The following is a 72089-nucleotide window of genomic DNA, read 5'->3' on the forward strand; positions in this document are numbered from 1 at the left end:
AACCATTGAATAATAAACTAAAGGCTTCAGTTCGGTAAAATTTATAATGATACTAAGCACTTATTAATCAGCCTGATAGCAGAGTAAACGGGTTCGAGACCAGTATTACCGTCATGCTTTCGGTGTAAATTTTTATGACTCTAAAGAAGGATACTTGTCAGAGCAGTAGATCTACGTCAATCTTGATGGCAGCTACTTATGACTGGAAGATGCTGCTGTAGTCTAGAATCCTCTCTTGCAAAATATTTTCACACCAAACTTCTTCTTGAGCTCTGTAAAAGAGTTCATGGCAGCTCCTGTCTCAGCCATAGACATATTCAGCGCAGTTATGAGTGTAGAGAAAGTTTGTATGGCGATTTTTAGCATAGAAAAAAATCAAACAAAGAGTTGACTTGAAATTTGGTTTTTTCAATAAAATCATGGCTAAGATATCGTTGAAAATATCGACGATTTTTTATCGCATTCGAGTGACATAAAGCATTTAGTGAAGATCGTGATCTCAAGGAAAATTTATCTCATGCGAGTCGTCTATCCGCCTCTGTTAATGACGATGCTTGACAACGTAGCTGAGACTCCTCATCAAACGCAATATTGCTGGTGACGAAATCTGTTACAATGAATAGCAAATGATGTTCAAAAATGCGCCGAAACCGAAAAAACCAAAATTCACTGAAGGCACTGAAGGGTACGCCATATCAGCTGAGGCTTATAACAAGTGTATTGAAAGATGCGCTGGCAAGCGTGGATTGACTTAGGAGCGTATTTTGAAAGCGATAATAAAGATTTGTATTAAAATACCTAAAAGGCTTGTTTTTTAATCTGGTAAAATAGAATCAATTTATTATTTTTAAATTTCCATGCAAAATAATTTTAAATTCAAGTCTATCTGAATATTTTTCGAAAGTCTTTCTTAAAAACTATTTAACTTGAGATACTTTCAATCTGGTTTTTGTTTTTCAAATATTATAAATCTATCTCAAAATAAGTTTAATATGTCATCTAGTTTTTGACGAAATGATGTAATCAATTTGATTTGAAAGCATGAGCCACTAATGCAAAATCGATCTTCAGCTCAAGTAAGTAACGGTAAACTTTACTTCAAAGTTCTTAGTAGCTATCTCTGCTGAAAGGTAATCAAGTAATCTTATTGAACTATGCAATATTTCAAGCGGATATGAGCGGTATGAATACTCAAAAATAAGGAGGTAAAGAAGACGCTTTCGCTCCCAAAACTATTTTCCAAATTTGAGCCATACAAATTAGAATCGAATACGACATCAAGAAAAGTAACACCGAAGTTGAATGAACTTCAAGTCAATAAGTAAGAGAACCGAAAAGAATGATTTGTCAAAAAATTAATAAATATGGTATGTAAGTAAAATATATGAAACGAAAGATTTAAGCAACGAACTTCAAAAATAGAACAGTGCTTAAGTAGGTATATATGTATATACAAGCATATTATATATGCGAACACAAATGAAAAGCAAAGCTTATAAAGAAATATGCGTTTGCTTTATAGACTTACTCAAAGAAGTGCTAACGCGTAGAGCATACAAAATCTGGCATATTTGTTCACAAACATAGACCCGAAAGTGTACGTATACACACTTTATAAATATATTGATATAAATATTATTACAAAGCGCCTGAAGAACGTTCTGTCTGCCATACTCAAATTGAGACTCAGAACTTTCGAATTTCTTTAGTGTAAACGCTGCACACACACATATTTACATTATTGTATACGCTTAAAGTCCACTTAATTGTCTAGACTGGTGAGTATATGTAGCAAAGAAAGTATACCGCTAAAGAGCAGACACTCACTCGGCTTTAAGCACACTTAGCAATGTAAACGGTGATATAATCGGTTTGAAGTCGAAATACTGTGGCGAAAAGCAGAAAGAGTGTGAGTTGAAAAAAAGTCGAATGGGAGTGGATACTTTTATACTTTTTTGATCTGTTTTATTGAACGGGTGTGATAACAATTGACTAGAGTAAAAATGAGCATTCAGATTTGATGGATTTAATAGTTCATTAACAACAACCGCCGATGTAGCTGAGAAGAAATGTCTTAACTTCGAAAAAAAAAACGTTCAAATTGTGTTTTGGACAAATGTTAATGAAACAGTGCTTGAACAACATCCTGTTGATGTTGGAGAGATACAAAAGGAACTCAACATCTCTTATGGATCGACTCAACTTATTTTAATTCATGCTTTGGGTATGAAACATCTTGATGTTAAACTCGTTATAAAAGACCTGCATAGTTTGCTAAAACTACTTCGGGTAGAGGTCGTAAACGAGGTGCTTGACCCTACATTCATCAAAGGCATCATTAATAGCAACCAGATGTAAGTTTACGAATATGACGTCGAAAGTGTCCAACAATCTATCAAAAAAATTACGTTAAGGTCGGCCAAAAAAATGTTCATCAAATGTTCATGTATAGTTCATCGAAAATTCGTTGCAAAGGGTTAATCGATTATCAAAGAATACTACCTGACAATTTTGAAGCGTCTTCGTGAAACGATTTATCGTAAATGATCTGATGTGTAATAGAAGATGCATGGATTTTTCGCTACAATAAGGCGCCGTCACATGCTAACACGATTCTTTTTTTTGGCAGTCCGGCTGAAATTTGATCAGTTGGTATAAAATGATTTAAAATGAAATTTAACCAAAAAGGATACTCAGTTTAAAGGGCTAGCTTTAAAAAGGTTTTCTGTGCAAAAACTAGCATATATATCTATCAGTGGGTGGGACTTTTAAAGATTTTAGCCTTTTCCATGGCAGAAAGAGCCTAGAATATTTGCCCATATTCTGGTAAAACTCTTTTTATATCTGGCTTATAATGTTTTCAAACGAACTTTAAAAATTTGAATATAGTAATATATTGAATTAAATTGAGCGAAAGTAGCAATAAATCGAAAAGTAGATATGTAAATTTAAACAAAAAGGCCTTAAATTATAAAAAATTCCCGCCCAAGCAGTGCCGTGATAACGCTACGCACTCCGCAATCATACTAAAACCATCACTCTCTCACGCACTCTAAAATCATTACTCGCTGTGTGCAAGCCAACACATACGCATCGAAAGTAAACACTCAATCAAACATATATATATATATATATATAGTTGCAGATGTGTATGTGTCTGTAAATGAAGAATTTTGTTGCTTTCGACCAATTCTCTATAGTTTGTCATGTTTTTATGTTTTTGGAAAAACGAATTTGGTCAATGACCCCCGCACAAGCAAGTCTACATTTCGATATGATCACCAATACCAACAAAAGCACTTTAGCCAAATGAAAGAGTGTTTTTTAATGGAGCTTCTTCCACACAGATGATCGAGAGTGCGTGTGTATGCATATAAAATATATATACATACAAAAATGTGTATATGTGTATGTATATGTTTTCCATAAATTTATATGTGAGTGTGTTTGTCTGTGCTTGCAGTGGAATTCTGTTGATTACCACTTGTAGTTGTTATCTTTTTGGCCTTCAAAGCCGGCCGGTAAAAGTGAAATGTGTCGACGGCGCAGTCAACGTCGCAGCGTCAGAGAGTGAGCGGCATATGGTTGCGAGGCTAAAAAGCAACACAAATTATGGTAGCAAGCAAACACACATACACATGCGCACACAAACCAATGGTAAGGTATAAATGATAAATATTTTTGACTCTACCCGGTTATTTTGGGCTTAAACGCCATTCGCTGTGTGGCTTACGTCTTGGAGAATGCGTGAAAAGAGAGAGAAAGGGTCGTGGCAGTGAACGCATTTCATTTCCTGCTCATTCGTTAATTCGGTTATGCTTTTTTTATTATTGTTGTGTATTACAATGTGCTGACATTAAACGGTGTCAGTGAACTCGGCTTGCTGTGGAGTTGTTGTAAACGCATTTTAACGCGATTTTTGTTAGCTTTATTTTGTAACAATTTATTTAGTGTATCGTTTTTTTTGTTGTAACTTTTCTATGAGTTAATTTTTTATTTGAGTTTTTCGTCGATGTCCAGCTGTTCTCATTTGCGCGCAGAGGTTATTGACTCATCTTCGCCGTAGGAAAGTTTGAAGCTTAGCCAAAAGTTCAGTTCGCATTAATTTGTATAAAATTAAGTTACGTGATGCCTGACGCGCATGTGCGTAGTCACTTCTCTAATCTGATGTTTACTACTCACTGCTTAAATCGAAAAAGTGACAAAGTTTGGTTTTACTAATTTTTGGAAAATATATTTTATATTTTTTAAACAATTTATTTTTTAGATGTTTATACTGATTATGAAATGGGCTCTACTCGCTCGTAATAATGCTTTGACATCATACAAAATAAGTGTCGTACTATTTAGTACAGATACAGGCAAAAGTAAAACAGCTACAAATTGTTGCCTATAGTTAGGCGCATTGATAAATACTAATTCTGTGCCTATATTTCGTGCTTCACTTAGTATTCGAGGTGCAAATATGTACCCAAACAAACTGTTTGTTATTTATAAATTTCTTAAGTTCTTTTTTATGTCTGTGGTGTTATCTTACTCCTCAAGCAGCTACGAAATCACCCTAATGGTAGGCTATATAATATACTTAAAAAGCAAAAGTAAAGTAAAGTAATAACCCAAAAACGTTGCCTACAATTAGGCGTATTGTGAAACAGTTAACTAAGCTCTTAATGCTTTATCTTAAATATTGACAGCAATCAAATAATCACATTTATCAGGGAATAGCAAATGAATATTTTGAGACGTCTATCTTATAAATTCTTCGAGCAAATTTAATTAATATGACCGTTTTCACCATGGTCAATAGTGTTTCATATTTTAAAAGCTTTCTATTATTTTTAAAAAACGAAAATATACCCCCGAGGTTAAAACTGTTTTGTTGGATAAATAAATTTTTAACGTTTGCAGACTTCTATTCGCCTAAGGAGTTCAAGAAAGTAACTGTTAAAACTTAGAAAATAAGCATTTTATTAAACAAGCTTTCAGACTTAAAAGCTTTTTATTTGTTTTGCTATTTTTACAACTAATAAGCCTTTTGTCATATCTTCTACTCAATAGCTTTATTATATTTTTATCTTATTATACCCTGAACAGGGTGAGATATCAAATAAATATGAATATTTGCAAACATCCTGTTCTTCCTAAGGAGCTGCTTATTTTTCGGGGTCACTGATATTGAACCACTATACCATATAGCTACTATACAAACTAACCGATATAAATCAAGTTCTAATATGGAAAACTTTTTTATTTCACGAGATATCTTCACAAAATTTGGCATGGATTATTTTCAAGAAAGCGCGAAAATATGTTTTAGTATCGGACTACTATAGCATATAGCTGTTATACAAGCTGAACGATCGAAATTAATATAGAGATCTTTTTATACCCTTTTATTATAGCCCCGGTGCTGCCGAAGTAAACTTTTTTTTTAATTTCTCTTTAATTTTACTTCAAAATAAACATCGCTTCTTACAAAAAATTCAAAAATTATTTTTTTTTTTAATGAAATATAGAGTATTCAGGCATTATATGGGTAGCATTCAATACACTTTGTCACAAAAATTTATAGATCTCGGTAAAAAAAAACTCTTTTTGCAGCACTTTACAGCCCATCCAGCATCTAGACAACCTTAACTTTATATTACCAACACACGTTGTAAGAAACTTTAAATCATCTTCTTTATGCTATAAATACCACTTTATGCCTTGCCACAACCCAAAAGGTCATTGTACGCTCTTCTTTGCTTTTGGCCAACTCAAAACACTTCCGTTTTTGTAAATATTTAAGCCACATACACACTCTACTCCAATTACCACTTGTCTATCTCCGTCCAAGTTACTCATTTTTTATGCAGCTCTCTTACAACAAAACTCCAAAAATTTTCTCTTCATCTCAAAACTTTCAACGAATTTACCTTTTTTTCGTGGCTACTTGGCATCGATTTTATTTATGTCAACATTACGCATGCGCTCTACACAATTACTCACTTACACATTTCCGCATTCGCTTTTGATTTCTTACACACACACACACACACACTCAAAATGCACTTTTGGCTTTGCGCGCTGCAACAAGCAATTCATTTCATTTTACTTTTCATCTCATATTGACCAGAAAAGTTCATTGGCCTCTTTCACTTGTTGATGCTCACAAGCACACACACACACACACCAAACCTGACATTTAAAAAAATAACATTGTTGTGCATTTATATTTTCATTTACTTTATTCGATTTGATTTTTGTTGCTTCGTCGCATTCATCGATTTCGTCATTCGATCAGCTGATCTTCATTTGATTATTTTGTCTCATATCTCCGGTCGTTTGTTGAATTAAATTCCCGTTCATAGCGCACCGGTGCATTAACAGGCGACTTATGATGCTCTGCTGCTGTTGTGGTTGTTATTGCTCTGTCGCTGGCTTTGTTGGGAAAGGTTCATTTGTTCTGTGAAAATCAGACAAAATGCCGAAAAAAGAAAGGTGTGTGACAAATCGAATTTTTGTCGAAAGTTTGAAGTTCATTGACTCCGGCCAACAGTGCTTGAACATAAATCTCGATGCATGTGAAGTTGAAAATGTTGTGTGGAAGAAACTGTTGAAGCAAGTTTTGGTTATTTTTTGTTTTGAATGTTTATAATGTTTTCATTGTCTTGAAATGAGAGAAAAATTTTTAACGAATATTTGTTAAAGACTCGTAAAGCGAATATGCAGAAAGTTATTCCTGATAAGGGTCCAAAAACCATCTCATACATAGGTCATGATGATGAACAATCTGTATGGAAATATTTATAGTGCTTACATATATTTGTAATTTTTGTGGTAAAGAAGTAAGGTTATACTTACGCATTTCTTCTCCCCGGCGACAGAATTGTATATCGTTAGTCCATCCAACGTATATGAATATCGCGGTAGAGGCATATGATGCTACATTCAACCATGTTTCACGCGACAGCAAAGACATTAAGTCTCAGGCCGTTGTTCGAGTTGGCATTGTGGAGACTAAATTTGCCCAATCATAATGCCCAAGATGCTTTCTTGCTTGACCTTTGCATCAAAATCTCAGAGAAAAAATTTAACATAGGAGATCTCGAGCTCAGCTTGAAATATACCTTTGTGCTCATCGTCCTTTCCCTTCATCGGAGCGCAATTTAGAATGATGTTGGAAAATCTCTTGCTAACAACAAGTCCACATCTAAATTTCCGTCGCTCCATATTGCAACTTGAGTAGATATCACAAGTTGTGCTCTTCGAGCGTCCCTATACACTACATCTCATCCCCTGGATGGCAGTAATGTCAGCATTAGATGCAACGAGTACTGCCGCTATTTGGATAGAGGCAACTTTCTTAAAGACTTTCTTAAACTTTCTGTAAAGAGGCTATTCTAGGTGCATATCCCTAAATTATAGACATTTTTTCCTTTTGCGGTAGTCGTCGACTTGTATTTGCATTTCCGAGCCATTTTTGTAGTATTTTCTTCATTGGATTTTGTTTGTACGAGGTGGGTACCAATTCTTACCATAATCCAAATCTACAGGGAATCGGACAGCGCTGTACACATAACTAACTCACTACCCGGCGGATGCCGAAATAGCTACCCAGAGGCGCCAATGCGGAGTCTATATGACAATTTTGATTAAAGAGAGGTAATGATCCTGCTGGTCAGATACTTTACGTTGCACGCTCGCTTCCAAGACCTAAAAATAAATATTTATAATATGATAAATTTATAATATTCTTTTAGAGAAAAAGTCAAAGTAGCTACAAAAAATTCATATCGCAATTGCGTCATATGGGGATTCTCTTCAATTTTAATGAACAAGTGCTTGTAGGAATCTTAAATGCTCGCAATATGAATCAGCTGAGCATGCGGGCCACACCTTAAAGCAAAAATCAACCGAAATTTTTTTTTTGAGTGCTTGTTGGAATCTTAAATTAACACACCTCATACGCCTACAGCATTCATGTTTAAACACATATATAAATATTTTTAAACTTAGCACATCAGTCAACGCGCAAAAGTCCCACCGACTCCAAGAAGTATTTATAAAATAACGATGTTTTGTTTTCAACTTCGTTTTATTTTTATTTTTTAAACCTTTTTTTCCCTCCACAAAAAAAAGTGTAATGAGAAAATTAAAGCGTTTTTTGCGGGTACGCACTCGCACGTAACTTTCACATGCCCGGCCTGAGTGGCAACAAGTCAAGCGATTATGTCATAATTTGCTTTGCTGGTCAAGTGGGCAAGCAAGAGCTGGCGGAAGAGAGCGGGTGCATGAGCCAACAAATGAGTGGCGTGAAGTGAAGTTGTTTTTTTTTTTGCTGTTGTTAGCAATGAAGTCGAAAGTCAAATGATGCGGTACAACAACAAATGTACCATCATGTGTGTAATTATGTGAGGTATATCTGTTGGTATGTGTGCTTGTGCGTGCCTTGTTATAGGGTTGCTGGTGAATTGCATGAAATTGTAATTATTTTGCTGTTAGTAACAAAGAGCAAGTGCCGCGTGTTATTGTATTGTTGTTGCTATTATTGTTGCTGGTAGAGGTGGTCATTAACACTGAAGATATTATGTAGACGTTTATATGAGTTATGTAAGCTTGTGGTTAAGGGAGCTACGTAAAAAATAATTGGCAGAATAAGCGTTATTGTTCGTTAAATATTTTACTGTTTTGTTATTGTTGTAGAGTCGGAAATTACATTTTTGAGCAATGCTAACCAGTTTCCAGTATTTTAACTGATATAAACCTTATAAATTCACCTGTTACTATCGTACAACTGTTTATATCTCTATCTTAATCAATGATCACCAGTGATATTTATTAAGTTTGTTCCAGATTGTTTTTGTATCGATGTGTTCTTAAAACTCAAAGCGCATTTTAAAAGCTTTGAAGTCAACCCAGCATTATATCTAATAATTCTACGTCTCCATCATTATCTCTAACACAATTTCTAAACAGCAGATTCACACAATGCAGAGTCTATTGTCCATTTTTTTTAGTTTTGTCATACTTGTTCGCCTGAATTTTCATCTTGTCGTCTTCCAAAAAGCTTTCGAAGTAATTAAAAAACTCCCTAAAAGCTCCAATTTTCGTATTGTTTATTTGAGGATAGAAATACACATATCGTTTATGGTGGTCGAAAGTTGGTTTCTACCGCGGGCTGGTAGCAAACAAATACAAACTTTATTTATTAGCTGATATTATGGAATAAACTTTATATATTACTTTTTCGAGCTTGCTGTAGACATAATCATTAATTTATTCAATACCATGCAGTTTGGCGTCAATTTAATCGCAATTAAATTCATATAAACTTCTATAACAAATAGAAAATTAGTGTATGATCTGAGGGTTGTCTTTGGAAAAGACCAGACATGAGTAATGACATGATCTAAGAGTTCGCGTTGGGAAAGAGTGACACGGGTAAAAAGAAGATCACTTCAATCTTCATTAGAGGATCCAAAGTGAACTAAGTTGTAGGTAGTGGGTTTACTTAGGAACTAAATCTCTTTTTCGGTACTTGGCTCCGTATCTGTTGGCTTTTTGAGCAATTTGCCAAGAGTTTATTATTCCATTGTTCCAATATTTCAAATATGCGTTGGAAAGCGACTGCCCTTGTGCTTCATTTTCAGTATATATACAACAATTCATTAACAATAATTTTTTTTACTCGAACTTTGTGCCTGAGAAAATGTATTTGCGGTGAGTTCTACTTCAATATATTAACACGAAGAAGACCTCAGCCGAAAGTCATTGTATATAAGTGGACGTTTATGCTGTAATCGATCGTACCAAAAGAATGATTCTGCTTGGAAAACGAAGAACGTTCTAGCCGGCCAAAAAATTTTGAAGATGAGGAACTGGAAGTTTTGCTCGATGAAAATAGTTGCCAAACATAAGAAAAGCTCACATAATCTTTGGAAGCCAATCAAGTAGCTTAAAACGTTTCAAAGCAGAGGAATATATTTAAAATCAAGGAAATTGGTTGCCATATCAATTGACGCCAAGAGACATTGAAAAATAAATTTTACTATTGTATCATATTAGAAATACTGTTTCAACGCTAGATACAGAAGTTGCTTATGCATCGGATTGTGATTGGTGATGAAAATTGGATCCATTACGACAACTCTAAACGCAAAACATTGTATGTGAAACCAAATGAACAGCAAGGCCGAATATTCCAGATGCGAAGGTAATGCTCTGTATTTGGTGCTACCAGAAGGGCGTGTTGTATTATGAGCTTCTAAAAGAGCATGAAACAATTAATGGGCAACGCTACCGACAACAACTGATCATATTGAGGCCATCGATTGTCGAAAAACGCCCAGAATTCGCTATCAAACACGCGGCAATCATTTTATCATGACAATGCTCGGCCTCTTGTTGCAAGACCAGTTAAAAATAATTTGGTGGGTCGAAAGGCTCGCCATTGTCTGTCTACGTCCTTAAGCTCTTCTTACGACTTCGTGTCGAGATCATGTGAAATCCCATATTAAATATTAAATATAAAACGCACCAGCATGAACTTGAGTGTGAAAATCAGAGTTCATTGGAATTCTGACTTGTATTTGCTATATGCGTACATTTCTCTATTAGTTTTTGGGCATTACATCATTTCGGATGCGCATATTATTTAGTTTCGTAAAAAAATACAAATGTATGTAACTATGCTCGTTGTGAAATGTGTATTTTATTTTCCCTTTTTGCACTGGAACTTCTACGCCTCGCTGAGTAGCTACCACAATTAACGCCAGTGGCTGTCTATCAACTTCTAGCTAAATAATGGTCGAAAACTGCCGAAAATAGTTGAATGCCCGCCGGCACTATCGTTGCTCTTTGCGCTTTTCATTGTTGTTGTTGTTGTGTTTTTATACTCTTGCAACATGTTGCTAAAGAGCATAATAGTTTTGTTCGCCTAACGGTTGTTTGTATCAACTAAACCTTATCGAGATAGATGTCAGAATATATACATATACATAAATTATCAGGTTGACGAGGCGAGTTGAAATCCAGATATATGTGTCTCTGCAGTAGCAAGGGGCACCTGTGGTCTAAAAAATAAAAAAAGGGTGTGGCCCCGACCCCTACCAAATTCAATCAGAATAATTCGCTTAAGCACATCTACTGATAGAGTAAATATGGATGAAATTGGCTGATAACCCCGCTGATAACAAAAACTACTAAAATCGTGATAAATCAATAAATAAATACGCCAGAGACATTAAATTTTATATTCGGGATCATAATAGAGGGCTTAATAAGAGCCGGTTCAAAATAAACGATGGGCGTGGCGCCGCCCACAATTGGGTGAAAACCCATATCTCGGGAAGTACTCGACCGATTTCAACCAAATTCGGTAAGTAGCATTATTCTAGTATTTTTATATCGCAGTGTGAAAATGGACGATATCAGATTACAAGCACGCCTACTTCTCATATAATAAAATTTCAAACTCCATCTGATTCTTTCACTTTCTTGTATATAAATTTAGCACCACTGAATGTATCGGGATAAAACTTTGCACGAATACTGACTTTGAAATGTGCCAGCTTATGACCGAAAATTATCCGAATCGAACCAAAACTGTTCAACCCCACCGGTACCCCTGTTCCTATTGCGAACTTTTTATCGAAAATATTGGTCAATATTTGAGATGTATTATGGAAACTCAGAGACAATCTTTATCAAATTATTGTGCCCATGTGCCAAAAAAGGGTTGAATCGTATCAATAACACCCTTATGCCGCAAATATCGGTCAATATGTGAGTTATCTTAACAAAATTAACTAAACGGATAATATTGGACATACTATAGTTTATTGCCGAAAGTATGTGATATTGGCCTACGAAAAACCCAAACCCTCATATAACACATATAATTCCGTTATTCTAACAAACTCTATGCTATATATGGCGTTCAGTGTAAGAGTAATACAAGTATATTATATTTGTAAAATTAATTAATGAAGCAATTTCCACGGATTTGTCCCTTGCAAGTTGCAAGTGTATGAAATATGTGGCTACACCCTAACTTAGCCCTTCCTTACTGGTTTAATATACTCGTATTGTGCTAAATTTGCGCTTTGCTATTTGTTGCTTTATTTCTTTGGTCTTTTTTTGGTGTTTTTGTAACATTTGCTTGTATAAATGCGTTTATTGAACTTTTCTACAAAAATGGTTGGACACAAGAACCGAAACTGAAGAGAAAAGAAAAAGTGTTGTTTTGCGTTGTTATGAAATTATCTTACCTTTCCCTTTGTGATTCTTTCGCTTTCTTTGATTTGCCTTCCTTTTCCTTCCTTTCACATTTCATAATGCGCAAAAAGTTATGACATTGAAAGATTTTAAAAGTTCACCTTTTAGGTTTCTTTGTTTTTGTTTTTTTTTTTTTGTTGTGATTTTTTAATCTCCAACTGACCATTAGAAAGTTTCTACTTCGGTATGCAGCAGCATGATTTGACTTTTGTCATGTAAATGAGGCATAAAGGCGCATTAAGTGGTCATTATTCCCGTAATAATCCGTATGCAATTAAACTTGTTTGACCTTCAAAGTTTTTGTGAGAATTCTTTTTGCCGTAGTTAGAGGTACATATATACATGTTTATTTGATATTAAATATCACTAAAATATGAAATTCAAGAGATTAGTTGCTAGCTTTTTATTTTTCACCACACAGATTAATATTAATTATAATTAATATAGTTTCAGTTACAGAATAAATATACGCTAGAATAATTTCAGCAAAAAAGATGTGAATGTTTAATAATTGGGAACTTTTCTGGTTTCTTGCTACAATTATGTTTTTGTTTTGTTCATCTTTGTGAACATGTGAACTTTTTCATAGATTACAAGTAGTTTGCGGTTTTATCCCTTTTTCGGCTCGCATAAGCAACCAATATACATTTTGTTGTTCATTGTTGAAGAATAATAATTATTAATTTATTGAACCTGAAGTTGTTTTGATTCGAATTATGAAGCTTTTAAATAGTTCTGACATCGAATATAGTAGATCTCGTAGAAGGGAGAAAAAGTCAAAGGGGAAGCTATAAGCTTGACTTTGGATTTCAAATGGCACTACCTTGCAAAGTGCACATATTTAACAGGATATAACTAATACTAAAGTTGCCTAATCAAATACAGGTGTTCAGTGATAGGATTTATAAGTTGTTAGCATACTCAACTATCATGTCCACATGAATGTCAATTGCATGTGTTTACTTTGACACCTGATTTAACAGCTATGCTTTTAGGAAATTATTATATGTATATCCCTTAAAAAAACATTATATATATATATAATTGAATATACTGCCTTAGGTTAGACTCAAAGAAATCCGTTTAAATCTCAGTTTTGAAATATATCGCTTTAAGCGCACAGTAAGCTAACGGAAAGCTATAATTGTCGCTATGCTCTAGTGACTAAAACGAAGCTTTGACCCATACGTAGAAAAGCACACTGCGCCTCTTTTCAAGCGGCTTCTCCTTCGACGGCATGTAATCAGAGAAGACACCAAGAGTATTCTCCTTCTACAATTTTTCAACACGACCCTGTTTAGACGCTTACCCAGCTTTCTGGAGATTAGTGCGACTTTCTCAGCAATACACCTAGCTAGTGCGAAATGCACCGTAGATGACGATGACAGACGCTCTTTGGACATGTTTAAGCTTCTTAACGAGTGTAGCCTTTTCGAGTGCCCTCCTTTAGACGAATACTCCATAAAACATTATTGGTTTGACTACGGTTGGACACCACGTTGTAGACAGTAATTAGACTTTTTTTACTTTTACCATAAGACCTTATTTAACCTTTTCATTGAACATCCTGAGCAATATAAACAACATATGAATGACCCAACTGTAGAAACCACTAATTGCCGTGAACTTTTATTTCGTTTAATATATAAATTTGGTTTGTACTATTATAGAGCCTTCTTCGGTTCGCCTTCGGAGCCTTCTCGAATGCAAGGTTGTTTATAAAAATAATATTTATACCCTGAACAGATTATATTCAGTTTCTCATGATGTTTTCAACAAAAATAAAAGAAAACCGGAGCCGCTCATTTGACGAAACCACCGATATCGGACCTTTATAGCATATAGCAGCCATACAAGCTGAACGATTAAAATTAACTTGTTCTATGCTTCTTTATTTATAAAGGGCATTTTGACATCGCTGCAGCCGAAGTTAACGTTATTTCCTGTTTTTATATTATCTCCGATACCACAGTATCTCTGATGAGCTCACAGCCAAACTTAACTCTTGCAAACATACTTGCTGTGTTCTTTCTATTGAATTTCCCACGACTAAAAACAGCTTACACCAAAAATCCCGAATATTTTTTTAATTCGAGAGGCATAAGCACGAATTATAAGAACTACCAAACAAAAAAAAGCTAACTATGCATTTAATTAAAATATTTTTAATCATTACAAATAACTTTTACAATAAATCATTAATCATATATGACTGATGATAGATTGGGCAACTATCACATTTGTATATATGTATGTGTATATTTGACTTACTATGGTATTAAAACAATAAACCTTTCAAGCAGCCATGTGACAGCGAAATCCAAGTTGAAGGTCAGTGCAAACTCGCAAGAAAAAAAGGCCAGCAAACACACTTTCGCAGGCTTCAAAAGAAAGAAGAATCACAAAAAGCATGAACAACAAAAAGCAGAAAAACACTCTCGCTAAGCTATTCGTGAATACCCACCTATCATCAAACTATGAGTTATTGATCTATACATTTCTATAAACACACATACATACGTATATTAAAGCTGAGAAAAAATGCGAAATAAAACAATTTTCATTATGCTAATCTCTCCTGTCTACAAGAAAAAACTGATCAATACACAAGCGGCCGTTGAACCACGAAACACGAGAGAGTTGCGGAGCAGAACGCATGAGATTGAAAGTGCGTGCGCACGCGTAAATTTCTCAAAGCTGCTAGCGCCTCTCGGTGGATAACTGGGTGAAGGGTATGCAAAACTCAATTCATTCGCATAACAAAATTTAGTTGTTTTTGTATTTCGACAGCATGACTACTACTCTACTTGATGCCTCGTTTGATAGCCCGTCTATGAGCTATGTCACGTTAAATGTATGCGTGAGTGTGTGTATTGGTTCATTGTCCGCCTTGCCGTAGAAGACAATTTAGATAGAAGTAGTTTTTGGTGTGCTGCCTAATTGGTGTCTTTTTGTTGTATTCTCTTTATTATTTTTGATGATTTCTTCGCTATAGAAATCATTTTATTTACACGGTCATAGCCACGATCATGGTCATGGTCATGGCCTGTAATTCTGGTGAAAAATGGAAAGAATGTAGTGATAGAAATATGCAGATCATCGATCCAAAAAAGGTGCTCATTTTTCGGTACATAACTTTTAGTTTATATATACATGCATATTTACATACAAATATGCGCACCTCAATATATCGAATAGAGATATATAAGCGCTCAATTGTTATCGAATTTAAATTCTTATTATTTGTTTTCACAAAGTTAACTAACATAAGTATTTAACTTTCATATACAGCAAGTTCACTCTGATTTAAAAAAATATGAAAGGATTATTTTGACACCCCTTCAGCGCCAATTCCCCTTGACTATTTAAACACAATTTTTAATACTTCTCCTTTGCAACATATTTTATTACAAATCTCAAAATAAGCCCCTTTTGAGTTGACATTTCAACTAGTAATCCAAATTTCCGAACACTCGACCTTTATTATGACCTTTAGTTCTTTCAGAAAACTCTTTTATGATCTCACCTTTACGGCAGAGCTTTAGGAAATTTCTTGTTGCGACTTTAGATTTGTCATGGTCAGAGTTGCAAATACAGCATTAAAAAAATAATTCAAATAACGTTTGAGTTAAAGTGTTTTATTTATTTTGTAATCACGAAAATCTTGGTTGGTTGAAAAGCAAGACGCATGAGCGCCGCACCGCAGGCGGCCGCGCCAGTTGATTTGATAGAAAACTGATTATTTTCCACACATAGGGCCATCATCTTTAATACTCTAGATCACTGCTCGGCAAACTTACACACTCACACGATTTATATTTTCTCTATCTTGTTATTAAGGGAAATAAAATTGTAAAATTTTGCTATTAAAACAAGAAATTTTATTTTCAATTTTTAATTTCGAGATCTTTGAATTAAAAAATTCGCAACCTTATTCAAAACAACTCCTTAAGTTTTAGAACAGTAGAAAAACTAAAAGAATCCATATCACAAAAATAAGGTTTCTAAGGCTAAGGCTTTTTAACTATAATATACACCTATTATTTCATATTCTTAGAAAGTTTCATAGAGTAATATTTTATTGGGTCACTAAAGCTACAACCACACTTAAATAATGCTGGAAAAGTTAGCAAACATATATATAAACTAACAAATATAGCATATCTTATAGCTACAAACATACACGTTCAATTTATAATCATCATGAAATTATTTAGTTTATTTTACAAAAATAGTTATTAGCATGAAAACATTAAAAACATGCGCTTATGAAAGCAAGCGCCTAAAAGTATACATATGGAAATGTCGCGATCACTTCATGTACAGTACAAATAAAAATGTGTTAGCCAGGTGGAAAACCAATATGAACATTTGCACAATATAAAGCAAGATAATCTTAGCAAAGTCACGCTCCAAAGTATTTATTTATGTTTTTGTGTGTGCAAGTTGCAACTATACTCAAAAAAACTTGGAAATTAATGTTTTTTGAAACTTTTAAACTCATACTCGTTTATTCCCGAATAAGTTTGATCTTAAAACTATAAAGTTATTCATGTCTTAAATTGTAAAAATATTGTGTATAAATTATGCCTAATACTATTTTTTAATTTAATGTTTGGGGTTAACGTTTTCTGTAATTTTATATTTTTACTCCAGTTTTCTGAATATTTTAGGTAAAAACTTATATTTTCTCTGCTTCTTATCGTTTTGATAGTAGATAACGGATAAATCTTAAACCTTTAAAAATAGTATAGTAATAAAAGTTTGAATACAAGAATCGTAACTGGATTGGTAAAATCTGACAGTGAAAGCTAACTTAACTCCAAATTTGATTAACAAAACTAAGAGAAAGCCTAAAAAAAAGTCAAGCCTTTCAAGATTTGCAATTTCTGGTTAGTATATATATATATAAACCTGGCCTATAGATTTCCATAATTTTAAAACGTTCAGTGAAAACCTTTACTCAACAGTTACTTAAAAGACGAATTTTCAGTATACATTACAACGTCTCATGTAAATTTGGTTCAAATAACCGTAAAAGATCAATCGATCTTTCCGGAAATATATCTTAAATTGATGAACGCGATTGAACTACAAGAACACCAGAAATAATGTTTACTACACGAAACCTATACTTAAAAAAAAAACAGGTATCAGCAGATATTTTATAGGGTGTTCTCACTATGCACCCAAGAGCTTTCATATTCCAAATATTGTACTTACTTTTATTTCAATTGAAAATAACACTTTTCTTATATTTTATGCATAATTTTCAAATTTTATTAATGTACATATTTTTGAAAATTTTATTAAATAAAATATCTCTAAAATACTAAAACTTTGCAATTCAGCAAAAACGTGCAAACACTAAGCCCTAGGCTGGAAAAAAGTTGCGATATAAATACATTACACTAGGAACTACAGGAAAGTTCACAACTAAAAATTTACGAATACAGACATAAGTCGAGCCTAAGGCACATCAATACTTTTCCATAAAATCGTTCACTTACATTACAATTTCTTAACAACCATACATACGAAAAACAAATCATTTCAATACCCACTCAAACAAACCGTTAAAACTACGCTTTGGAATAAAGTTTTCTATTTTAAACACCCACAAACATAACAACATCCCACCAAGCAATGCTCCTTAATGGCGTTTCAAAGTTTTACGTTGTCGCTGGTAGAACTCCTCCATTGCACGATATTCCGGCTCATAGACATCCGGTATTTCCCTGTTCAACGATTCATAGTAGACCATCTGCACCGAGCAGGCGCCGCTCAGCTGTTCTTCATAGCAACGCAACTGCTGGAAGAAGCCCGTATTCGGACGTATTTGTGGACGTATGGCCTTGACGTGCAAGTAGGCGGCGCGCAGTGACATGCCACCATATTTCATGAGATATGCCAAGCAGAGTGTTGTCGAACGGCTGACACCGGCCACGCAGTGTATCAGCGATTTGCCGCCGAGCTGACGCACCTCTTCAATCATATCGGCCACCTCGTCGAAGTGTAGCGACAGATCGGTGTCAGGGCGATCATATGCGTTGATACGTAAATAGAGCGGCTTGGTAACGCTGGAGAGCGGTGTATCGGGTAGCTCCGGAGCGACATTGATAATGAAACGCACCTGTAACTGATCGAGAATCATTGGCATGACTACGCCAGCGCCGCACAAATAGAGGCTCGGCGACAATTGTGAAATGCCCGGGAAGGGTGTGTGCGAGTGTATAGGCGTATGTCGAGAGCTGGAAGTACACGAAGAGAGAAATGAAGAAGATTAGTATTGAAAAAAATATTTTTTCTGTTAAGATAAAATAAATATTAAACAAAAATCTAGTACAAACAATAACTTCATTATTATTTTCCTAAAAATATATAAAGAAATATTATGTTAAAGAAAATTTTCAGTGCAATCTTCTGCAATTTTTTTATAGCTTTCTGTTTGCAAACAACATTCCGCAGTGCATATTATTAATTCGTTTTCCGCGCATTAAGTACCTTGTTGTCGACACTTCAATTTTGCTAGCTGCCAAAATTGTTACTAATAAAATATCTAAGTGTTTTTATTCGCTTATTTTGCAGATCGGTGTTTATACATATAATAGTAGCTTATTTTGATATACAAGTATTTTGATACATAAAAATATGGACGCGCTGAAGCGAGAAGAAGAAAAATATGAGTTCGCTTTTAAAAATATGAATGCTTATTTATAGAAATTATGAAAAAAAAACAAGTTCAAGGTAACGATCTATCAACATATTTGCATAGTATATTTGAAATTATTTACGCCATAAGCTCTTCCTCCACTTCACTCGGTATACATTCATGTATTTGTTGTGACACCTGAGGCAAAATACAATATATTTTCTTTTTAAAAGAGGCGTAGTTTTTAGCTCTGGCAAGGTATTTTGTTTTTAATTTTTAAGCTTAAAGCTTCTTAATTTATGCCAGTTTTTTCATTTATACCAATTGTGTGTTCGAGCGTGAACATATTTCAAGTACCTTCTTTTTTAATAAACCCTTTACCACTCACCTTTTGCATCCATTATATAAAAAAATTACCACAAAAATCGTAGAAGAAGTTAGCCCAATTATTACTTATTAACTGTTTTCAATCACCGGCACCGCTATGATGGTGATCGATTCATATTTCAAAATGCCAAAATGGAATATAATTTTTTTTTTGCACAAATACATATTTCTGATAATTACTTTAGATATTTTGCGGAGTCGTAAAGCTTGAATGAACCTCAAAGAAACTTAATTTCGAATGAACATAGTTTTGTTAAGAGATTCGAAAGTGCAGTTTTCGGTATGAGTTCGAAACCATACGAAATAACTTAAGATCCACGAGTCAAAAGATCATAAGTCAAATGAATGACTGTTACCTTGAACAAAGAGCTGTGGGTAATACCATATTCCGCTAAAGCAACATCAGGATTGGGTGCTTGACCACAGCGGTATTGCAGGAAATTGTAAGGCTGATGAGCTTGCTAAAACAGGTACTTCAGTTTCAATAACTGCAGCGGAATGAGAACGGGTAGGAACTTCGTTGCCTTCTTGTGGTTCAATACTGGACTGTTGGGCCTTAGATCAAACCAACAAGTGCTAGTCGACTACTAACTGTGAAGTCGCAAGATCCTTCTGGTTTGTGGTAAATCGTAAATGGTATAGTGAACTCTTCACTCTCGGCAAGATCCAGCCTTCAATGGTTATAGTAGTTCTAACTGGACACTGTACAATCTGGATTCATGCGGTAAAATTTACCATCTCACCGGATGCCAGTAGTATCAGCTGTTTGGAAGAAGATGAGATAAAATCATCTCAACACTTTCCGCTTTTGTCAGATAGTGGAAATAGAAATAAAGCACCTAAGCAGATTTGTGTAGGCGGCGTCAATGCGTTTCGCCGATAGCTTATATCTAACTACAGGAGTTTTTTTCGTCTAGCTTCACAAAGGACTGTACATAACCGTCTAAGTGTGAACTACCGCCATGCTGAAGGATCAGCCAACAATCTAACCTATCCTAACATCAGAAACAATATTTTATTAGAACCAGGTTGATTTATATATTCAAAATTATATGTTTATTGGGCTCAAATATGAGCATAAAAAAATTAAGATTTGATTTTCGCATTTTTAAATAATTTACTGTTTAATAAAATTACAAATATCTCATTAAAGAAAAAATCCTAAATTGTACAATATTATATTTTTTTTGTTCAAAGACACACTGCTACTTGTTGGATTTATATATTTATTTTCCCCACCAAAAAATAAGTACGCACTGATTTTCTCTTTTTTAAAAGATTACAATATCTTCAGTGTTTACTACCAAGGCCGTGGGCGAAGCGTAGGAAATTTGTTTACGCTAATCAAATAAAATAAAGTAAATAAAATAGTTCAATAGTACCAATAGCACTATTTAAAAATATAAAGAATAAAAAAATATTCACCAAAAAATTAAAAAAAATAAAATAAATAATCAATGACGTTGAAGATGGGGGCGCTTTTGTGGCGCGACTGCAATGAGCAACATTTTTGAATGACGTAACATTTAGTTATATGGTATACATATATGACAGTATATAAACAAATAAAATTAGGATTTAAAAAAAAAGTTTTCCAAATAGAAAAAAATATTATACGTGCTTTAATTATAGCATTTATTTGGGCGGCGCACATAAATAACCACACATTGGTATGCGAACAATGCCAGCAAATGAGGCTTTGAATAAACAAATTAAGTGAACTTCAAAAATAGATATTATAATGCTAGAAATAAATTTATTTAAACAAGAAACCTGCGCACTTCCCCAAAACGATATTTATTTCTCCAAAATACCGTTTGTTTCGTCATATTTTTCCTTATTTTCCCAAAAAATTTATAAATATTTTTCAAATGCTATTGTTTTTTTTTTTGTAATATTTCCAGCATTTGTGAACTATTATTTTTAAGCATATGGCCTTTTTATTGTTTGTGTGAACTTGTTTTCGTAGCTTTCGTTATTTGAATTTCCATTCAACGGAAATTCCACCTTTGATTTGAACAAATTTTGAATGAAAAGTTATTTATTTACTTTACCCACTTTTTTCGTTTTTTTTTTTTTTATTTCTGTTTATTTGAGGTATGCCAACATCAATTTTTTTTCAAATTTTCACTTTTGCTTTTCCCACTGACGTCATTGAATTATTTGTTTATCTGTTCGGCCTAAGTATTTTTCCGAAAGAAACCAACGAATGGCTTAGCAGACAGCGCATAAAGCGAATGTACCTAGCTATGTGGGACATATGACTTTTCCGTCTGCTATTTGTTCAAATTTTTGTAAATATATTTTGAGAACACATGTTTATTAATATCTATATTAAAGTAACCCATAAACAAATCTTAGACTAGTTTTTAAGAAAGTAGTTTATAACCAGAAATTCCAGTTGGAAAATACTGTACTCCACAATTAATTTGATTTGTTGCAATTGCAAACCACTTTGCAAATATTTTTGTGTATCTCAAAGCGCTAGAGACCCTAAGAGATACCCGATTCTCGTGGTGGTCAAAATCTCTTTCTTAGCTTGGATTTTCCCCAAACAGTATTTTTCGAATTTTTGTATATTTCGTACAAAATGTTCGAATGAAGAAGCTTTGCCAGAAATATTATTTATAATTATCTAGCGTAGCATTTCGGTCTAATAAAGCGTTGATTCGTATTTAAACGTCAAAGGTTCGAAGAACTCTCTGTTTTCAGTCGGCGAGTCCTACAAATAGATTTGCACACATTTTTTTTAAAGATCTTTTGTTTAATTAGTTTTAGCTCTTGCAGGTTACCATTTGTGCATATAGAAAAATATTAATCAGATAAGCTAACTAGCTCTACTTCCATATGCTACTAGTTGTAAGTGGTACACAACTAATTCTTTTCAGCAAATGGTGAATATAGTTAAGTATGAGCAAGTATTGGTTAGCAAATGGTGAATATAGTTAAGTATGAGCAAGTATTGGTTAAGTGGTCGCAGATTTATGACTTCACTGTCAGGTACAAGTTGTTTTCAAATTTTAAACATGTTTATTTAAAAAACAAAAACATATTTCTATCAGTTGAAAGTAAAAATAGGTTACAGCATAAATAATATGTTCAAATATTCCAGTTATGTAAGAAAATGCATGATTTTGTTGGTTTTTATGAGGAACCGGAAGTGTTGTCGACGTAATGAGTTTTGCGTCATTAAAGCGCTTTTTACTGAATTTGAGATGAATTGAAATGTAAAATTTTCTATACACAGATTACAAAAACAAAATTATAATAAAAAAATATATAAAAATCTGTTTTGACAAAGAATATTTAATGTCAAAAATTAAAAAAAAAAAAGTTATAAAATTTAAAATTTAATTAAAAAAATGTTTCAAGAAAACAACAAACAAAAATTGAAAAACAAATAAATAATGTAAAAAAAAAATAATAAAAAAAATGTTGAAATATTTTTTCATAAAAAATTAACACATAATGAAAATTGCTACAAAATTTTTAAAATAAATAGAAAATATTGTTACATTCAAATATATATACATAAAAATAAATAAAACACAAATATTTAAGTGGTTCATTTTGAAAAAAATTTCATAAATAAAATAAAACTTAAAATATATATTAAAATAATTTTTATATTATTAATTAACACATTAAGAAAATAATTAGCATTTAATAAAATTATTTAAATTTATAAAAATTAGTTTTACATTTTAGGAATTCGACAAGAAATGTTTAAATGGATAATTTTCTATACAAATATTCTAAATTTATATTAAAATAATTTATAAAAGTCAATTTTAAACAAAAAATATTTACAGTTAAAAGTTTTATTGAGAAAGAGTTAAAAATAAAAAGGTGAATAGCATTTTTTTCTTAAAAAAATTTAAAAAAAATAAATAAATAACAAAATAATAATAATAATAAATCGAATAATTAAAATATTGTTAAATATAATGAATTGGGCAAATAATAAAATTTAAAATAAATTGTAAAGTAATTTTTCAAAAAAAATAAATAATACATTAAAAAAAATGGTTCATAAAAGAATTTTATTTTTGAAAGTATTGTTAAATTCTATTAATTAAGTGAAATTCCATATGAAAGTATAATTTTCTATAGAAATGCCACCAATTAATAATAAAATAAAAAATATATATAAATCAATTTTAACCAAAAAAAAATTTTAGCTAAGAATTTTTTATTGTGAGTAAAAATTATAAAAGTAAAATCGTAATTTTTTTTTTTCGTGAAAACAACAATAAAAAAATTAATAAAATAAAAATTAAAAATATACTAAAAAAATTTTTTTTCTTAAAAAAATAATCAACACAGTCAAAAAAAATAATGAATAAAAAATATTATTAAATTTTTTGAATTGGGGAAAAATATTTTTTAATATTAAGATATTTTTTTTTTCTCCAAAGAAATATTTAATTTTCAAAGTGTTATTAAAATTTTATACAAAATCGTCAACACAAACACAACAAAGGTACACACATACAAGCTGTAAATAAATTCGCGATCAAATCACGGTTCATTACCCCGTTGCGCCAATAAAAATAAGATAATTGCGCTTATTTTCCCAAAGAAAAAATGACCAAAATGATAAACAACTCAATAAAGTTGGCAATAAATGAGATTGTCATAAATTGTCGAAATTTTCTTCGCTGCCGCTGCAATTCAATTGTCACTCACAGTTAAGAGCAGCAAAAATTGCAAGCAAACAAGCACGCGATTTGCACATAGCTGCAGCGTAGCATCAAGCATTTATATGCAACATGTAATTTTTTGTGCAATAAAATAGATATATTTATTTGTCATGACTACAACAGCAGCAACAACAAACAAATATTAAATAATAATAACGTCGCTGTTGTTGTGCGTGCTTTGTGAGCAAATATTAAGCGCGAAATTCCTTTGGCTTGCGGCCAAATTTAATCATCATCAACACTTTCACTAGACGACAACGTGTGATGACAGCTACAACAACAACAGTAAACAGTACAAACGGCTAAGCGAATGTCACAAATTATTTGAATAAATACGTTATGGATAGTTGCGATGTTTTTTTTGGGGAATTGTTGAATATTTTTTTCCGATATTTTTCCTTTGCATTTTGACAAATTTATATTTTTGTTGATCTATATTAAAGTTTAGTTAAAAGAATTTTACTTTTTATTTGCATATTTTTTTTTTGAATTTTTTCAACAATTTAATTAAAATATCCTAAGTCGACTAAAGTTAATTTCGGCAATTTGAGTTATGCCAACGTAATTTTTTGAAACTCGATCTTCAATCTTAAATAATAACTTAGAATTAATCATTTTAAATTGCGATAAAATAGAATTTAAAAAAATTGCCAGATTTTTATTAGAAATATTTTTAGTGACAAAAGCTTAAGTTTACTTAAGCCATTTCATTGAACTATTACAAAAATAATATTTTTCACATATTTCGTTTTGGTAGCAACCTTAGAAAGTGTAAAGCGGAAAAGAAATGTTTAAAATAGTTTTAATTAACCTCTTTTTGACCTTATGGCAGATTTAATTAGCTTAAGTCGCTTAACACTTGGTTTTATTGATTGGCATATGTACAGACATATACACAAGTAATTAATGTGGGAAAATATTATATACGTATTGCTTAGTTTTAAATAAAAAATATATAAAATATTGTTTTTATTTTATCAGAAATATATTATTTTCAATTAAATAAAACTTAAAAAGAAAATTTTATAAAAAGCTTTGTAATAAAAAACTTTTTAAAGTAAAACAAATTAAAAAAAAATACTTATTAAAATATACCAATTATAAAATTAATGAACAAAATTACTTAAAAAAAAATTAATATGAAAAATATATTTTTAAAATAATTTTATATTAACAAATTATTAAAAAAAAATCTATAAATAAAATATATAACAAATAAATATATAACAATATAATATATAACAATATATAAAATATATATAAAAAAATGTTATTATGTTTATTATTAAAAACTACTTAAAATAAAATAACAATAAAAAAAATGTTTAAAAAAAATTGTATTACAAAAAATTATTTAAAATTGAATAGTAACCCAAAAAAAAATGTATAATAAAAGAATATAGAGAAAATATTTTGTTAAACAATAAATATTACAAAAAATTCTAATAAAATATTATTAAATTTTTTTATATTTTTAACAATAAAAAACATTTATAAAAAAAATCGTATAATAAAAATTTTGTATATAAATATAACTATAACTATGAAAAAATGTTTTTAAAAAATATTATTATAAAAAAATTATTTAAAATTGAATTACAAAACAAGAATATGCTTATAAAAAAAAATTATAATAAAATAATATAAAAAAAACGTTTTTTAAATATAATAATTATTTAAAAAATTTATTAAATATTATTTAAATTAAAATAAACAATAAAAAATATGTATAAAGTAAACTAGTGATAAAAAATTATTGCATTATAAAAAAAAATTTATAAAATAACATTAATAACAAATTTTATAATAAAATATTAAAACTATAAATTAAAAAAGAAAATATTATAAAAATATTTAAAAAAAAAAATAATTAAAATACATATAATCATTTAGAATATTTATAATAAAAATGTTTATAACAAAAAGTTATTTAAATTAAAATAAATATTAAAAATATAGTTTTAAAAAAAAGGAAACGAAAAAGACTTATAATAAAAAAAGATATGCAAATCTGATTTAAACTTTAATAATTAAAATGTTTCATATCTGTACGTACTTTTATACTTTTTACATATAAATGTCACTTTGTCAAAGATAATTTTTTCTCTCTTAAACAACTAAAAATTCTTTCTAGAGTGCCAAATGCATATCTATAAATACTTAAATGCCCGTGATTTCTTGTTTACAAACAAAAATGCATAAAAATACTATTTTAGTACTACATACATATAGTCCACGTGATGACTTCCCGACAGTCGCAAAAAAATTATTGTCATGTTATTTTTGAAATGTTTACACGGCAAAAAGCATAGGAAAATGAGCATTTTTGTGAAATAAGGTTAAGGCCATTAAAACGAAATTTATTCGTTGATAAAGCAAATTAAATAAATGATGAAGAGATACAAATTGTACGCGTGTGCATATGCATACAGCTGTGAGCGCTAAAATTGCAATGAAATTCAGTTTGCAACATTTAAGGATTGAAAATTTTTAATTTTTGAAAATCTGTTTTAAAAAATTAATTTTCCCTTTGTATGTAAACAAATTGTTATTATTTTATCGTTTTGACAACTGTTTGCTCCAGAAATTTTGTTTAGTTTTTAATAAAGTTTTAAAAAAAACAAAATTTTTGTGCTTTTCTTAGTGTATACTATTTACTTTTTTACCTTTTTGCGAACGTCAATAAAAGAACACCGGGCCTCAGAACCCAACATATAATCAATGAGAGTAACATTTTCGGCTTAAACGAAATCTATTTTATGATATGCTATTTTTATACTCACTAATGTACCTAAATATAGAAGTGACTATAAATAATTAGAAAATCTCTTTCTCACGGCTTGGCAACAAAGTTGTTTTAATTAAAAATTTTTTTTTTTTATCCACATTTTAAGAATACTGGCATATCCAAGATTCAGTAAAAACTCTTAGGCTAAATTTTCAGTTTCAACAAGTTATTTAATTGTCGGAAAAATATGATCATCAAAAATCAAAAAAAATGTCAATAGTATGGTAGATTCTTGTATAAAGATTTCACATTTAAGTTCATATATGTATATACATTTTTTCTTGGAAAGGATTTTACCGAAATCAGGAATTAAATATGATTTTGAGAAAACTTTTGATCACAGGTGAGTAAAATTGTAATCTTTCGGGTAGTTGATTAGTCAAAATATTATTTTACATTTAATAAATTCTGTGATTAATGTAGATCTAATAACATATTTAACATTTTTTAAAAGAGCTTGATGTTTTCAATGTTGCCACATATTTTTTTTAATTATACATATTACGCATAGAATTACAAATGTGTGAACTGTTACCATATGGGAATACACACCCAAATATGTTAAAACAATTTTTGTCATACATTTTTTAAACAATGGAGTTGTCATCTCGTTTCAAAAAAATTTTCAAAATAAAGAAATTGAATGCTTTAAACAGAGATCAATAAAGTTCTTAAAAGTTGTATGTGCTAAAAATTTCGAATATGTTGAAACGGTGATGCCACACCAATACAATTTTTGTAAAAGTACTTCTAAAAATATCGACATTGCAAAATGGTTACCCAATTAATGCTTTTGTTTTGAAAGTACTAAAACTTAACTAGCACTATTTTACATTTTTTCTATAATGCAGTTGCCATCTCGCTTCAAACTTTTTTTTTAACAAATAAGTGGAAAGCTTTGAAATGAGAGCAGGAATAAAACTCTTTGAAGTAATATGAGCTACAATTTAAAAAAAAAAAATTGGAACGAGGATGCCACACTAATAAAATTTTCGTAAAAGTATAACCCAAAAATTGCGATATTGCAATATGGTTATTAAATTACTGCAATTTTATTGCGTTTTATTGCTGAACTATTTTTAAATGACGTTGCCACTTGATTTGAAATATATAGAAAACATATTATTAATTTTATTTTGTCATTTTTATTTGGGCAGTTGACAGACTTAAAGTATTGGTTTGAAATAAAAAAGAATTGAAGAATTGGCCCCAAGTTCTATTAGATTTAAAAATTTACGGTAAAAATTTGTACACAACTTGTTGAAAACTTGAATATATCAATTATTAACTTAAAATATTCAATTAAATGAATACATTTTATTTTTTAAATTTGGCATGCGAATCTTATAATATTTTTTTTATTAGAAAAATCTTAAATTGCTTTATTGTATTCTTGTAAAATACGTTTTTAGTATGAGCACGAATTTTTTAAACTTTTCTAATAAAATGTTACTTATATAATTGTTAATTTTGATTTTCACATATATGCATTTCCTTCCCCTCCCCTTCCACCTATGAGCAGAACACACATTATTTTCGCATTAATTATAGCTTTATGTCACCTCACACATTTCATTCCCACCTCAAATAAACAAGATTCTTAACAGCACAAAAGACTATTCGACTTAAGAATTTGTACATAAAATTAAAGAAAATTTTTAGTTTTTTGTGCTCGCTCAGCGCTAAGGCGAAAAATCACATGTAATTAACGTGATTTCAACGAGACTTTTCACTGACAAGGTCATGTATTGCGGAATAGTTGCATAAGTGGCAGATTTTCTAAAACTAAAGCAGACATATGTGCTTCTTCTTCTTTTCTATGCTTTCAATATGAATGCCAACACTTAACCGCCTTTTGGTTTTGACATTGCGAATTTCTTCATCACTCTTACCGTCCATGAGTTTTCTTTGTCATAGTCAAGGTTGGCGGCGGCAACACCTCTCTCATAGCGGCTGAGTGGCAGCTCTAGCATTAAAAAAAGATTATATAATATAATAATGGAAATTCAATGCAAATGCTTTGTGAAATGCTAGTGAAAACTAAAATCAATATATTTATTCACCGAAAGAAACCAGAAATGCATATGGTTGAAATTGTTTAGTTTTTTTTTTTGGCGCCGAGATTGTGCTGAGCGACGGGCGGTGCGTATGAGTGATTGCTACGCGAGACCGCTGTCGCTGTGAAGGACAGTTTATTAGCAGCACTTGCTTATTGCTACATTTTTGTTGTTGTTGCAAGTTATGTTAATTTATTTTTAAGTTAGATGGCTGTATGCTTCAGGAACTTAATGGCATTTCGCAAATAGGCGACAACAGTTTTTAAAAATATGCAGCGGGGTATTTATGGATTTATTTATTTTTTTCCAAAATATTCGGCATATTGTGAGCCACTTCCGTTAAAAATATGCAATTTTTTTGTTTTTCTACAATTGAAATATATTTTTTTGGATTTTAGAAGTACTGAGAATATTATTGATAATTTATTTGCCCAGTCAATGGTAATTAGTATTGAAATAAACTATTTTTTTTAATATGAATTTACATAAATATTTATTTTAAGTAAAGTTCTGAGCTACCAAACAAAACGTAAAAATTTAAAAAAATTTAAAAAATAGTTTTGAAAATTAAAAATAAAATTTTTAAAAAATTTTAAATTTTGCGAAACAGTTTTGAAAACTAAAAATAAAATTTTTCAAAAATTTTAAATTTTTCATAAATATTTACGCGCATTCTTCAGCTACTTTAACTAATAATAGCACACATATAAACATTCGTGCAGCTAAAAATAAACTCACACACATACATTCATAAAAAAACTGACACACTTCCACCATCGCCATAATTAATGTTGTCATAAATGTCGCTGGCAATTTTTCACCTCAGCCATTTGAGCCGTAACGTTGAACAGCTGCCCGTCTGCAGCAGCCAACACAAACGTAATGAGCCATAAAAAGTGCGCTCTTTTCTTCGAATTCTAATAGTCGAAAGAAATTAACGCACAGTCTTTGAATTGGTGCAAAACAGCAACGTGCAACAGGCCGCTGCAACAATTTACTTACGCAGATGCACCTATATTTGTAAGTATGTATGCGTGTGTAAAAGCATTTTGTGCAAATATTTAGAATATTGAGCAGTGACTGATGGCTTGGAGAATGGTGTCAAATGTTTAGAAAATAGAAAAAAAATGCGATAAATTGAAAATAGACGATAGATAGATGTGAATACAACAAGGAAAGAAGCGCAAGTGGAACGCAAAATAGAATAAATATTTAAGAATTTGGATTTCTTTGAAAAGATTTCTAATACACATATTATTAAAAATTAACAAAAAATTTATGCATAAAACTTTTGTACTTTTTAGCAATATATAGTTAAATAAACATTTTTTAAATGAAAAGTAATTAATAATAAATTAAAAAAATATGATTCTTGTATACTTTCGGAACTCTGTTTAATGAAAAATATTTTTTAAAGAATTTTTAAAAGAAATCTTTTATTCTCGGCTCATGTTTTTTCTTTAATTTAGAATTTTTCTACCTGAAGAAGAGCAGATTTTTTCTAAAAATATTTTTTTTATATCTATATATTTTATTATTGAATATAACTAAAAAGTAAAAAAAAAAAATAATTTTAAATATTTAATTTAATTTTATTTTTAATTAAAATTTGTTTTTTTTTTCTTTAATAATAAATAGATAAATAAACCTTTTTTAACTAAAAAATAATTGATACAAAATTAAAATTATATGATTTTTCTTTCAAAACTCTGCTTTATGAAAACTATTTTTAGTTCCAAAAGAGAATTTTCTATAAAATTAAATCTTCTTTAATTTAGACTACTTCTTACCTTATACATATTTTTATTAGAATTTTTTTTTGTATCTGTGTATACGCTTTACTATTATCTGATCAAATTTGACTCGGACTAGTGCATTTAATCTTAAAATAAATTTTAAATATGATTAGAAACTATCAAAAATTTAAGTAAAAATTTGTTATTTCTACTTTCAGCGCTTTTTTTAAAGAAACATATTGTTGTTGTAAAGGATCACTATATATTGTAATTTCGGAGTCATCAAAAGTGAGTACAAACATATATGAAATAATATCAAAATACCATATACCATCTTGCCATAAATTCTGTTACAAAGTTTACAATGCCTACTGCGAAGACAAATGTGCAGAAAAAGTGCCTTTATGCTTTATTTAGACAGTTCAGATTAATATCAAGACTTATTCGAAATGATCTCCACATGAAAGCCTGCCGTCAGTCAACTGATCAGCTTCTGCCAACTCGCGTGAAGCAAATTAGACTTAACAAATGCCAGAGGGCCAATTTTTTCGAATATCCTACAAAAATTTAGAGTCACAAAAAATCTTTGATTCAAGAAACGCCATCAAAACCAATAGAAACTGTACGCAATGTTATTGAGCGATGGCCGAATCGTGTGGGGGCTTGTGTGTAAATCAATGGCCAAATAAAACAGAAAAAATTTTTAAACATTCTTAAGAATACAGTTTTTTCGAATAAAACACGAAAAAGTTCTTAAAAAAATAAAATAAATCTGAATTATATTTTCATAAATATTTAAAGTTACTGAAATATAACATACATTTGACATTTCACGCCATAATGTAAACGAAAAGTTTTCGAGTTAAGACGTTTTACTGTCAATACGCATTATGTATGTAAATAAGTAGTTCACACCGCACAGCAATTGCATGAGCTGTAATTAATTACCGTTGCTCGCCGCAAAATATATGAAACCGCTAAACTACCGTTATCTCCAATGCTATGTGCACTCTTAATTGCTTTAATTAAAATCACACGGGCGTGTCTAAGTCTCGTAGCTAAGCGCATGGTCTAAGCACTGCAGCAAGTGAACTCTGGCATTGCGTCACTGGTACTCAGTTAGTCTCAATTGCATGCTGATTGCAATTTTTATAATTGCTACTTTTATAGCGTCAACCTTTGTATTTATTTGCGCTGATAATTTGTTTTAAATGAAAAAGTGTAATTATACTCAGACTTGCAACACACTCCCGTAACTTTTCAACGGTATTGTATTTGCAGTCATTTAGTCACTTTTGTTCGCGTGATCATAGCCATAAAGTGTTTGTTGTTTTCTCTTTTCTGTTTCTGTTTTTATTTAAGCTGTCGCGGCACAAGGCATGACGCCATTTGGCCTTGACAGCGAATTTACTGGAGCGTCGCAGAAAACAAAGCTGGTTTTACACACGAACATATGCGGGAACATATTGAGGTAGTCGCGCTTATTCGCACACCCACCAGCCGGTCGACAAATTTCAATTGTAAATTAAGAGAGACTCTTTGGTGTAGGTGTTTGTTTATATTTATTTATGCTGGCGCCATTTGGCTGTCAATTAGATTGACGACGCACTTATGGCAATGGCGAGACCTGAGTGTTGTTCGTAATAGAAGTGACCCTTCATATTTACTTTTGTTGGGACGATAAAAGTAATGTCTTCATCCCTGTTGGCTTTTTCTTTCGAGATATCTTTCTACCTTTCTTCCTTAGAAAATATTTTATACGCTCTAAATTAGTTGATGAGGTTCTAAAACTACCGCAATTTACGATTATTAATAATTAATAAAAAATATTTAATTTTTTTAGGTAATCAGTATCTTTAACAACCATTACATTGAATCTAATGCTGAATATCTTTGTCTGTAATTTTCAAAATCACGATTACTCATGCTTACGATACATTTTTCAAAATTGCAAGCACAAAATTTATATGAATATGATTACAGTAATGGTAATCAATTGTAATCATATGATTTTAAATAGGTAATACTTGTACATACGTAATTCAATACTATGGTTAGAATAATGTATCCTTTTATTACTACGATCGGAATGATCACAGTTAATGTAATCATATTTAATTACTTAGTAATCGCGCTTTCAATGTAATCATGGATATCGGTTTTTTAAGTAATCAATACCTCTGAAAAGCATTGCCGTAAATTTAGTACTGAATAATCTTTACTATTCAGGTTTACGTTATAATTTCTAAAATACAATCACAATACACATGATTATGACTACAATAATGTAATCATTTAACTTTTTAGAATGCTATACATATTTCGGTATCATGTATTGCTGTACTATATACTAGGAGTAATGAAAATTATGTAATCATAATTATATATAATTACATTAAAATTAAAGCAACAGCAATTGCAATTGCAATGTAATCAGATACATGGGTTTCAGTGTAGTCCTGCTTAGAATTTATACTAAATTCTGCGGATATTTTTATTGTTTTTTACTTTTAGTAATGTAGTAACTAGAAACAATTTATTAGTGTTCAGATTATCTATATTTTTATGTACTTGATTTTAAGTACTGTTTTACGACAAGATAAGATACCAGTTGCTATCAGTAATTGGAGAAAACAGCTTTTTACGTCGCAATCGAAGTGCAATTAATTGTAAATACATATTCACAGTTCCTCTTCAGGCAAACGGGTAAAAATGGCTTTAATCGACAAAAGCAGTAATCATGAATTTCGAATTAATTTACTTAATAACGCTAAATTGTTGAGTAGGTGACGAAAAGGTAATTGCCGTCAAATAATAATAATTATGTAATGATGAAAAAGAACCAAGATATTAAATTTTTTGGTAATAATTATTGTTATATTGTGTTTTACACTTAAGTTGACTTAACTCACTTTTCGCCTTAAGCATAAAGATTGCCATATAAAACTTTAATTAACGATGTTTTAAGATAACAACTTTACAATTAAAACTTGTTTATCAGGTACGAGCTTGCACTTTGTCTTTTAGACATTGTAAATTAATTTTTTTTGCATTTTTTTTATATTCTCGATTAAACAAAAAAACTAAAAAATTAAAGAAAAAGTGAACAATTTTTTTTTCATTTTTACCTTGCCACAGTGTTGTCGCTCACATTCAAATTGCTCTTATCACTGTTGTTATTGTCATCGTCAAGTTTAGTAGCATTTCTGGTTTTGTTGTCACTTTTCAGTTCTTCAACATTTTCTTTATTACCATCACTGGCTAAGCTGTTGCTGCCAACGTTAGCTGCCTCCAGCAGGCTTTGAATCTCATCGACGATTTTCAGCTTGTCGCCTACCGCCTGCGGTAATGTCGGTGGCAAATTTGGTTCCGGCAGTAAGACTTGCATTTTTGCTTAATTTAATTAATTAATTTTTTTGTTGATATGCTTGTTTTTCTTAAAGAAGATTTTGAGTCTTTTGAATGTCTTAAGTATATTTTATTAATTATTGACGTATATTTATGCGTCTGTGTATTAAAATTTATAAATAACGTTAAAAGTTTGCCCGAACTCCACTAATAAAAAACGACTTATTTTTCACACAAAATTTCGAAAATATTTTTTCAAAAGAATTTTCGAGCTGTCACTATATTTTTAAAATTTTTTGTTGTCTTTTCTGCTGCTACGATATTTCGTATTTAAAAGAATTCTATATTTTAAAGGAGAATTTCACTTCTTTCACTATTGCTGACTGCCAGTTGACTAAACGTCCAAAAGACCAAGTTTCCTACCTCAAGCACTCGCTATTCATTCATTCAAACAAACAACAACGTTTGCTGTGTTGCTGCCAATGTTAGTGGTGAATGCCTGCGTTACACACACACCTGCCACCTAGATATATGTGGTGAATAAGAGTCATCACAGTCGTCATACAATCAATTCCTCCGGCAAGCGTTTCCCTCCTCAAGCAAACCTCGGCTGCTCTACGCTGGCGTAGTGAATCAGCTGCGTTGGTATTCAAAGGTGGTAAAATTGTGTTATTTTATTTTCATTTGGTGAGTATGTGTGACGCACTAGAAAACTCACCAAATGTCGTGCCAGCCAGCAACCACCCACTCCACGGCACTTTGTGGGTATGAGTACTGAATACGCGTGTGTGTATGTATGTATGTGTGGTTGTGTGTGACGCGTATAATTTTCGTTTTTTCCTGTTGTTGTAACATTGTTGCTACTTTTTTGGTGTTTTGTTTATTTTTGTTATTTTTACATGCAAATATTTTTACCATATTTACATGCCTTTGTTCTGAACACGCTCGAATTTTCACACATTCAACGGTTGTTTGCCAAAAGCATTTGGGTCTTGTGCAGTTTTTCAGGTGTGTTTTACAACTCAACATGCAAGATATGGCCTCTGGTGCCAGAAATATTTCCGTTGGCTACTTTTCAAGCAGTCGAATGGTACACAAACATACACACAAACACATAAATCACTGATATGAATATTTTTGATGGCTGAAGTGCATTTTTATGATGTATGATGTTGAAAGGAATTGCATGCAAGTTATGCGAGTGTAAATGTGAATTAAAGAAAATAAAAAAAATATAAAAGTTTACGGCTGCATCAGTCATGTGAGAAAGAAGTGAGAAAAAATTATTTACCTTGGATAATATAGACCAGCGAAAATTGAACAATAAATGACTATAGGGTCCCCTCACACTACCTTTCTTTTCTCTCTTCTTCTGTTAATGTTGGTTTATAATTTTAATCTATAAAGTTTCGAAATATACAATACTCGCAGACGAATAGCGAAACAAGAGCACTTAGAAATATAAATCCAACAGCTAGTTGGAGATGGTTTAACACTTTATTCCTCTTCGAAAGAAATTACATCAAGAACTGTCGAAAGTATAGATCAGTCCCAGCTTATTTTCCATATTACAAAAAATTTATTCCTTTATTTGTGGAAAAGGGTAAAAATTCCAGTTTTATTATTACTGCAATCTAGTGTCAGTAATATTTTAATCGACTACAAATGTTTCCAACAATTTAGTATTTGTGATCAGTTGGAGATCGCTTGCAAAATACTTCAGGTCTTTCATACATGAAATGATCGATAAGGGGTGTATACATTTATTTTAATATCAAAATAGACGAACTTAATATAAGTATATAGTTCTTTCAACCGTATTCATATCTTCGATTTTCTATCATCATCCAACAGAGTTTTTTCTATCATAATCTTAGCTATTTTACCTGTATATTCTACAACACAAATATCTCTTAACCGTTCTAGAGGTCTCGTCCGAAGATCATCGAGTGCCTTTCACACTCTTCACAAGGTTCCTTATAGAACATGATTATGACCGGTCAGTTTGTTTGGCAACTATATGCTATAGTGATCCAAACTAAGCAATTTCTTCGGAGATGGCACCGATGCTTTGGACAATAATTTATAACAAATTTATTGTAAATTACTTATCATATGAAGAAGTTTTCCATACAAGCCTTGATTCTGATCATTCAGTTTGTATTGCAGCTATATGCAATCGCCTGTTCGGACAAATGAGCACTTTCTTGGGAAGAAAAGGACGTATGCAAAATTTGAGATCGATATCTGAAAACCTGAGGGAATAGTTTGCGTATATACAGACAGATGCACGGACAGACGGGCTCTAAATCGACACAGCTCATCATGCTGAACATCCATATATTGTACAATAAATATTTTATAGGGTCGTGGGTGTTTTTTTTTTTTTTGGAAATTTCGGCAAAGCTTTCGTCATCTATAGAAAATAGCTCTAAGAACATGAAGTAGAAATATCTTGTTTTAAAGTCTCTAAAGTCTTAGGAATAGTTTTAGATATTAATGCTATTAACTTGAAGAGACGGCTGAGTAAGAATATTTCATACAAATTTTGAGGTTATGTGAGAAAAGTGTTTATACAAAAGTTGTAAATCTTTTCATTACCCACAACTTTGCCATTTACCTTTTCCCCATAGAATTTGAAGTTTTACTGAGAACCGACATAAACGTCTTTTTACTTTCATGCTCCCCATTCTTTCCACTTCACGATGCCAAATCGCCCGTAAAATATTTTTCTTTTAATTGTTGTTATATTCTCTTCCTTTTTCAACTAGTTTCAACCTACTATTATTTTTTTCACTTTTTAATATTTTCAAAGACTTCAGCCGTGGTCTATATAGATCTCCTAGGAACGAATATAATCACTTTGAAGCAAATAATATCAATTTGTTCGTCAACCTTTGTTGTAGACTTTTTCCGCGCTTGCCAAATTATGCCATACAAATTGTATTGTTTCTATTCTTGTTGTTGTTATTAGACAACAATCGAATACAATTACCGCATTACTTCACTGAGCCATGCAAAGCATTGCCAAAATGCAAATTAATTCGTAATAGCAGGCGGTAGACCAACAATATATATGTATATATATACATCGATATGTACCAGAAAATACATAGATATGTATATATATGGTATATATGTATAAGAGTGTATGTATATGTATTTCTAAATGTATGTCTGTAAATAATTTTAATTTGTACGCAAGTAGCAAAAGAAATGCAAAAACTTGCTCTCTTTTTAGACGTCTTTTGGATTGTGTTCATGTTCGAAGGTCGCCTAATCGCTTTGTGTAAATTATTTATATCTGCTTCGAGCACAGCAGGCGAAGGGAAATCCTATTTTAAAATTGAAACATACAGAATCAATAGTCAGTAGTCAATGGGTAATTGAAACACAAATAGCCGACACGTCGATAAATGTGGGTTTGGCATGCGGAATGCTGTCGACCGGCTGTGGGTCAGCAAATAGTGTCAATGGTTACAGGGTGGGAGGAATTGATCAAAAGTTTTTATACCCTGAACAGGTTATATTAAGTTTGTCAGAAAGTTCGAAATATCCAGCAGAAATCGTCGGAGATATATGCTATGATTAGCGTGACGAACTGAGTCGATTTGCATATATCCGTCTGTCCGTTTGTTTGTAAATACGCGAACTAGTACTTCAGTTTTTGCAATATCTATTTTAAATTTTGCACACGTCTGTTCTGCCCAATAAGTTGCTCATATCTAAAAAATAGGATATAGCTGACAACTGATCGAACAAAATTGAGTCTTTGTTAGGAAAACTTATTTTAATACTTATATTAAAAAATTTTATTATATTTGCGGAAGTTGACATGAATTTAGAAACAACTTTCTTTTTTTTTTTGATGAATGTTTTGAGCTTGACAGTTCCAGAACGTCTAAAAAGCCATGGTCGTTTTGCTTATGTAGAGCCGATTCTCATGGCAAGATAGGGATCTGTTGTCAACCTTTTTATACCAATACAAAAGACTTGTTCGTCGGCAAAAAGTTCTGAGAATATGCAGTGAAAGGAAGTAATGAGGTCAACAAATAAGCTTCGATATCATGGCAGATTACACGTTCATCTTGTGATGTCAGCTCATTCATTTTTTATAGCCAGCATGTAATTTTTCAAGTTTCATAATAACTCACATATTGACCGATATATACGGTATAGAGTCCACCAGAACTTTGAAAATCTTTATTTTAGGTGTAGGGACTTCTGAGGGCCTGAACCTATATTTTTAATTTTTTATAAGGAGCTGACTACTTAATTTTTTTATATGTATATATAATATAGTCACTAAATTTGGTATATGGCTGCTAGAAAAATTCTTGGACCGAGTTCACCATATACGTTGACTTAATTTTATGCTGATATCTTACATTTATATAAAAAGTATAGAGTCAACGGAAAGTTATAAGGCCTAGTTGTAGTATTACCCGATTTTATCTCTTTTTGGCTGACGACATATAATTACCAGTAAAAAATACTCTCTGAGTTTCATTAAGATAACTAATATATTGACCGATATATATGGTATAAAGTCAACGGGAAGTTCCAAAGTCTTTATATTAGGTATATGGAGGCTAGAGGAACTATTGACCCGATTTTACCGATAGGTTGGCCGATATGATTGGGTGATCTGAAAAGTCATAGACCGATTTCGACCAAATTTACATGAGATTTGACATACTATTAGCGGCACTAATGGCAGTTTAAATTGATCTAGTTATGTGTGAAAAAATTAATTTTTCTAAAAGAATTTTTTTGCAATAATCAAAAATTTATATATCACACTATTATGAACTCCCACTCTCCCCTAAACTTTATATTATTTAAGAAATACCGTTATGCACGTTGTCATTGCTACGGAATTTCATTAATTTTGATATCATACCTTAATAATAAATTTATCTAAAAAATCGAAAAACAAGTTTATATCGAGCACGAGCCCACTGTGCTGCTACGCAAATGTCTAATTGGAATGTCATCTCAATGCTTGCGGGATATGTCAATACAAATAACGCTAAAACATGTCAAAATATGTGTTCATTATCTGCGAGTGCGTGTTTTCCACAGCTTGGAATTTGGCACAGCACAGCAGCTGCATTTAGTTGTTGTTGTTGTTTCACATTCTTCCGCACTTACAACGAATGTAGAAAAATATTCCTACACACATCCGTACATACTCGGAAAATTTCGATGGTAAATGTGGGTGACGACAAACTATTAGTATTTGGCCCAAATACGCATCTCTACACGCCGCATCAAAAGCCATTTGACGAAACAGAGAAAACATTTTCATTTTCGAAAAATGACTTCAAAAGCGCCAACTGTTGCTGATGCTACCCATGTCAATCCACAGGCGACAAAAGCGGCATAAACTAGTGACAACAACAACAATGGCGACAATGCTGTATCGCCGCGAGTGACAGCGCTCCGCTGACAGCCATTACTCGCTTCATTTTCGTGCATTAGTGCTGGGTGCAACTGGTGATTTTAATAACGACAGCAACTACAACAGAAGCAGCAGTGTCAACAACCAAAGTGCATGACTGGCGCTAAACTTTTGCTGCGACACTTTCCGCGTGAGTGACACACTTCAGCCACTTTCCCTGCCACACCAATCGTTGACGTTTCTCCGCTTATGCGCTGCTGTGTCTTTCTATGCACTTCTATGTTTCCTCTGTGTGCATGCGTGTGTATGTTCGCCACGCATCTGTTGGTAATGCAACAATTGTGGCAGTGTGGCAGCTGGCGCCACTTGCATGATTTACTGTCGTGTGTCGACTTTCTTAGTTGCATTTTGGCCAAGTTGCTCATACTTTGTTGATCTCTGTGACAGAAGTGAGTGCATTGATGCTGTTGTTGATTTTTCTATATTTGCTTACGTTGACTGGCAATTACAATCACACTTCATACACAAAGCGACAGATTTTTATTTACATTATTTTTTTGTGCTCCTTTGAAGTTTGCAACATAGCATGGTTAGCTGACGGTGCTACATGGCGTATGAGGAATTGTGTTTGTTTATTCAACTGAAGATGTGACGGAGAAGCCGTGATTTATTTTATTATTTTTAGATACATATATATATATATATATATCAAAAAAAAAATAAGCTTGGGCACACCTATAGCCTTCACAAGTGCATTTCTTATAGCAAAAATAGTATAAAAAGATCTTTAACTTGATTTTATACGGTCAGTTTGTATGGCAGCTATATGCTATAGTGTTCCGATTTAAACAATATACACGAATAATTTTTCCTTACTCGCTTACTATAATTTATAATGATATTGGGTTCAACTAGTAGGTAAAAGTAGGTAAAATCCTCGCGTTCATAAAATATTGTAATCTATTACAGAATACTCTAGTCAGTAGACGAACTGCAGGAATTACTGGGATGTCAATCGAGACAACCTGAAAAGTGCTTTGAAATGCCTTTGAATCGACAAAACCGAGGGTTTTGAATCAGTTGAGGTTAAAAACGGGCCACTAACCAATCGAGACTCAAAAGACTATGTGTCCATACTAACAACAACTTAAGGTCATGGCATGGAATTATCTTGTCTCGCTTTCGTACTAAATCTAGCTTTTATGCTGTCCAAGTGCAAGCCAAAAAGTTTTGAATGTACAGGATTTATCATTTAAATGTGTTGTTTTCTAAACACTACCTTATGTAGATAGCTGTATATATTTATTTGTATAGATTTATATCGCCCTTGCATTCCATAAACATAGGAATTACAAAATCAAGTAACCACCTACTCATCATCATAAATTAAATCATGCCACAAATAATATTGTAATGGTTACATTTAAAAAAATATTCCAAAAATTTATTTCTACACACAAACACACAAAAATATAAACACACTACAAATATTATTGCCGCAAAGACCCTCAAAAGTGGCCCACGCAAATCGTATGCAAAAAAACGAAATTTTTTAGACCCTTAGTACATTAATACAGCGGCCACAACACGCGCTAGTCTACATATCCAAAGTAGAATGCTAATGTAAACACCCTTCAACACCTTACACACCACCGCCACCGCCGACGGCTCACCGACTTATCGACTGCCCAATGTTCCAACTCATTTTCTGCTGATGATGTGTACCTCACTGTTTCGCTCATTTTCCTTTGGAATTCCAAAAATTTGCCAATTAATTTCAATAAAATTTGTGCTTGTTGTTGTTGTTCTTACGGGCTGGCGCTGCGCCAAATTCAGCTGCATCTAGTAAATTGTTTTGGGCTTAAATTTTTATTTATAAAAGTGTGTGTAGTATTTTTCGTATCAACACACACACATATATATTGGGATTTGCATATTTCATACTCGCATGCACATACTTGTTTATGTGTGTATGTTTGTGTGCGTGCATTTTTATTAGCTGTGCTTAAATTTTCTCGCATTTGTAAATATGAACTCTTTTGCACGGCATCTTTCACGCCTACCGAGTGTATTGGCCTTTGTGATTTGTTGTTATAACATTTTGTTGTTGTTGTGATTTTTCATTTATATATTGTGTGTGTTTTTGTTTGCCATTTGGTGATTTTTTTCAATACTTTTTGTATTTTAATATTGTTGTTCTTCGATATTATTGATTATAATGGGTGAACTACTTTAGAAAATCATTGAAAGAATGGACTTTAATCAAAGAGATAAACAGTATTGATTCACTCTTTACTTATTTACTATTGCCATTGATCAAATACGTTCTAGATAATATAAATAATTTTTTTTAAAAATCTGCTATGTGTTTTGAATCCATTAGTGTCTTTCAGACTATAGAAGCGGTGGTGCGCAAGGAGTCCCATACAAAATCAGTGATTAAGTGGCTCGTTTTATTGGATTTACCATAATATATTTCTTTGATAACTGCGAACAGATTAAAAGTTTAGACACTTACTTTTTTTAAGCATTATTTTACTTCCTTTGTTCCAAAACGGTTGTAGCTACTCTTTCTACTATGAAAATCAACAGCAATTTCGGCTGTTAAAAAATATCGCTGGATTTGATTTCTCAGGTTGTAATACTACAGTCGCTATGTCAACTATTTTTTAAACAATCCTGCTGTTCACAGAAAAATGGCTGGATTGTGTGGTTGCAATATATTATTTTGACGAGTATTCTTACAATAGAGCTCCGAAGAGTTTTTGGGAGGCTATTTTTTTATTATTTTTATTTGCTAACTCTACGATAGTGGCTTCTAAAATGAATATACTGCAAAATTTCAACAAAACCCTGTAGAAACACACAAATTTAATTCCTCTGCCTCTTTTAATATTTTTCCTGCAGGATAGCCTCACTTATCGACACAGTTAGCGCAAATTTTTTTTCAAAAGCCAAATACTAAAGTTGTTATGTAGAATATGACGACTGGAGAAATCTCGACACTTCCTTTTTGCCTGTTTCCAACACCTTCAACCAATTCACACCAGGCTGGGAACGAGTAGGTATTCTTCATTCCTTTTGCGTTTTGACACTGAATCAATGTTAGTAAGAATTAGTAAGCATTGGTCAGCAACCAGCACATATGCGGTTGCGAAATACTTCTGACTCATGGAACGTAAAAGGTCTATGGAATTCCTCGCTACAAGCAAAATACATCTTGTTCTGTAGATATTTAAGTGGTAAAACTAAAAATTATGCCGGCCACCAACCGTTAAAGTTGTATGGAATAGAGCAAAGTAAAACCGTTTAAACATTTCCAGCTTTCACTAGACTGAGGTTGAAAGATCTTCGTAGCCAAATAATCGACAAACCAGTCGACATGGCCGAAATTATGCTTATGATACTAGCCGTCTCAACAAAATTGTGACAGGCTCTAGTCGCTTTGTTGATTTGCGAGGTTACTGCTTGTCCAAATCTGGGGGTTGGTGGCATCATAAAGAACTGTCACTATCAACACTCAGTGTGAGATACTTCGTGGCTCCAGATTACCTAACCTTACATAATTTTTGTTCGGTATTATAAATGGCTTCTTTGTAATGGTTCAAGTGTGATCTCCCGATTGAGCAGCTGCCTTAATCTCGAATCTAATCTGATTTAATATTTATAAGCCCTCTCCTATTTATATGATATAGGGGTTGTTGTTTTATCGGTAATAAATAAAATAAAATAAAAATAAAATAATGTATAAATTTATAAAAACAAAAAACTATATTTACCTCTATTTTTGTTTTTTACACTTCGCTTTCCAATTTCCTACTGTGCAACATCTTTCCGCTACTTCAAATACCATTGCATACCTTTAGGCATTCAAAATAATAATTATCTGCTTTTCTTTAAGAATACTAGGTATTTTATTTATATTTTATATTTACTTTTCCATGTCGCTAAAATTGGTATTGTTCATTCAACACTTTTACTTAAACTAGGCATATATCTACAAACAACTGTTTTCGCTTAACTAATTATTACATCAATAGGAGAAATTTATATGGATATGCACAATATTCGCCTCTTCGCTGCTTCTTACACTCTGTATCACAACTTTTCCGTATGTACACATATGTAAATATGTATGTAGTAATGTTTATATGCATGCTCATGTGTATATAAATATGAATTATTGCTCTTTCAACTCAGCTGCAGCGTTCACATAACCTGCTTTGCCATTGCTGTTAGCCAACACAGCACGCTGACGTTCCTCCGCCTCAGCCGCCTTTTGTTCGGGTGGTTTTGCCCACTCTTGCAATTCACCCGAAGCCCAGAACCAATAGACGATACAACCGATGAGATAGATACCGGCCGAAATGAAGAACACCGCTTTCCACTCCTCAGCCGTTTTATTCGTGACCAAGTAGCCAGTCAGCATGGGGCTGACAATGCCGGGAATGGTGGCGAATGTGTTACCGATGCCCATCAAAACGCTAGCATGTTGTGGTGCAATATCGAGGTGGTTAACACTAAAACAGAAAAGAAATTCGATGAGCTTGGTGAATTTGAACGAATAAATGTTAAAGCACTCACGCGAAGCCCGACCACGCGAAGGCGCCTAAGCCCACTGCTATAGTAATGCAAACAACCGACCATGTTGGATCCAAGAGGTAGGCAGTAAGAACCATAAAAGTTGTCTGCGCGAGAAAGGCAGCACAATTGAAGTAGCGACGCACTTGCGTGGTTGTTAGAATTTTCTTAATCTGCAGCCAATCAGCCAAGTAGCCCGAGACACCGAGCAGTATACCCATGGCCAGATATGGTACAGCCGAAACGAAACCAGTTTTATCCAGATTAAAGTTGAGTGTGTCTAAAATGGTGAAAAAATTGAAATTACAAAACTATTTACGCCAAGAATATATCGTCAAACCTTTCAAAAATGTGGGCAGTTGCGTTAGCAGCGTGTAGAAACCCCAATTCTCAGAGAAATGCGAAGCGATAATAGCATAGAATGGTTTCGAGGTGAATATCGCCTTCCAGGGATGTTTAATTTGCTTATTGCCGCAATAACCGATTTTCTTTTGTATATATTCACGTTCATCGTCAGAGCAGTAACGATCACGATCCGGACTCGAACGCACCACCAACATCCATATACAGAACCATACTAATCCTATTGTACCGAATACATAGAAGACACTCTCCCAACCGTAAGCCGAGGCTAAGAGACCCGATGAAGGCATAGCTATAACGGTACCGGCGTAATTGCCCGCAAAAGCAATGGAGGCCATGCGCGAACGTTCCAGCGGTGGTGACCAACGCGACCAAACAGCGTGTATGCAGGGGAAGGTGACGCCCTTGAAAGAGTACGTTTAGTAATTTAAGTTAGAAGGAAGTAGAATCTGCGTATTAAAAGCCTATCTTATTGGTTAGAATGTGTTTAACCAACACTCGTTTACATCAAGTTCCCGACTACTTAACTGAGAAGCAAGCCCAAAAAAATTTCTTGCGCTTTAAAAGGTGTATGCGGCAAAGAGTTGTAGGGTTCTCTTCCGAGAAAAAAAGTTTGAAAACTAAGAGATAAAATTTGACCTAGAATAGGTAATGAGATTTGGTAGAAAGTATAGGGTTTAGACCTCGTTATATGCTAAAAATTAGCTCTTATAGCTGGTAACTCTAAAGTTCCGAAATAATTGAGCATTTTGCGGAGTGGACCCAGGTACCACTTCGAATTTTTTGGTAAAAATACTAATTTAAGTATCTGCGATGATCTATAAAAGGGTGAAGAGATAATGCGAGAGTTTACTTGTCGGTAAACTCTCGAGTACAATTAAAAACAGTGGCTTTAAGCTTTGTAAGTTTATCTGGTGGGAACTTTTTTTTTAGAAAAAAATGGGTGTTCATAAAAATTTTATATTTCCCTATAAGCTTATACCCTCAAAATAGTCACACCCACAATTACAAAAATACGTGCTCCGATTTTTCAAGTTCAGAAACTTCTTAGATATTCACCTCAAAAACACCTTCAATGATGCGCACAGCAAGGAACATCTCCAAGCTATGCTTAGCGGCCAAGGGTGTTAGCAGCGTCAATAGCGCCGTGGTACCGATACCTAAGCCAAATACCTAAAAGAAACATAAATAAAAATAAATATGCGATTACTCAAATTCATGGCAACAGAAACTCAAGAGCGCATGCGCATTCACTCACAATGTTGCCACCAATTTTGGCGCCAATAAAACCGCCAATAAACTGTGTTGTTATGTAACCATAGAAGAATGAACTCAATATCAGACCTCTCTGCTTCGAATCCCAAGGAAAGTCTTGTTCATACGAGATATTGCCAGCATCATCGATTACTGTGCGATTCTCAGTCATTGCCACAATCGCCACACTGAGGTTAACACGCAGCGAGTAAACATTGAAGAATCCGAGGAATGCCAAGAAGACGACAACATAGCGACGTTTTTTCCAAAATTTCCATGACAGTGGTACAGCTTCGACTATTTCATTGCTGTTGGTATATAAGGATAGTGAGATAATTAATTTATAAATTAGTAATTTAATTCATGAGATATTCCATTTTGCCAGATAAAACATATTTTTCTCTAAGCTCCATAAGATATTGTAGCCAAGTAATTGAGTGAAGTATTCATAAGTACTCAATAAGTCATACTCAATTAGTAATTAAGTTTTTTCATTGCTAACTTTCTATAATACTTCTTTATCACTATATGCAAAAAAAATTTTAGTCAACACAATTAAGCAGCAAATTGAGTCGTGTCGTTTGTTATTCACACCGACTCAATTAAATCCACTCAATTGGCCCTTAAACGAATTTTCGGCAATCTTGTCATCTTTAATCTTGTTTATTCTTTTCTACACTTGAAAGATTTTTATTTATTTTATCTGAAGCAATTACGTTCGCAACTAAAAAGTTGATATAGTGGTAATTACCGTCGAAATTTAATTGATTCAATTAACGTCTAAATTTAATCACTATTATTGCCATACCCTTTTTATTTGATTTTTCGTTGTTGATATTTTAACTGAAACCAAAGTCAATATAATTATATTATTGACCCAGTAATGGCAATTAGTAGATTTCCCTATCGTATGGTAAATTGAAAACATTTTAAGTAAAATTACACAAATTCTCTCATATAATTACTCAATATAAGCCAGATATATGTTTTTGAAAAGCATTTGAAAATATTAAGCGAAAGCGATCGCTATGAAGTTTTACTTCCTCGAGAAGCTACATATACCATGTGAGGAAATTTGACTCGATCATCGGAAACTGGCCTTATGTTGACGTCAGAGTGATAGCAGAGGTTCTCAACATTGGTCATGGATCGACTCAACGCAATTTGGTGGATGTTTTGGGTATGAAACATTTCAATGGTAGACTCGTACCAAAAGAGCTGGACTTTTTTCAAAAACTAGTTCGAGTAGAGGTCGCTAAAGCTGAGGATATCTATGGTAGATATTTCATTTAACCAGAATATTTTTTGGATTTATTATAAATGAGTAATTTTGGAGAACGTTTTCTTAATTAATAGCTAAGTTTTGGTTAGACAAATTCCTAACTAACTCTTTATCCAAAATTATTAATATAAACTTATGTTTTTTTTTTTACAAAATTTGTTCAAACCCATTTATAAAACAGCTGAATGAACGAATGACTTTATAAATAAAATGCTACAATTTGTTTGCCAGCGATTTTGTGGTATATCGTTGAAGTGTTGTGGGTGGCGCACATACCAAACCATCATGTTTGATCAGCTGCAACGGCATTCAAGGCCGTCCGCATGCCACACGCCTTCGAATTATACTCTACTATTACCGATTAATGCCTGCGAAACATACAAATTACTGGGCTTAAATCAACAGTTCTACTTGCTGATCTATTTTGTCTAACTTTCGCTTTCGCCAAGACAACAATGAGTTGCTCAGTTATGTTTACCCACTTTGGCGGCAAGTTTAATGAACGGGTGAATGGGAAACTGTTAGCGCATTGTTATCATTGTTGCTGCTTTTGCGCGGTTAAGCAACTGGTTTTCATTGATTTGTTTTTAGTAAGACTGTTTATATATATATGTACTTATGTAAATATGCATAAATGCTCTATATATAGAACTTACATATCTACAGGTGTTGTTAATTAAAAATATTACATTTATATATTATTTATATGTATATACATATGTAGTTTATACTCGTAAGCAATTTGAAATTGTTTGTTGGAGGCAAATATTTCTTTTGTATGGCTCAACTGTTCTTTTTGCAGTTGAGGCTGCACAGTGGTACCTATTATGCAAAGAATGTCTAAGAAAAATTCCATTTGATCGATTCTGTAGTTGTTATTTGTAAAAATAAAAATGTTCTTTGAAGAGCTCATAATGAAATTTTTGGAGGGTTGCCAACTGTTTAAGAAAAAAATTTCTATCATAAATATTTTTTATCGATATTGTAACGATTTTTTTATAAAATTCAAATTTTTTTTTTTGTAAAAATTCGATTGAAATTTTTTATGGGTTACCAGCTGTTTGCAATTTTGTTTCAATAAAATTGTTAAGATGAACGTACTGTTACAACATAATTACCAAATGGGGAGGTTTAGATACGTTTATAGTTGAGATTGGTTTTTTGAACTTCTTGTTATTTTAAATAACCCACATTAAAATTTTTAGAGTGTTGCCAACTGTTTCAAAAAACATTAAAAAAAATTCTACTTAATCGATCTTGTAACGATTCTTTTTATAAAATTATAATTATTTTTTGGAAACTCTCATTGGAATTTGTTATGAGTTGCCACCTGTTTGCAATTGTAATTTAATAAAACTATTTAGATGAACATGTTACAACATAAGCAACCAAATGGAGAGTTTTTAAAGGGTTTATAATTGAGATTGTTTATTTGAAAAGTGTTGCCACTTGTTTCAAATTTTGTATTAAATAAAATTCATGAAATATTTTTATTATTATTATTAGCATTTATTAAGTAAAGATGTTTTAGAACGTCTGAAAAGAAAAGTACTTTTGAAGGCGTGTCCAACTTTCCAAAATTTTATATTTAACTATAGTTATTGTATATTAGATTCAGAGAAATATTTGCATATTTGAACAATTACGTTGGGTAAATTAATACAATTTTGTAGTAAGACCATAAAAAATTATTTGAGAAATTTGTCATTTTAAAGATTAATATATGTACGTATACATAAAAATTTTTTAATATTTAGTTAGTTTGGAAGAACAAGAAGAGATTAGATTGACAGAAACCATTTATCATTAAGCTATCCGGAACTATCTGACATTTGTTTGACAAAAGCCATCACTTACAGATTTTTTATAAACTTTTTAATCGATCCACTGTACCCAGCAATGTATTCGTATCAATATTTGCTAGTTCATACAAGTATAAGTATGTATACCTATGTACTTATTATCTTGCGGTTTATACATTAGACATGCGGAACATTCGTCTATTCAGAAGGCGTACTGAAGTGAATTGATTTACTGGTCAAACAACTTTTTTTCGAAGCGGAGAGTTAATGACGAAGTGGCGGAATTCAAATATGCAGATATTAAGTAATAATAAAATGTTTACGAGCGTACGCAAAAGAAAATGAAAAATGAACAAATTTAGCTACAAAAAAAAAATATAAACATACTTATATATTAATATATATATATTTATATATAATCGGTTAATCGATAATTTGAGTTTCTTGCGGCTGACTAAGATTACTGTACATAAGAATATTACATTTGCTGGCTTGACTTACGGATCATGGTGCGCAATCTCCATTTTATGTCCATTGAATTTTTCGCTTTTTACAACGTCCTCCATTGCGGTTTAGTGGCTTACGATTTATTTATTGCACAAGTATGGTTGAGTTTATAATTGAGCTGTAAACCAGAAATTGTTAAGCAATTTACCGCTTTTAGATTTTCGTTGCTGGGATTTTTTGTAAAATGTGAAGTTCTGGTTAACTTATACGAACTGCATTTCCTGTAATTAAATACACAATTTTATATTAATACATATACACATAAGTATACATATGTCTACATTTTTTATTCAATATGAGTATAGTAGCAAATATAAGTTTTATAAATCACGATTTTTCTCGACGGATTTATAAATTTATGGGTGCAACTGAGAGTTTCCTGACCCAAGAAGAATTGCCAATTAATTTTAGAATTCTTCAAATTCATTGAAAAACGAAAAGAACGTTAACCTCGGTTGCACCGAAACTATAATACCCTTCACAAATTAAATAGTTTCCATACAAAAACTTGATTTTGATTGGTTAGTTTGTATGGCAACCATATGCCATAGAGCTTCGATTTGCACAATTTGTTCGAGTGTTTTCGTATTAGCTTGATCAATCATCCATTTCAAACTTCGTGAAGATATCTTGTCAAGTAAAAAAAAAACAGAACTTTAATTTGTTCGTTTAGTTTGTGTGGCAGCTATATGCTATAGTGGTCCGATATCGGCGGTCAGCACAAACGAACAGCTCGTCGTGCTAATCATTTGTGTATAAGTTTCCGTTTCCTTTCTTCTGGGTGTTACAAACTTCGTGGCAATTTTAACATACCCTGTTCTGGCTATAAAAATATTATGTATAGAGTTTCAAAAAGAGTTGCCACCTATATAAAATTTCTAAGGTATATTTTTACCGGAAACTCAAAAAAATTATATCTGAATATTAAAAAGTTGCTATATAAGAGGATGTGTTTTTAATTAAAATAAGATGATGCCAACAAATTGCATACATTTAGAAATACCTTCTAATTTTATACGAAATAACGCAGCTATCTTTTAAAGTACATATGGTAATACTTTTATAGATGTTATGGTAATAATTGCTCCAACGTCACGACAATAATTTAGATCGGAAATAACTGTTGAAAAAAATTTAAAATTTGGTAGCAAAGAGAAATCTCTCTATAGGAGGTTGTAAACTAACTTGCTTAACCGAGAAGCTTTTGTGTGATCCGGCAATTAGATACCGAAGCCAGTTTGAGGGCTTCAGTTTTAAAAAATTCTAAATTTATTTAAAATTCCCCTTTCACTTCTGATCTGCCTCTTGGTATGCTCTGATAAATAAATCTAGAAGATTAGAGCTGTATCCGAACGGCTTCTTAGCAAAAATACGCTTGAGGGTTTAGCATTGTATGCAGATATATGACTGTTTGCTGGAAAAACACACTTGCTTAGGGCAATCAAAAGAGGTACAAGGCTTCGAGGTTCTGCGTAGTGGCTATACGACATGCAGATATGGTATTCAAAATTCCAATACTCACTTAAAAATCGATACATTTTTATTAGTCGATAAAATTTTAACTTCTAAACTAACATTTGTATAAAAAAAATATATTTTTAATGTGGAAATAAATTTAATATCCAGGGGAAGGTTATTACAACTTGGAATCAACGCCTAGTTTTGCTAAGTCTGATGGATGTAGTTAGACTAAAAAGTAAACTGGATGTAGCTGAGCTGGAATCATATACACATCCTCGTTTGGATTGTCTAGTTTTCCATAGATCCAGTTTGAAACGTCTAGAATTATATTTTCAGTCATCCAGGCGTACTTGTTGGCATCGCAATAAGTCGCTCAACAGATTTGTGATATGCTCAAGGCGCTTTGTTGATATATGGTGATTTTTGAGCTATCTTTATGAATTTTTGGTATTAGAATGGGCTGTTTTGAAACTGTTCAGGTATGATTCAGGCATTCTCCTTCGCGTGGATTAGCCTCAGTACTTAAACTCCACTTACCCAGCACATTATATTTCCATAATTATAAATATGTTTGTCAATACAAAACATTTGTAAAATATTTAACATTTTAGAACAAAACGTGTGATTACTTTTTAGTACAGCTGTTTTCCGCTAACAGATTCATCATAAATACATACATATTTATATATTGGTTATTACTAATAATGCAATTTTTTCTGCAGCAAATTGTAAATCAGTTTGTACATTTGCTTTTGCTCGTGAATTTGGTAAATATTTATATTATTATACATAGGTATAAGATCCATATGGCCCCTCCTTAATAAAAAAACGGAATCACAGAAACTTCAAATTTTATAAGGAATGTTTATTACCGTTCGAAAAAACATTCTTTGGCATTTATTTTTTGAAAACTATCTCATATCTGACAAATCACTTGACTAATTGGGACCCTAATATTTGCATTATCTCCTTTTAATATGGTATAAAAATGGCTGAAGCGGACTACGACCATGCCTACTTCCAATATTATATAAAGAAAATCATAACAGCATTCTTCTACTCAGTAGATAACTCAAACTTAAGTAAAGATATTGGAACAAAAATCGACATTTTCCAAGCATCAAACTGTAATTAAAAGTTGTGGAAATCGGTATATAGCTTTTTTAGGATCTTTATATCGAATATGTACCGTGCTTCTAGTTGAATTTATACCTTGTAGTTAAACTTAGGTTACTAAAGAAGGCAAACATATATTTTATAAAGATCTTTATCTCGATTTTGATCGATCACAGATCGAATGACAGCTATATACTAAAGTGATCCGATTTGCAAAAGGCAAATTTTTGAAAAAAAAAAAAAATTTTTAACATCTAGAGGCACTTTTAAAGTAAAGTTTCGATTTAAAATTTTTATTTCGTAAAAATTTTTTGATAAGTGTTAGTAGGAAAGCTGTGCAGAGTCCTCTTTCTGACCCATTAAAAGTTATCAACTTAAAAAATTTTTTGTGGTCATTATTGGAGTTTTAAAAAAAGTCTTAAACGATAACATGCTTTCCTTAAGCGTTAAAATAAATTTTGAGTCAAAAACCGTCAAATTCGGTAATTTTTATATAAATGTGAATAGTTTGAACCAACAAAAAATACTTTTTTGTCAAAAAAAATTTAATTCGAAATTTACTTTAAAAGTGCCTCTAGATGTTAAAACAAAAAATTTTCGAAAAAATGTTTCCAAAAATTTTCTTATTTTATAATATACAAATTTGACCCTCAGGCAAATTAAAAAAAAATATGTTTTTTTTTTCGTTCCTCTCTCATGTATATACCTTACAGGATCTCCGACGTTTTCGTTTAGGTGTTACAAACTTCGTGGTAAACTTAATATGCCCTGTTCGGGGTATAAAGAGGACGCACGCTTGCATATATTTATACAATAGTATAGTAGTTTTCAAATTAGAAAGGTTCTTAAAAATCTTTTGGAGCTTTCAAGTGGAGGTTACTTCATTATTTTTAATTAGCTAAAAACAACTGCAAACTCTAAAGGCACATATAATTTGTATTATTATAGGTATATACAATATAATTGAATTTTATTGCACCTTTTTTATATCCAGCTACACCGCCGCTGACTAATCTCCACAATTTTTACTGTTCTTGAAATCTGTTGGCAAAACATTTATATCTGTCTATGACATTACACGTGCATATGTACTACATATATTACATATATGTGTCCTTTTATGTATTTAAGTTTTATGTCGCTTATGACAACTCTAAATTATGGAAATCTTTCCGCCAATCTAAAAGCATATATTACGCATTTCCCTCAGTCAATTGCGATTAACTTAATCTGCGCGGCACTTATCAGCAAACAAACGAAATTTATCATGCAGAAAGAAATCGCAAAAAAAAAATTATTAAAAAAACAGCAACAATAAAAAAACCCAACAAGAAAACTAAACAAATAGCCACAAAACGGCGGCACACATGGAGCGCCAGAAAGTTTGCATGTTTTTAGAAATTAGAAGTATAACATTGTTATTGACATTTCGCTCGCAAATCACAAAAATGTAGATAAATATTATAATGATGTGAGCGATTACGTTTGGCAGAGCAGTTAGTTTATTGCACACTACACATACGAGTACTCATACACGCTCATTAACTCGCGCCCGCGCTGCCAGCAGGCAATTTCATTAAGTGGCTTTCAGCTACAAAAGCAAACAGCAGCAACAACAACAACAATGAGAGAGTAGATTATCAATGAAATGCATTGCATGCACATAAGTGCCTTTGTGTGTGTGTGTATAAAGAATGTTATGCAAGTGCTATTTGTAGTTGTAGTATTTATTCGCTGCTTAATCCACTTCGCAACCTTTTCAGCTTTTCTTTAAATTGTGCCAGCATGCAATGTCAACAAAAATCAAAAAAAAACGTTAACTTCGGCTGCACCGAAGCTGTAATACCCTTTACAGGTGCATTTCTTATATCATAAAAGTGTATGAAAAAATCATTATAATGATTTTAGTCGGTCAGTTTGTATGACAGCGATATGTTATGGTGACCCGATTTGAAAAATTTCTTCAGCTATTTTAGCGTTGCCTTGGATAATAATCCATGCTAAAGTTGGTTAAGATATCTCTTCAAATGAAAAAGTTTTCCATACAATGAGTTAATTTTGATCGGTAAGTTTGTATGGCAGCTGTATGCTATAGTGATCCGATCTAAACAATTTATTCGGAGATTACATTGTTGTCTTAGAAAATAACCCATGCCAAATTTCGTGAAGATGTTACGCCAAATACAAAAGTTTCCGGTACAAGTGCTTGATTCCGATTGTTCAGTTTAGCAGCTTCTTTGTGAGAAAAGGACGTGTGTAGAATTTCAGATCGATATCTTAAAAACTGAGGATCTTGTTACCGTATTTACAAATTTACTTACATAGCTAAATCAACTCAGGTCGTCACGCTGATCATTTATATACATATTATATCCTTATAACGTCTCCAATTTATCTTTCTAGTTGTTATAAACTACGTGGCAAACTTAGTATACCCTGAACAGTGGTAAATATAATAAAACAAGAGCTCAAACAAATACAGAAACAGTGTTGTGGGAAATTAAATATAATAAATATAATCACAGTCAAATTGTAGTAAATAAAATCATAAATACCGGACACCCTGTAGGAAATGTATCGCATGCGATCTTTATACTTCTTAATATGATGGCATGGCGATGTATTAGACTCATAGGTGTCTTCGATTCGCCACAATTCCACTCGCTTGTAGAAAAAAAATTATTATTTTGTAGTAGACTTCAATCAAAGATAGTAAGTGGTCACCTACATAAAATGGTATAACCCTTAGATTTTCCATTCTTAATTTCTTAGGCCAGTTTATGTCATTTATACCAATTGTTTGTTCGATTCAATTTTTGAGCAGCATTAGCCAATTTTTGTTATATCAGAAGCAAAATTTTTAGTGAAAACTAAAAGCTGCTTGTTTTCGAAGCGTAAAGTTTATGTGTCGATTTTTACTTGAAATTTTATGCTTCCAATGGAATCACAAAGCATTCAGTGAAGGTTGTGAAATCATTGAAAACTTGCCTCATGCGAGTCGTACATCCATATCTGCTAATGACGATAACATCGAAAAAGTTAAAGAAACAGTGCTTGAAATCGCTGTGTTGGCATAGCCAGAGATAGAAGAATATCTCAACATCTCTTATGGATGGACTTAAATGGGTATGATTTGGTTAATGTTTTAGATATGAAGCATATCAATGCTAGTGTCGTACCAAAAAACCTGAATCTTTAGCAAAACGACATCGAATAGTGGTCGCAAAGGAGTTGCCTGAAAACGTAGCTAAGAACCGTATCGTCATTAAACGCATCATTACTGGTGACGAGACGTGAATATGACGTCGAAAAGTCTAGCAAAGACAAAAAAAAAAATCCGACACAAATAATTCAAAATGCGCTCAAAGCAATGAAAGTCATTGATAATCATAAAGATTACTATTATTAAAGTTTTATATTTAAATACGTGAAAACGTATTCTTTTTTTGTGAGTTCGGGACAATTTTGATCGGTGTAAGGCGAACACAGGTCTAGACTATATCAAAGAAATAAATATATATAAATATTTTTACGATTTTCTTATTTCTTTGTTCATTAATCGCTCCTAAAATATTTAATTTTCGCTCACACTTGTTTTCATGCCATAAATGTAATATATGTATATTACATATACCATATATGTATGTAAATGTACAATATGTTCAGCTAACGTCATAAACTTTATCAAGAACTATTGATAACTCTTTCGTTGGCAAAAGCTGGCAGTTCCTCGTCTGCAAACAAATTTAATAAGCTTATCGTATGGCCAATAGGCGAGACACATTAATAAATTCTATTACGGAAATAAAAAGAAATTGAAAATATATTGCCGTTTAAAATATATAACCCTTGATTTACTGCCCATAAAACAAAATAGTTTGATAAAAAAAACTAAGTGGAAAGCTGATAACTGCTATGGGAAAAATTTTAATAGCAGTATAATTTCTTCTTCCACTTCAATATAAAGGGCTTCAAGGCCTGTTAATTTATGGACACTTTTATAAATAATTTATAAAGTTTTTAATTTTTTGCGACATTTAGTGCCAATTCTTGTACTGTTGCACATTCTATGGAAGAAATTTGTTATTTCTATTAATGAATTTCTTATCATCAAATCAAAGGAAATTTGATATCGTTTTATTTTTATAGATAGATGTTGATAGATAAAGAGATAGATGTTGAATACAGCTCAGAGAATATAATTTGGAAAGCTTAATTTTTGTTTGCAGTTTCTGCAACATTATTTGACTTTACTTAATGTGAAAAATTGGATTCTATTTGTAAATCTTTTAACCTAAAATACGGAGATCCTCATATTGGATGTATGCGTATTAAGGGAGGTATGGTCAAATACCTCTATAACAAATGTCAGTGTGATCACAAATTCTTTTGTACACTGTCACAAATCTTTACAGATATATGTGAGCGAAAAATATTTTGAACTACTTGCTCTAAGCAAGGTGAGACTAAACCTTTTGGACGAAGGCAAATTATCACAGTTGAGGAAGCATCTCATAATTTTCTTCTGAACTGTGCAGCTTTCGCTAAGTCAAAAAGAGTTCTTTTCAATTGTTGGCACCATACCGACAAAACGATTAATGATTTTTAAAATCTGCGAATTGTTGCGGATTCATAAAGCATTAGACACGAGCTTTCTTCGAACTTTTTTTCGATTTATTATAGTAATTTTTAACTAAAAGTTAACTTGAACTGACAAGGTCAGAAAACACACTTTGTTTAGATCGCAAACACTTTGTTATAGTTTTATTTTTAGTTTCAAGGTTTTGCAGCTAAAATCTACTTTGTGAAATTTGTGAATCATATGAATGTTTCCATCTCCATCATCAAAAATATGTTCGAAATTTCAGCGTGAAGGCAAACGACTCCGTTCAGGCTTCGTCTGTTGTCTCAGTCTTTAAAATGTTTATTGTTCTGAGTTGTAAAAAAGTGAAATAACTCAAATTTTAAACACGTTCTAAAGCTGATTGAGTTCAGTAAAATATTTTTTATTTCATTTTATAAATTTACTGTTGAAAAATAAACTCGTTGAACGGGGATTTTTATTTCTCGACTTTTAAAAATTTCGTTTAAAATGTATGTTTTTTGACACACATATCTAAACATGAGAAGTTATACATTCATTTACAGTAATGTACTTGCAATAAAGTTCATCGACTCAAAATAAATGTCAACAACAATTGTTGCTGCCAAATAAATACACATACTCGTACTTACAGACTTGCGTACGTCACACATTTGGTGTTGATTAAATACAGTTATATACACATGCAAAACGGCAATTTACTTTTTTAAGTAAAAATAAATTAAGTAAAAAAGATGAAAACGGTAAATTAACGTGCTAACACTGTCTAACAAGGCAGTAAACACTGTGAGATATTTTATTTAAATATTTCTTGTTAAAGTTGTTGCCAAAGTAAAAGGAATATTAGAATAATTAGAAGGTATAAGAAATAGCAATAATACTACAAAAATACTTTATCAAGTGCTTGCTTAATATTTCAGTGCTTTTCCAAGACAAAGCAAACAATTAATTACAATAATAAAAAAAAAATTTGCTATTAACAATTTTGAAGTGATTTATTGTTTTGTTAAACAAATGTTTTGTGTCTTGGACAAGTTTCAACAATGTATATATTTTATATATATTAATATAAGCATATGGTATATAGCGGCATTATATAAAAGCATGTATTTATATGAATGTAATTCGAATCGTGTTAGCCGAAGGCAAAACCATTAATTATATTTCAATAAATTTTGAGCTCTGCAGATATCTTTATATGTTAATACATTAGGGTGGAGCGAAAAAAAATTTTTTGCTTAGCCTGATGGTAAAATCTGTAGATAAAAAAAAAAAGTTTTTGGAAAAAAAAAATTTTTTTAACATCTAGAGGCCCACTCAGTTTTAAAGTAAATTTCGAGTTAAAATTTTGACAAAAAATATTTTTTATTGTTTTAAACTCTTCGCATTTATATAAAAATTACCGAATGTGACGGTTTTTGACCCAAAATTTATTTTGACGCTTAAGGAAAGCATGTTGTCGTTTAGACTTTTTTTTAAAACTCCAATAATGACCACAACATTTTTTTTTAAGTTGATAACTTTTGATTTGCTAGAAAGAGGACTCTACACAGTTTCAAGAACACTTATCAAAAATTTTTTACGAAATAAAAATTTAACTCGAAAATTTACTTCTAGTTGTTAAAAAAAAAAAAATTTCGCTCCACCCTAATATACATATATACATTTTTTCATCCGAACCACAAGCCGCAACTTCAGTATGCTCAAACTAGTTTTCTCTTTAAAATTTCTGTTTTATCTGCCTTAAAGCTGAGGTTTGGACTACTGGATGCTCAATTACCGAAAGCTTTCATAACAGCTTTGATTACACCTTTTACAAGGATCCCTGAGCAACTCCCATAAACACAAAAATCGCTAACAGTTTCAACAGAAAAGGTGCTTTTATTGATCTCTTTTCAACACATTCAAAATTCGTTGCTCCTACTCTAGTTACTCATAACTAAACGGAGATGGCTAATTTCATTCCAACTATTCTAAAAAAGCTTTCATTATTTATTATCAACGAATATCTCTTGAATCCCTACAGTAGACGGAAATCTTTTTTTTGTTTGTTTTGGATAGAATCAACCTACAGAAGCCTTAAATTTAAACTTAATAATTTATAGATGAAATCCAGCTCTGAGTTGCCATAATATATTTTTAAAATATTTATATGAAGTACGGAAGGACCAATTGTAGTGCAAAAATTGATAAATAAGCATAATTCTGGGAATATAGTAGAGCATGTTATCCTCTTTAGCTCCATCTTACTAAAATATGGGAAGATAAATAAAGTTTTTAATTTTCATTTATTATTTTTAAATTTCTAAAAGATTTATTACACATTCAAATATGTTTGTCTGCAAGCTGTAAAAGTGTAGCGAGTTGTGAACTAGTAGACTAAACGATTATGACCACATTAATGAGGTATCTATTATATACGCTCTAGTATTAAATTCAATTGGATAACTCTGTTGTTGCCTTCACATAAAGCAGAGATTAAACGTAATTAGCAAAGAAACGCCTAATCAAAAGCAGTTAATACAAACTTAGTGAATGTTCGACATTAATTAAGGTTATGCTCACAAGGTCTATGAGACCTATGCTGCAATAATTTTGTATTTATTATATAATACGAAGAAAGTAAAGTTTTAAATTGTCTTATGAATGCTGCGTGAGAGTTAAGTGCAGTCGAATTTTTGTAGAAGCAGTTGTATACAGTTGCACAAGCTTTAATTTTGAGTAAGTTCGCTGTCCTAATTGGATTATGATGCAATTTTTTTTTTGTATATTAAATTCGGTAAGACTACTGTAGTAAATTTCAACACAGTCGGCCAAGACAGGCTCAACCGACGGTATTGAATACTACATGGCTTAAAAAAAAGAGGCAGACAAAGTGAAAAAACCTTAGTGATGCGACAGGAGTTCTAGTGAATGCCTCAACTGTTCGCCGTAGGCACAGAGAGGTAGGATTCAACGGCCGGAGATAAAAAAATTTTTCTGAGCCAACTAATGGTAAATTGGATTGTTGTCATAAGTACAGTAATAGATCGTAATTTCCTCAGATGAATCCAAGTTGAATACCTTTGGATCAATTGGTATCTACCATGTATGGATAAAGTCAATCGCACCAAATTTGAGCAAAAATCGCTCTTGAAAATTTTAGCATATATATATATATTTTTTAATAATAATGTATTTTATGCTTTATTACAAATCCATATGTACACTCATTTTCTCTTTCTTTCTTGCATGAATATTTTAGCTCATAATTGAAATTTTTCTACTGATCGGTTTTTTATACCTAGTATTGCATATACCTACATTAGAGCAGATCGATTTTGTTTTTCAATCGCGTATGCGAGAAATGTTAAACGAATCATTCTAAACATCTATACTTAAGAGCATATGGGTCTAAAACCGGTTTAAAGCCAGCGATTTTATGATGAAAACTTTTTTTCGGAGTTATAAAAATTTTTTCGTCAATTTTCAAGATATCCAAATGCAAATTATTACATTGGTGCATTTTGAGATTATAGTTTGCTCATATGTCAGAATCGGCCAGATCGGACAACTATATCACATATCTCCAATACAACCGATTATTCAGTTATTTTACTTTCCGGCTGCCTGCCTTTAATTATATGTAATTTTCTGTAAATTAACACGCTCTAATATACATACATATGTATATAATATGTAAGAACTTAAATATTACTAGATACCGTTAGACCTTGTGTAAATTAATTTTAATAATAATTATGACAGATTTAATTAATGTTTAATTTTCAGTTCATTTTGATATCTATATATACCCGGAAACGTAATCGATTTAGCCCAGTCCCTCTTGTACATGAGTTTTTAAGTTATCAATCTGAAATTTTGCACATGTATTATTCTCCCCAAGTTGCTGCCCATTTGTTGAATTCCCCGATATCGGCCAACTATAGCATATAGCTGCCATACAAATTGACCTATTAAACTTAAGTCTTTCTATGGAAGTTTTTCCATTTCACAAGATATTTTTATAAAATTTGGCGCAGATCATTTTCCGAGGTAGCACTTCCATCTACGAATATATTATTTCGATAAGACTACTATAGCATATGGCTGTCATACAAACTGAGTGACAAAAATCATTTACTAGCCTTCTTTGCTATAAGAAACGCACTGTGAAAGGTATTATAGCTTCGCTGCAGCCTTAGTTAACGTTTTTTCTTGTTTAGTAAGAATTAAACTAAAAATTTTTTTTTTTAAATAATTTTTAAATTGATTTAAAATTAATTTTTGTTTTTTTTTCACTGAGAAGTTTACGATTTTTTTTTAAATATTTCAAATTTTATTTTCTTACACTTTAGTTTGAGTTAAGCTGATTGTTTGAAACTTTACGCTTTATCTGTGTTCCTGTGCAAATAATATATATCAATTAATGTATAATTTTCGCACTCAAAAGACAATCACTAAAATTAATAATGTTCACAAGGCTTTGTTCCTATTTTGACAACCTGCAATTAATTAAGACAGTTAACCTAATTGTTGTGAGTTTACAATTTTTATTCAACACAAAACTTTGCAGACTTCAACTTTAACAAATGCAGTTAAATCAAAGCTTGATTTTATGTTCACAGTTTGAATATTAAGATAACAAGTCACTCTCTGCACACTTGCTTGCTCTCCTGCACTTTCTAATATATAGGTGCAATTTACACACATTTTTCATTCCTTCTCGTTTAAAAGAAAAATATTTTGCATACTTAACATAAAAATTAATTAATGACCTTCACTTGTATAATTTTCCTTTGTTTGCGACACACGCTTAAGACCGTCGTAAGAATTGCACACACGTAGTGTAATTTTCCAACAAACCGACACAAACGAAAGCCAAACCAAACCGGGTATTGTAACACTAAAGCAAATTTGACGCGATCGTTTTTGCGCTATGCGTAGACGGTACCGCGCTGAACGCCCGAAATGAAACACGTTTGACGCCGCTCAGCTGTGCAAGTACACTGATTGCTAAAAAAGTCGGCTTCGAGCCGAAGCTAGCAGGCAAGACACGCTCACGATGTACACTTGGAGGAAATATATAATTATATATATATATATATATATATATATGTATAATATATATAAAAGTGTGTAGTGTGTCAAAACGCCACAGGCATTTCAAGCCGAACAAGCTTGACTACAAATACACCTATGGGTATATTTCCAACAATAACATGCCTAAATTACCTGATAACTGTCGGTTTGCGTTCCGTGTACATATGTACTCAGGTCTCACTTACGGTAAATATATAAATATTTTTGCTTAATTTAAAATTCCGCCTGCGTTCACTTACTCCTATCCACACATTCAATTGATTATTAGCCGATTTTGTTGTTACAACTTCAAAGTTATTATTACCATACAATAGTTAAGTACAACAACAACTAGTACAGCGCACAAAGCCACAGCTGCGTTATGCCGCCTTCAGCATTCGAGTCTCAAAAAGCGACTGACGTGCGTCTTGAACTATTGCCTTCCAACTTTCTTTTCTCAAAAGTCGACGCAATTCGCTTTTGGTCGCTTGATCGTGTCGTTTATTGATACACAGTTACGAACACACGAAGGCATTGGCGTAATTAAACTTTTCCAACTGGTTTTACAAGCCACTATAAAGAAAAATAAAGCAGTCATTAACGGCTTATCAGAATTTACCGCAGCGACTGATAGTAAACACGCACAAACACACACACACATTGAAAGCTTTTGGTGTTCTAAGAACGCCACGGCGTATGAGCCTTATCAATCCTCGCTTATACTATAAACACACACCCACATATGTGTATTTGTGAAAAAATACCGTTGTTAAGGAATTAGATGTTAGATCATAAAGATAGTGTGCGTTTGACAAGAGTGAAAGTGTCGATTTTGAAGTTATAATCTCTACAATACTCATTGAAAGCATGAATTAGCACAAAAACAACTCCACATAAGCACACACACATACTTGTATGTACATTTGTGCGTATGCAGGCACTCGGTGCATGCGGGTTATAAATATCTAGTCAACTATTTACCTCCTGCTGTTTTTACTGCTGAGAGTTATTTTTATGGGGTGATAGCTGAAAAAAGCGTGTGCTTTGATAAAATGTTTATTGGCTCACAGCGCACTAATGTTTGGAGAGTTATTTTATTATACATATATCATCCGATCAAATTTGAAATATACTAACAAAAACAAGAGAAAACGTTAACATCGGCTACACCGAAGCTATAGTACCCTTCACAAATATAAAGGTTCCTTACCAGCACTTGACTCCGATTATTCAATTTGTATGGCAGCTATATTATAAAGTGATCTGATCTGAACAATTTCTTCGGATATTACATGCTGCCTTAGAAAATAATTCATGCCAAATTTCGTGAAGATAACTCGTTTCCCATTTGATTCCGATTGTTCAGTTACTATGGCAGCTATATACTATAGTGGTCCGATATCGGCGGTTCCAACAAATGAGCAGTTTCTTGGGGACAGAAGAATGTCTGCAAAATTTCAGATCGATATCTCAACAACTGAGGGACTAGTTCGCATATACACAGACAGACAGACATACGACTCAGCTCATTATGCTAATCATTTATTGTATGTATACATTTTATAAGATCCCCAACGTTTTCTTCTGGGTTTTACAAACTTCGTAGCAAACTTAATATGCACTGTTCAGGGTATAAACACTACATTTTCTCGTGTTTTGATAATAATCTTTATTATCGTTCCAAAACTAAGCTCTTGGCCTTAATTCAATTTTCCATACACTTGTTTTAAGCCTCGGCTGGGATGGTCTTCAAAGCTTTCAGCGTCATTGTTTTCATAAACCTACGTCGCGGCACCAGTAATGATGCGTTTTTATAAAGTAGGATTCAAAGCTAGGCTGTTAAGCATCGCCTTTGAGACCTCTACTCGACGTCGTTTTTGGAAAGGATTCAGGTCTTCACACCCAAAACATTAACCAAAATGTGCTGAGTCGATCCATAAGAGATCTTTAATTTTCGAGCACGCTTTTTCTAACTTTCTAGATGTCATCGTCATTAACAGAGATGGATGGACGATGCACATGAAGAAAATTTTCGAAAACAAGAAAAACAAAAATTGTATCGATTCGGTTCAAATTGGTCCAGAGTCACCCCGAAGTTCGAAAATACTTTTATTAGGCATATATACGGGCCTTGTGTAAGTACTGAACTTAAGATTTCTTACAGATTGACTGACCAAGGACTTCATATTCGGCGGTGTCTGGGGGCTTGAAACCATTCTTAGTTCAAAAGCTTGAAGGTCCTATTTTGTGTAATGTTTTATTGCAGTATCTTCATTTATGTTTGCTTTGTATAACAAAGGGTATTTTTTTAGACAAGTGGTTTTCAAGAAGAAAAAAACGCAAAGTGAGCTTAATCGCTAAACAAAATTTTCTTGTGAAAATCTGAATCGGTGGGGATTTCATCTAAAAGTTCAATCGACCATTTAAGCCTGTTGAAAATCACTAACGTCTTGGTCTATAGCAGGTGGTTGTTAGTTCTTTCATAATGACCAGTAACGCCAATCGATAGCTTTCAAGCTAAGGCCTCTGGCGTTGATCAGGGACTGATTTATATCCCGAAAATGATTTACTATGGGTTCAACCTTATGATCAATTTTAAAAGTATTCTAAAAATATTTATTCCGGCTATATTTTCATTCAGGCATGATCAGAAAAAGTACTCACATTAATTTGACGAAATTTGAAATGTTTGAATCGAAAGAATACTTATGGATTCTAAATTAATTTTATGAATTGAAGAACTGCTGTGCTTTTTACACATAATTTCAAATATGAAAGACTTCGAAATATAATATATCAAATATTTTTTCTCGCATTGATTTTCAAACGGTTGTTCGTTAACAAAAATATATATATTTTTGGATTTTCATTTTAAAGAGTCGAAACAATTTAATTGCAACGAAATAACAAAAAAATGGACCCGGCTGAGCTTATAGATATGGCGAAACGAGCCACTGAATTGAAAAGTGTCAATTATTTAGAAGACGTACCACAACCAGAAGCGGCGCCGGTCAAAAAGAAGAAAAAGAAGTTGACCAAAGCACAAAAACGTGAGTTGCGACTACAAAGGGAGCTGGAGTTTAAGAAATTGGAGATAACGGTTTGTTGAAACTTACCCATTGAGTTGTAGTAAATCTCATTTAATTTAGTACTTAGGAACATCTCAAACGTGAGCTCGAATTATCTAAACGTTCGGCGAAAAGAGGCAAAGAGGATTGGGAGGAAATATGTCGAGAGATTAAAATTGAGGAATTAAAGACCGAGGTTTTGGTATGTACAGAAGCAATTGAGAATTTGATGGATTCTGAACTTTTATTTTACTTTATATGTTTTTTTTTTGGTTCTGCGCAGGAGTGGTCGAAGAAAACCCATCGTGTTATGCAACAGAAAGATGAAAAAGTCCAAAGCCTACTTGCTGATATAGAGTCCACACAGGAGTTGCACAAACGGAACTTTGAAAGTCATTTGCAGGTGTTGGATTTCGCCATCAGTAAGTGATATGAGTGTATTGTTATTGTAGCGAACTTTTTTTATTTTTAAAAGGTGGAAGCTTAGTTATTGATGTGTGTCAAAAACTTAGTCTAAAACCTCATACTTCTGGTGATAAATTTAAGAATCCTTAATAGACGTATTTATTGAAACAGTTAACGATGTTACTTCCCTTATTTGGCACTTTTCACCCCCTTGTTGCTCAGTCATAAAGGTGTGCGACTTCGATCAATACCAGCCTAAATGTAGGCAACTTTTTTAGACTTGTTTCAGTACACAAACAAATTTTCTAAAGTGAGATATGTATGTATGTATGTCTTACCATTAACCCATACTAAATAGCAAATATAATTTATATTTTTGATTGCTGTGATCAATAGAGGCCGTCCAAAGCCGTCTTGAAGCGTATTTTGATAATTTTTGACTGTTTCCAAATATTAACTCAATTAGTCTTGCTCGTCAAACGTCAGGTTGCTACAACACTTTGCTCGATGTTTCCAAGCAACTCTACGAATCTGAGGCTCAGCAACTTATCGAAGAGTTCAAGGACGAACTGAACGCACATCAAAAGATACAGGATGGCTTCCGAGTCAATTGTGAAAACATTATGCACGCCACGAATTTGGTAGTGGAAAATCAAATGCTTACCGACTACGAGATCTTCGTGGAGAAACAGGATAACGAAGTGAATACAGAAATTGAGAAGCGTTTTGGCTTACGCGACGCGGTAATAGCCAAAATGAAAACACTACACAAACAACTAAGCGACTTCATCAACTCGCTGGTGAATGTCTCGTTCGACACGAAAAAATACGAACACATACACATGTTGATGGATCGTCAACGAAATTTCGTCACCGAATCACGACGTCTGAATGATATTGAATTTCGGCTGACACGCACAGCCGGCGAATTGCAACGCGATTTGGTGCATAATGAAGTAGAGGCGCAACGGAAGCTCACGGACTTGCGCCTAGAGCAGGAGTATTTCTTACAGGTACGCAAGGGTATCGAACGAAACATCAATTACGATCGGAATGTCACATTTCAGAAGTTACAAACGCTCTCTGGCGAATGTTATGGCATGCAGAAGGTTGGTGTCGCACATAAAATCAGTTTTTGATATTATTTTAAGGTTATATTATATTTATTTGTATATGTGGTACAGGACTACCAAAAACTGCTTAAATACGGCGAGCTGTTACTCTCACATGCAGCCAATTGCCGAAAATTACAAACAGAATCGGAAAAGGTTGTCGCTCCCAAGGACGAAGATGAGGCTTCCGTCGATGATGCAACATTTCAACTCGAAGCTCTTAACTTGAAGACACATACTGATATGTCCGAGGAGGTAAGTCAAAAAAATTATTTTGTTCAAAAAGCTCTATATGGACCAGCTTAGTCAGTAACAGAATTTCACCTACTGCTGATGCTGGTACTTTTTTTAATCTTCATCCCAAACAAAATGTTCGTAGTTTCAATATCGAAAACTTATCAGGGTTGTGAAATGAGTGTACAACCTTCTTAATGGTTTCGCAGAGTAATTACGCCATCTTTATAGAAGCTTCATCGTTTGGTTTCAAAACTTTTTTTACTGCACTTAACCCTAAAATGATCCTTGTATCCGTGATCTAGAAGATACCCATTTGGTTGTCGTCAACGTTTTAACAGTAATCTTTTTCCAACTAAAGAGCTTTACAAGCAACTTAACTAACCTTCAACTTTAAAAGCTTTCACCAAATCTAAAGCTTTTTTGCAACTTTCAAATCTTAGCAATTTCACTAACCTTTAACTTAAAAAGCTTTCACCAAGTCTAAAAGCTTTTTTGCAACCTTCAAATCTTAGCAATTTCACTAACCTTCAACTTTAAAAGCTTTCACCAAATCTAAAAGCTTTTCAAATCTCAGCAATGCAAGCTTTCATTCTTCTTTTATACAATATCACAGGAGCTTTCGAAGCACATGCATCTAATGAAAAATTTTTGGCATCGTCAAGCGCTCGCTTCCACACAAAATCTGCTCTTAGCCAAAGAGAAACGTGAACTATTGGAAGAGAATCAGAAATATAAGGATTTCATAAAGCTCATGAGCAAACGAGAGAACATTGATGATATGTTGAAAACATTTACAGTGACGCCGCTGTTAGTGCCGAAGGAGTCGGAATGTTTGAAAGGAAACTTTTTGAAATGATTTGCAAGAAATTATGATACAGCAACATAGCTTTCTTATGTACATTTATACTTTAATTGTAATTTTGGCTTTGTTTTAGATATAATTAAAAAAAAAATCATTAAAATATACATTTTAATTTCGACGAGTTTCTAAACACGGACTAGTTTCTCTTTCACTAGTGAACTTCTTCTAACTCGCGACTAGCTTCATGGTCGCGGATCGTAGTTGAGCACATCGAATGTGAGTATTTTGTAAAACGACACCGACCAATCCGGATCCCTCACATTATTCGACGAATTGTCCGTTTGAGGTGTGTAGTCGCGTCGGAAGCGCATGAAAATCTCGGCAAAGACGATGCGATGTGGCACCGAGGTAACCTCAATGGGTGTGCGCAAGTCCTGATCCAACTTGCGCAAAATATCGTTTATTTCCACCAACTCTTCGGGCGAATCGAAGTCCTTCGTATTTCGCATGCCGACAAAGAGCATATCAATGAAGCAATACCGGCGCCCTAAGCGTTGAAATTTCACAAAAAAATATTCAATTCATAATTGGTGGGTTTCCATTCGAGTATAATTTGTACTTGCTCTTACCAAAATTCTTTCGTGTCGCCACTTTCATTGGTATCGCCTTGCGTATATGTTCCGGGTCGAATTTCACCAATTTGAGTCGTGAATCGTTTCGTGACAGCAACATATCACGCGTGATTTGTTGAAATCCAACTGGTGTGGTAAATTGACTAATTTTCCCAGTGTTCTGAGTGCGTATTATATCGGTAATCACAAGGGCCGCCTAGTAAAAGTGGGATATAGGTATTTACAATGTTTAGAAATCGGTTGATATTTGAAGATTTTCGGTGAGGTTGCAGTATACTTTGTATTTGTAACAAGTGATCGTTTAACTAATATAGTATACGAAAGCATCCGATAAGTACTCGGCCTACAAAAGAAACGGAACTCGTAGGACCCAATCAAATGGTCCAATTTCTGTTGGCTTTACATTTGACCTCACTGGTCACATTAGCCCAAACATTTATATCACGAACTGCCTTCAGCAGTTGCTGTTAAAATAGAAATGCAGAGAAGCATCTCTTAATATTGAATGACTATGAAATTTTTTTTTTTTTTTTGTAAATTCTGCGACTTTTAAGTTATGCTTTATTGGAGATCTCTATTAACCGTTAATAACTTTTCGACAGTATTTTCCTTATTCTGCTAACTTTCCGGGGTTTTCAAGCTCTGAGATGATTGGAGATTATTTCATCTAAAATTAGTATTGCTGCTTTCATCACTATTACTTAACATCGCTCTTCTAACGTTAGAAACGGCTTTAAAAATTAATCAGTCTTCTGAAGCCTAGTATAGTATCTGGGCATGAACAATATAGTGGGCTAAAATAATAAGAACGACTACATGCCAATATTTAGGTGGATATTTCTAATCTTAATTTTACTTATATATATGTATATATATTATATATGTGGTGGGTTCAGAGAAATACTGTCCAAATGGTTTGTATCTGAGCTACTTATGTTTTCTACTAAATGGATATTGGTGGGTTGTAAGTGCGGACATGAACCGTTTATCTGAGACATGGCGACGTAATGCAAACATTTCAGTGGCGGTCAAACTGTTACATATTTATTTGCTTAGGAGATTCCATTATTAATAATTATAATTTAATTTAAAAAATATTGAAAATCTAGTAAGGGAGGCTTAAATACAAGTGTGGCTGAATTTGTTTCTATGTATATTTATAAATATATGTTCTTTCTGCCAGAAAGTCGGATTTGCTGCTGTTTCTGTTGTACTGGATTAAATAATTCTTTATTAACGTTCTCTTTTTTTCTTCGATCTTTTAAGTTCTTGGGCCCACCTAACTCGATTATAATAGTTCTCACACCAAGGTATAAAGTTAATCGAAGGTAAACCTTATAAAGTTGATGGGAATGAGGACATATTTCTTTAAAGATAAGTAATATTGGTAAGAAAGTCTCTTTGAAAACATGGTAGGAAAAAATACCCAATGCCACACAGATTGGCTCACGAAAACCAATAAGCTACAGTACCATCTGATCAAATTTGACGTAAAATGACAAAAAATAAAATGGATTTCCACGTATTTCAATCCATAAAACTAAAAAAACATCTAACCAAATTTGACCCGGACTGACAAAAAAAAAATGCGTTTCATGTTCGACGTCATATTCACGAATCCACGTCTCGTTACCAATTAAGGATGCGTTTAACGAATGTGGGGTTCACAGCTACGTGGAAAAACAGCTCCTTTGCGACCTCCACGCGATTATAAGGATTGAGAAATAAGAACTGTGAGAAAGAGAATGTATCGAAGTGTCCATATTTCGAACAATAAGTTCAGAACATATACTAAGAAGACGTGTTGAACTCGGTAGTCGAAACTTAAACATTTAGACCTATTCAAATTGTTGGACCAAACAAGAAACTATCCAACAAAAATCTCCGCGCTTTCAAAGCATTAAGAAAAGTATAGAACTATCACTTATTACCTGCTTCGAACCACGTACGAAGTCCTGCTCGGTGAAGCTGCGATCCCACAGCAAACGTAGCCTCAACAAATTAAACTTTGTGACAAAATATTTCCAGGGATTATGCAAGTAAACCAATTTCGGTATGGTCTTGCGTTGTTCATTGTTGCGATTGAAATTCTTCTGCCAATTATTCACGTACGAACGGGCGCAAATGCGAGTTCTAGCAAGAGTCGAGGCATTTCCGATTAGTTTTAGACGCGGCGGACGCCAAGCGTGCAGAGCGTGGAAAGCGCGACGCGTGGGCCGCTGCCAAACGGTGGCGTTGGAGGGGTAGTTTAAATTTGCTGCAATTCGTTTCGCCAAAAAATTACAATCGAAAGTCACTAAGAATTTTGTTAACATTTTTTTTTTTTTCAAATATTTATTTTATTAAAAATTTCACTTTTTTGAAGTGAAATGAAATATTTTTGTGTTTTGGGTTTTTTTTTTTGGAATTTTTGACTTTTTATTTTCTCTCACATTGTTTGATTGAGTGCCAGTTACAGGGTTTCAGCGTTTAATTTAGCAATTGTGCGCAATTCTGTGTAAAAATGCCGAGCAATTTACATGCTTACAAGCACAACTAAAGACTTAAGACACAAACTTGGCCCTTAAGTGTCTGCCGCTTGGCGAAGCTTGTAAATCGCTGCCAGTCGATAAGTTAGCCAAAGTGGCTACATTAATTTTAGCGCGACACAACGTGAGAACCATGTGCAACAACAACAATAACAATAAGAAACAAAAAAGAACAACAAAAACGAAACTAAGTAGAATTTTATGCCTCGCGAAGAATCAGGTACAAGTCAAGCGCTACAACAAGTAAAAGTGCTGGACTTACATACACACCCATTCAAATAAATCTTCACCAACCAGTTTGCTGCCAGCAATGAAATAAAGGGTTTTTTTTTTGTTTTGCTTATTTTTATGCATTTGTTTTCACTCCTTTTTTCCGCTTTTTCTATCAGTTCTTTCATGCTTTGTTGCCACTTTATCACCGCAATCAAAACGAAAAGTCGAAAACTATGTAACTATATAAGCTAAGGGTTCCTGCTGTCCGCTGGACCAGACAAAAGCGTTCAAATTGCCAATCCAGCATGCCGTTGCGATCATCGTCTGCAGATTTCTCGCGTCCTTTTAACTCTTCATTTTTAATTTTTATGATTTGTTATTGCTATTGTTGTTTATTCTTGTTATTATTGTTGTTGTATTGTTTTTAGCAGCGCGACTTGTGCGCGCTTGCATGAACTGGTCTATGCTGGCGGGCAAGTAGCATCATCCTCCTTTGCACATTAGCAGTTTTGGCAGCAAACAGTCGTGACTACGGTCAGCACATCGGTGGCTTTGTCTATGTGTGTGTGTGTGTGTATGTGAGTGTTGGAGTAGCCCAGTGTGAAATGTGCTTGTAAGCAAGCTACTGCCTGAATTGGGTAGTGTTTGTGCGCTGTTAATTTAAATTTGATATCATTTTTTGGAAGCTAAAAAAAATTTTTTTTTTTTAATATTTAAAGCTATTTATTTCTTTTTTCGAATTTATTAAGCTTTTAACTATTATTAACAATATTTTTAGCAATTTTATACCTTTATTAATTTAGATATTTATATTATGAGTATTTATAATACAAAATAATGCAAATTTTTCTAAATATTAAAAAAAAATTTATTAAATATTTATTTAAGTTTGCGATTTTTTAAGTTTATTAATATAAAAAGTTTTTTTTTTCGAAAATAAATATTTTTGGAAATTTTATTTTATTTGATTAGTTTTTAAAATGTAATTTGCAAAAGGGAAATTTTTACATTTCTTACTAAATATGAGTCGTGGCAAACTTAATATATCCTTTTCAGCCTGTAAAAATAATTATTAATATATTATAGTAGAACTCACATATACCTACTGGGTTTGATTTGTCTCCACCAAACGATCATTCACTTCTGAATTACTAAATACTTATTTTTGATTCTTTTCATTTTGCAACAAATACTCTACGCCATTATTTAAGTCGGCATTTTACTTTGTTGCTATTTTTGTATTCTACCTTTTTGACTCTAAAGTAAAGGTAATTTTAGCTGCCTAGCATTTAGTTTTAGCTTTTTTCAACATTTTCATTGATTTGGGTATCGGTAATTCGAGATATATAATATTCTATAAAGGGCAAGTGAAAGGTGAATCAATTATCTGCAAAGATATATATAAGTAGAAGTAACTATACAACTGCGTATTTTCCTTAGCCAAAAAGATATTTCTGCTAAGGAAGGGTATACTACTGAGTTGGTACTTAGTTTGTCCCAGTTAGTCGATTTTGAAAATTATTATTTGTTTTACCTTAAATCGCACAGAGGGTCACTAATTTCAACAACTTCAAAAATTTATTCTAAATTTGAAAACGTGCGCACCAAATATATTTTGCTTGAACTCAATAAAGATTTGTAAACCACCCATCGTGCGATATTATAGATTTCTTGTCAAAGCAAGTTATCTATGCTTTTCTTCAGCCAGATTTAGTTACATATTAAA

General features: G+C 32.5%; 4 protein-coding genes across 7 annotated transcripts; 1 reads left to right on the forward strand and 3 right to left on the reverse strand.

Annotated features, from left to right (window-relative positions):
• Positions 1-17518: 17518 nt before the first annotated feature.
• LOC118679767 (dual specificity protein phosphatase 18) lies at positions 17519-34335 on the reverse strand. The gene is made up of 2 exons (XM_070111293.1): positions 33713-34335; positions 17519-18512 (listed from the first exon to the last, which is right to left on the reverse strand). Exons 1-2 carry the CDS (start codon positions 33970-33972, stop codon positions 17915-17917), a joined length of 858 nt encoding a protein of 285 aa, XP_069967394.1. The 5' UTR covers positions 33973-34335; the 3' UTR covers positions 17519-17914.
• An 8891-nt stretch (positions 34336-43226) lies between these two features.
• Positions 43227-61792, reverse strand: MFS9 (major facilitator superfamily transporter 9). Of its 4 annotated transcripts, none has more exons than XM_014248302.3 (7): positions 61520-61792; positions 49120-49346; positions 45539-45842; positions 45340-45453; positions 44258-44684; positions 43921-44197; positions 43227-43856 (listed from the first exon to the last, which is right to left on the reverse strand). In XM_014248302.3, exons 2-7 carry the CDS (start codon positions 49182-49184, stop codon positions 43517-43519), a joined length of 1527 nt encoding a protein of 508 aa, XP_014103777.2. In that variant the 5' UTR covers positions 49185-49346; positions 61520-61792; the 3' UTR covers positions 43227-43516. The 4 variants fall into 4 exon arrangements, with proteins under 4 accessions (XP_014103777.2, XP_014103774.2, XP_014103776.2 ...); XM_014248299.3 differs by having other exon boundaries at positions 61627-61791; XM_014248301.3 differs by lacking the exon at positions 61520-61792 and adding an exon at positions 61063-61310.
• Positions 61793-64113: 2321 nt separating this feature from the next.
• On the forward strand, positions 64114-67162 carry LOC106627965 (dynein regulatory complex subunit 2). Its single transcript, XM_014248308.3, has 6 exons — positions 64114-64466; positions 64523-64636; positions 64718-64856; positions 65326-65948; positions 66024-66206; positions 66802-67162. The coding sequence occupies exons 1-6, from the start codon at positions 64281-64283 to the stop codon at positions 67042-67044; spliced, it is 1488 nt and encodes a 495-aa protein (XP_014103783.3). The 5' UTR covers positions 64114-64280; the 3' UTR covers positions 67045-67162.
• LOC106627968 (uncharacterized) lies at positions 67072-70009 on the reverse strand. The gene is made up of 3 exons (XM_014248310.3): positions 69554-70009; positions 67620-67818; positions 67072-67537 (listed from the first exon to the last, which is right to left on the reverse strand). Exons 1-3 carry the CDS (start codon positions 69935-69937, stop codon positions 67233-67235), a joined length of 888 nt encoding a protein of 295 aa, XP_014103785.3. The 5' UTR covers positions 69938-70009; the 3' UTR covers positions 67072-67232.
• Between the last annotated feature and the right edge of the window lie 2080 nt (positions 70010-72089).

The sequence above is a fragment of the Bactrocera oleae genome, chromosome 6, assembly GCF_042242935.1.
Source record: "Bactrocera oleae isolate idBacOlea1 chromosome 6, idBacOlea1, whole genome shotgun sequence".
Lineage (NCBI taxonomy): Eukaryota > Metazoa > Arthropoda > Insecta > Diptera > Tephritidae > Bactrocera > Bactrocera oleae.

Coding starts and splice junctions, on each gene's coding strand:
- LOC106627968 (XM_014248310.3), bottom strand. CDS start 69,937: ATGTTAACAAAATTCTTAGTGACTTTCGATTGTAATTTTTTGGCGAAA. Junction 67,819..69,553: donor TCGTACGTGGTTCGAAGCAG/GTAATAAGTGAT, acceptor CACTTTTACTAG/GCGGCCCTTGTGATTACCGA. Junction 67,538..67,619: donor GGCGACACGAAAGAATTTTG/GTAAGAGCAAGT, acceptor TTCAACGCTTAG/GGCGCCGGTATTGCTTCATT.
- LOC106627965 (XM_014248308.3), top strand. CDS start 64,281: ATGGACCCGGCTGAGCTTATAGATATGGCGAAACGAGCCACTGAATTG. Junction 65,949..66,023: donor AATGTTATGGCATGCAGAAG/GTTGGTGTCGCA, acceptor TATGTGGTACAG/GACTACCAAAAACTGCTTAA. Junction 66,207..66,801: donor ATACTGATATGTCCGAGGAG/GTAAGTCAAAAA, acceptor ACAATATCACAG/GAGCTTTCGAAGCACATGCA.
- LOC118679767 (XM_070111293.1), bottom strand. CDS start 33,972: ATGCAAGTCTTACTGCCGGAACCAAATTTGCCACCGACATTACCGCAG. Junction 18,513..33,712: donor AGCGACAACACTGTGGCAAG/GTAAAAATGAAA, acceptor GTGTACTTCCAG/CTCTCGACATACGCCTATAC.
- MFS9 (XM_014248302.3), bottom strand. CDS start 49,184: ATGGAGGACGTTGTAAAAAGCGAAAAATTCAATGGACATAAAATGGAG. Junction 45,454..45,538: donor CCAAAATTGGTGGCAACATT/GTGAGTGAATGC, acceptor TGTTTCTTTTAG/GTATTTGGCTTAGGTATCGG. Junction 44,198..44,257: donor ACTGCCCACATTTTTGAAAG/GTTTGACGATAT, acceptor TCACCATTTTAG/ACACACTCAACTTTAATCTG.